At 39.9% G+C, this 72,089-nt stretch overlaps 2 protein-coding genes and 3 long non-coding RNA genes across 5 annotated transcripts in view; 3 read left to right on the top strand and 2 right to left on the bottom strand.

Moving 5' to 3' along the window:
* The window catches only part of nrp2a (neuropilin 2a), a 46,650-nt gene extending 42,644 nt beyond the window's left edge, over positions 1 to 4,006 (top strand). The window contains 2 exon segments of the mRNA XM_046837400.1: positions 589 to 621; positions 2,563 to 4,006. Of these exon segments, the coding sequence (XP_046693356.1) occupies positions 589 to 621; positions 2,563 to 2,852 (323 nt within the window). The 3' untranslated portion in view covers positions 2,853 to 4,006.
* A 21,742-nt stretch (positions 4,007 to 25,748) lies between these two features.
* Positions 25,749 to 26,914, bottom strand: LOC124377781. Its single transcript, XR_006924112.1, has 3 exons — positions 26,766 to 26,914; positions 26,604 to 26,656; positions 25,749 to 25,805 (listed from the first exon to the last, which is right to left on the bottom strand). It is a non-coding gene; the product is annotated as an uncharacterized LOC124377781 (long non-coding RNA).
* A 2,716-nt stretch (positions 26,915 to 29,630) lies between these two features.
* Positions 29,631 to 34,421, top strand: en1b (engrailed homeobox 1b). The gene is made up of 2 exons (XM_046837649.1): positions 29,631 to 30,697; positions 34,014 to 34,421. The coding sequence occupies exons 1-2, from the start codon at positions 30,184 to 30,186 to the stop codon at positions 34,331 to 34,333; spliced, it is 834 nt and encodes a 277-aa protein (XP_046693605.1). The 5' UTR covers positions 29,631 to 30,183; the 3' UTR covers positions 34,334 to 34,421.
* A 7,727-nt stretch (positions 34,422 to 42,148) lies between these two features.
* LOC124378145 lies at positions 42,149 to 67,277 on the bottom strand. The gene is made up of 4 exons (XR_006924164.1): positions 67,140 to 67,277; positions 66,978 to 67,031; positions 55,224 to 55,336; positions 42,149 to 42,330 (listed from the first exon to the last, which is right to left on the bottom strand). It is a non-coding gene; the product is annotated as an uncharacterized LOC124378145 (long non-coding RNA).
* LOC124378144 lies at positions 65,091 to 68,357 on the top strand. The gene is made up of 3 exons (XR_006924163.1): positions 65,091 to 65,516; positions 67,199 to 67,545; positions 68,322 to 68,357. It is a non-coding gene; the product is annotated as an uncharacterized LOC124378144 (long non-coding RNA).
* The last annotated feature ends 3,732 nt before the right edge of the window (positions 68,358 to 72,089 follow it).

The raw sequence follows: 72,089 nt of genomic DNA, 5'->3' as shown, positions 1-72,089 counted from the left end.
CCATCGCTTCATTCATCTATGCTAGGATCCAAAAACCTGTTGATGCTAAAATACGGATTCGTGCTCAAGACAAAAAAAAAAAGCGTCATGGCAACAACGGTAGCTCTGCTTCTCGAAATAAACCTCCGACATGAAAGAAAAATGGGGGTGGGATGGGAAAAGGAGCACGGATGATGACGAGTGACATGTCGCTTGCCATCAAACCCAAAAGAAGAATCAAAACTAGGCCACAAAACCTCACGGGCCTCCATTCTAATCTATATTTCATTTCATATCTCCCGTTCCTCAGTATTTGTAAACCGTATTTTCTGAAACAAGCTTTACCCAACATCTCCTGTGGTCTTGTCAAGTCCAGGGATTAGCTCCATTTTCTGATTTATCTAGACCATAAATATCTAGATTTTGGGACTGTAATGTCGGCCCAGATGAGTTTCTGGATATTCTTCACTCTGATTAGTCAGAATGGATGCATCTAGAGTAGCAGCTCTGAAACAATAGCTCCAGCTGTGCTCCGTGTAATACATGACTTCTTATATTCTAGCTGTTACGTGAACGCTTCCTCTTTTTCTATTTTTCTCTCTTTTTCAGAACCCTTCGCTGCTTTCCCTCCAGATTTGACTGGTAAGTTGTTTCAAATATTGGTGCACACTGTGTAATGCAGATCCAGGATCAGTTGTAGCTCTTTTTACATGTGGCAAAATAGATACTCGGTCATTATGGGAAACGCTGATCCTGGATCTGATTTGGGAAGCAGGACATTGCTTGATTTTTAAATAAGAATTGTCTGTTTGGTCGGGCTTTTATACGTAGCATAAACCAGCACCCCTTTACTTTATCATCACTGGTTTGGCATGGATTTGGTAACATTGTTCAGAGAAATATATACATTTGCTGCATCATACAATACAAATTAATCAGCACTTGCAGGCTTGTGCAACTAATTTCCATAGTCAAGTTACAGTTTACGCGGTATGCGAGAGTGTTTTAATGAGCAAAATTCTCCATGACACAACACAGCATCACGAGGAAAATAAAGCATGTTAGAGACAGCGTTCACATTTTCTCGTCCCTAGAGTATTGCTCCTTTGTGACTTTTTTTTTTCCCTTGCCTGTACTCAGCGCTCATTTTAAGCAAACGTTGCAGATCTGACAGGAAAAAAACAAGTGCAACGCTGTGCCTGAACCATAGTTATTTTGAGTAACAGGACTCAATGAGGCCTGGCTGAATGTTCAGTAATTGGTTTCAGACATTGTGTCAGGTAAATTCGGCTACTCTACACACCTACCTCTTGCTATAATGAAGACTGCTCAGATATTACCGGGTTGGACTACAGGTATAATCTACGAGCTGAAGAAAAAGTCCATGTGACTTCCTCTTACTATAACCAAGATACCTACCACACAATTCATTACAAAGTTACCTCAAAACTGCCACCTGCAAGACCATTATGTTGATATTGAAATTTGTGGTCCACCTACTGATTCTGGTGCTTACCGTTTATTATTAATTGGTGCCGTCTTATCGTTTGTGGTCAGTGCAGCTTAAAAGGACAGATTTTTGCCCCCCAAATACAAGTCCTTCCTTTCAGCTCTTTGCCTATTTTATTAATACGAATTTGCGAGTCTCTGCAGAGTTGATGTACAGGAAACATTGGTGTCACATTTCTTTACTACAAGCAGGTAGTTGAACAATATAGGACACAGTTAACTAGAGAGCAAGGTCAGATAGTACTTGCCGATAACCTACTAATTACCCGATTTAAAAATGGATCTTGGATAAAAAAAATAAAAAAAAAGCTAACATGCATAACATTACATGTAAAATAGTACTAATCTTTATAACAATTCAATAAAAAGAATAAAAAAAACAGTACTTAATCATGAAAATGTGCTAAAGGAAATAAATACGACTATATTAAGAAATATAATTTAATAATTAATTATAATATATCGCTCTCCGTGCATCACGCAGTCTCTCGTGTAAAAAAGATTCGACAAGAAGCCGGAAAAATTTATTGGTATGGATTTTTGCCGATAGCCAATAGTTCCAGCAATCAACTATCTGTGTTGCCGATTAATCGGTCGACCTCCACGGTTAACCAAAGCGAAAATAGACTAACTTCTATACAAATATCGAATGACACTAAAGAGATACATTTTTATACATTGGTATAAGGTACATGGGTTTTTTTTTCATAAAATATAAAAAGATAGCTCCTTTATTTTCACACCATGCAAGAATTCCAAAGAAAAAAACCTGCATGTTTTGCTGCTTGGACCCCTGATTTGAATGCAGCCCTACATATACCCCTGAATGAAGCAGTGTATCTACCCTATCTTAGTCCTGAAGTACTAGTCATTATGAAAAATTTATCTCAAGTCTGCAAACCATCTACCTCATTAACCCTTTTTTTTTTTTTAATTAAGGACTAACCAGTACAGCAAGGACATTTTGCCTTACTTACGGCTTGTCAGAGTGCATTTTTTTACTCTGCTATGCTTGTACAATGAGCCTCAGGAGTAACGTGGGGTGTTGTCACATGTTGTATATCTCTCCACCAGGGGGAGTCCTACCAGGCAGGAGTGAGCCAACAGTAGATACCCTGTCAGTGCCTCCTATTTCCCCCAACTGGTATTACTTCATGGCTGGCGGAGGCGCCATCTTGTTCCTGGTCATTGCCGTTATCATGGCCATTGGCTGTCGCCGTCTGACAGCCAAGAGAAGCCGACCCACCATGGCCTACTATAGTCCCCACAGTCCTTACTACCCAAATGGTGCAATGCCCAGAGCAGGGGGAGGCTCTAAGTTGACTGTTTGGGTCGAGAAAGGGGATGGAAACTCCTACTGGTGAGGGGAGTTGGCATGATAACGTTGACCTACACTGCTGACACGAGGTCAGAAAAAAAGAACTTGGAAAAGAGTGCTGAAAATGTGGTCTAGTGTAAGGGATGCCTCGAACAAGAAATTTCTTTGGGGTACCACCTCACTGCCAACTGCTTGGAAACTGCGCAATTGAAGAGGGGACAGGAACCAACATCTGCTCTAGACCTGTTGGCTTTCTTTGTGTTTTTTTTTTTTTTTCCTCCAAGTCACCTTCACTTGCAGGATGTGGTGAGACACTGTGAATCTGTACACTGCAGAGTACCAGCCAGAGGTTTTCTGGAAGAGCGCCATATTGGAAAGCCTTCCAGTACAGGCTTAACTTTGCTGTGACCAGGAATGCTCCTTGTGCCTGCGCCTGGTCGTGGCACCTGAACTACCAATGAACATGGTGTCCAAACCAAGGACCTTGATCACAGATCTCAGACAGGCATAATGCCTTACTAGAATTTTACATTGTGATTGGTTCTAACTGGTCCCAAATCAGGGCTAGATGATGGAATGGATTCGGAGATCAAAACTGGAGGACATTTTTTGCAGATCTAGATAAGAACAACAACAATGTTCTATATCGAAAAAATGTGGTGTCAACCCTGTGTAGTTTACAAAATGAAATGAATTTTGGGTAAATTATCAGCTGTCAAAATGTTTGCACTTTTAATAAAGCCTAGTTATTTTTGTGAGGCGATCTGGGAAAACTCGTCGCATGGCACTGGGGCAAATCAAAAAGTAGTGGGGAAAAAATTAAAAGATTTTTGCCAAAACTTGCCGCATTGAGGACACTTACCATAACATATATATTGCACTGAAATTACAATTGTTTGCTTTAGATTTTTTTTGTAAACCTTATCTTGAGGTCTTCCTACAAAGATCACACTGTGGTAATATTTCCACTAAGTAATATGGTTAGCTGCATGCCAACTGTCCAATGATGCTCCTCTTCCCATGATGTTCCTTCTTTCCATTGTTGGAAAATGATCTTTAACTTTTTAATGCCTTTTTACTTTCTAATGCTTGGACTCAAGATGTTTCATTTCATTGTAGTTTTTAACTGCATTATGGAACAAAAACAAGTGGTTTCCCAGGCCGCCACACAATTAACGATTACACTGTTTACTATTTAGATGTGGGGTGTGGGGTGTGGGGGGCTCAGTCGATGGACCATTTCTAACGAGTGTGTTGTTGGGGGTATAATGCAATTGCGTATGCATGTGTACAATTTTGTATATTTTTACAGGCTCAGGTTCAGTAATCTGTTTGATTTTAACAAGGGACAGTCCAGTAAAAACCTTCCAGAACACCACCATTCGAATTACATACATTTTAGGTCGCAAGAAAGCTAGCATTAGCAAGAAAGAAGGAGCATTCTTATTGCCGTATCGACAGAGTCCTAAATTTTTCATGCCCGTTTCCAAAATTTCTGAAAAAATCCCCTAAAAATATTGCGTAGACCTCCCTCGGGTTCTGAGACAGAAGTTAAGAAACGTGTATTATTCCAACCAAATGTCTGTCAGTTTTATTCCCTGCAACAAGCCACATCAACACCACCAGCTGCTTCCTTGTCTTAATGAGGGCCGAGAGAGCAAGAGAACGAGGGAGAGTGTGTGTGGTGGTAAAGGAGTGAGCTTTGTGCAGCTTATAAGCAGCTGGTAGACATTTTGTTATGCGGCAGGACTTGGAGATTTCCACAACAGCGAAGAGCATGCAACACGTCCACGTGGTTCGCTAGTTTTCAGGGTTCCGTGCGAACACTGGAGTTGAAAGTCGGATGAAGAGATTGAGAGAAACTTCCAACGACGCTCGTTCGATTTGTTCTTCAATGCCACTGAGGGTATTTCCGTGGTTCCTTTGCTAGTTCTGAGCATTTTATAGTTTTTCTCCCCTTGTTAGTTTTGAGTCACTTCCTAGTGTCCTTGGCCAGAGTGAGTTTCCAAGATTTCTTGCTCCCCATGTCCCCATGTGGTTCCTAGTTTCCTTGCTCCTCTGGTTCCCTAGGTTTGAGCATAGTTCCAAGGTTTCTTGGTTTTTTAGGTTCGCTTCCTAGTTTGTTTGTTCGCAATGCGTTTACCAGATTGTTCCTTAGGTTGAGTGCTTTTCCAAGTTTCCTTGTTTTCCGGGTTTAAGTCAGTTTCTTAGATTCCCTGTTCCTTAGGTTTAAGTGCGTTTCCCAACTTGCTCTGCTGTAGTTTTGAAGTAGCCTACTTCCCTCTTCTGTAGTTTGAAGTGAATTTCTTGATTTCCTTTTTGCCTCTTTAATGAGTTGTGTTTTAGGCTTGTTCCCACTGTATTTCCTAATTCGGTTTCCCCTAGTTTTTTGATTCGATAGTTTGAAATGCCTTTCATGGTTTCCTAGTGTTTTTCTAAGGCCATGTCCACATTAATGTTTTCATTTGAAAACTCGTTTCTTTCTTTTAGTTTCGGCCTTCCCTCCACACCGAGACGCCGCTTTTAGTCAACGAAATCGGAGCTTGTTGAAAACGCTCTCCAAAGTGGATACATTTGAAAACGCCATTTTTCTGCATCGTAGTGTGGACCGTGGAAAAGCTGGAGGCATTTTAGTCATGTAACGGTGACTTTCCTCAACATTGCTGCAAAGTTTCCAAAAGCTGGAAAGTAAATGATGGAGGATGAAATGTCTTACATTTTGCTGAAACGTATGCGTTTTCAGACATTTTAGTGTTTACGAGCAACGTTTGGTAAACGATTGAAAACCAGCGTGGTCGCTGAGTGTTTTTAGATTTATCCGGATTAGTGTAGACGTATCCCAAATTTCACCCAGAGTTCTGTAGCTCCTGCTGTTCTACTTTAGCTTTTGCTAAAGATTTGATGGTTTATTAACCTTTACTGCATTTTCCCCATGTTGGTACTTAATTTGGCCAATTTGGTCTGGCTTGTAGTTACAGGTAAAAGCCGATGGTCACTGTAGTGGCAGGGTAGTGAAAGACACAAATGTGTAACTAGTAATTTAATACCAGATGGTTTTAGTATTATAGAGAATCTCCATTACAATTGTTGGAATAAAAAAAAAGAGAAAAGGGGAGAACTTTGTGAGCTATTCATTGCCATTTCCATCAGGCTGAGATGTGGTAAGATAAATCTTGGCATTGGCTTGCATTGTGCTTTTAAATTAATCTCATCTCACCATACATTCTTTCAAGTTTAATACTTTTAATTAGCTAATGGACCCGATAGCATTTATTACAGCTGCTGGAAAAGTTTTCTCCTTTTGAAACCCTAGAGAAAATGATAATGAGTGAAAGCATTCTCCAGAGACTTTTTGCCCAGAGAGACTGGCTGGCAAAATCTTTTTACCCCTAGATGTCTGCATCCACCCACCCCTCCAAAAAAATACAACCATTTTGAACCACTAAACGATATTCCTCTTCAGAGACAGGCGTCTTGGGGCTTGTAAAACAGGCAGTAAGTCAGTTATCTGATCCATGTAGACCAGATTGCACACGAGCCAGTCAGCCTATCAACTTCGCATCCGTAGTGTAGCATGCAGGCTTTCACGTCACTTTCTCAGCCTTGATTGGTTCGGACCCAGCGGGCCTCAGTTTCAACGTTATCTACACAAAGGCGATATTGTCCTGATAAACCACCTAACGATGCCTGGCGTTAGGCCGTATTTATCACCCCACACAGCTTATGCAGGTGGTTCTGATGTACAGACTGTATGCTTAAAATGATGATGATGAAGAAGGCAATGCACTTTCCTGTATGAATGTGGCACTATACCTCAAAAAAGGAGTGCGCTGTTTAAAAAACAAAAAGCAAAACCGGAATGGAGTATTTTTTTGCTTGATGACGCCCTTTTATGGTAGTGTGTACGGTAATAAAATCGTATTTTTCTACCAAAGCGTTTCCTTTCCTTCTTATTAATTTCCTATTAATTAAAGGTGACAACCTGTAATTAACTTCACCATCATCGTGTTTCCGTAACACCACCTCATTTTCCTAATCGTTGCTAATGACTTTTACAGACTGGGCTCTGGGCGATTTTATTATTACTTTTTTTTGTTTCAATTAATAATCGTTTCTCCTCCCCACAGTTAAAAAAATGGACCCCAGAGGTAATCGTCTTCTCAACAGCCGGGAACACGGAGACACAGGTATGCCACTTTTTTTTTCGGAATATCGCAGAAAATATCTATTTATACATTAACCGCAAGTAGGCTGACAAAATAATTATGTCCAGTTCTCAGCCCTCTACAAGCTCTATCCAGAGCAACTCTGATATCTCATTCATACAGCTGAGCAGCTTTGAGGTTTGCTCAGGTGCCCACAACTGACAGCTTGTTGCGGCTGGGAAAACTCAAAACCTTCGGATCCAACGTCCAATGCCTTAACCACTAAGCCACCACCTCAACATCTTGAAGTCCTATGCATATTCAGGATTTTTTCAAGCCCCTTATTCTTAGCTCTCCAGTGTTTCATATATAATCCAACCATCTACAACTGACCAATCAACCAAGCCACAGAATTTGTCCATAACCGGTGTCATGCCATTAAACATATATCTCGAATGCTTCCCCAGACACATCCTGGCATTTCTTAAATTTTAGTTTTGAGATTGTTGCTTGTCAGACTGTACAAACATGATCCCCACGTCACACTGTAGGATCTCGGTTGTCATAACGGCAGACGGAAAAGACTAGTTTTACGTAATCGATCCATGACATGTCCAGACCTATGTTCTCTCGCTAACGGTGGCTAGTAGCAAACAAAAGCACTTCTTTTCCCTCCATAGCGCGATAAGTTAAGATTTTCTCTAAATGACTCGTTTGCACATTTTCCCTGATGTAGTTTTGACTATCATCGTAGGAGTCGTCGTACTGCAGGAAAGATTCTGAAATCTTCTGCCAGAATTTCAGCGAGGCAAAAAAAATAAAATCGTCTGTCGGTGAACAAATCGTAGCCATAATCGCAAAGTGTGAGCCCAGCATCTGTAGGGTTAAGGGCCTTGCTCAGGGGCCAGCAGTGGTGAGGACCATTAGCTCCCAAGTCCATTGCATTGTGCACCACAAAGCCACCACCTCTCCACCTCCGCCCTAACAGTCTCTAGGGTTGCAAAATTATGGAAATTGTCATAACTGGAAACTGGGAATTTACAAAACTGCAAGCTAGCCAATTACAGGGAACTTGTAGCAATATGTACTAGTTTGCGTGCATCACCTTATGACTAAACAAAATGTAAATGATACAGTTTATATAAATTTCCCCAAATTTAGAATGAATTACCATAAACTTCCAAAATTCCCCACAGAAGGTTTCTGGCAATTTACAATATATTTTTCACCCCTTTGCAACCCTAACAGTCTCTATACTTTATTCCCCCCCTAGGTGTCTCCTTCCCAGAAAACGTAGAAGCGTCCACTGAGCCCTGGTCACTCGATCTCCCGGCAAGGAGAATCCCTGGCTGAACACGCTGGATCCCATTCTTCTCACCATAATAGTGATGAGCTCTCTGGGTGTCCTGCTAGGGGCAGTGTGTGCTGGTCTCCTTCTGTACTGCACCTGCTCCTATGGAGGCCTGACTTCGCGCTCCTCCACCACCCTGGAGAACTACAACTTCGAGCTCTACGATGGCATCAAGCACAAGGTGAAGTTCAACCAACAGCGCTGCTGCTCGGAGGCTTGAGAACTACCTTTTTTTTTATATATATATAAAATGGACATGTGGACGCTTTGGAGAGAGAGACCAGCCCCTATCTCTTGGCATGCATGTCACCACCTTGCTGCTTGTTTGGCACGATCGTTGGAGCCGCCACTTCCAGCTAGCCTCGGATGCAATCTGATTCGACGCTGGATTATCGAAGGCTACTTGGAATTATCTTCTGGTGAAGCGTTTTTGTTTTTCAGCTATTAGTACATATCAGATCTGTCTGAAGAAAGAAAAACCCCCCACAAATTTCATGATAAGCTTTGGATGGTGAACGGGAGCCGGAGCTGAACTCTCGTCATCCTTAAAAATGCAGCGTTTTTGTGGCATGTGACTGATGGTGTGGTGATGTTTGTTGCCCCTTTTTGAGTTTTTTTTTTTTTACATTTCCTGACTGATGCCTTAAATGCTGGTCAATCCGTTGCTTTCATTCAGGATATCGGGGACCAAAACTGATTTTCTTTCTTTCTTTCTTTTTCCTTCTGTATCTGGTGCCCGTTTAGTTCTGTGGTCTTGTTTTAAATGTTGCGCTCTGGCTTTAGTAGAACGACGAAAAACGAACTGTAATCGTGTTAAGACAAGCCAAGTAGAATTTCATAGGTTTAGTTTGAAGCCGTGTGACCGCGCTAGGTTTCGGTAAGACTGCTTAAAAAAGCGACGAGGAGTTTTGACTGTGCAACCTATGGATTGCTAGAAAACAGGACATAATGCTGTGCTCAAGGGCTTAATAGATGAACAGTGTTCCGGTTATTCTAAGAAAGCGAGTGGTTTTTGCGGTGAGCAACGAGGAACACGCTTGTTGAGACTTTGAACAACCAAGGCCAAGCACTTATCATCTGCTAGTTCATCCCCCAGTCTCCTTTTTCTTCTTTTTTTTTTCTTTCCACACACGAGGCTGAAGGTTAACAGGAGACAGGTTTAGTGATGAATTGGCTTGGTGATTACGTCAGCTCCCGAGTGGCTTTCAAAAGCTTCTAGATGAAAAAGAAAAAAAATAGACCAAGATAAAGCAAATCTTTTCCCAGTACCACTGATGGAGATCATCCATGACAAGCACGGGAACACGCATTCATTTACGCTCGCACGGGTTCTGCTGACATATCAACTGTGTTACACCTCAAACACGAGAGCGCCGGAGTGACGAGACTTTCAATAAGGAAAATGAATGCATAGCGCTCCCGGGTGAAGACTCGCTCGCCGAAAAGACCATCGCTACCGGAATGGGGACTTTTCCAAGTGCCTTGGAGCTGCTCTGGCACTCAAAAAGCTTTCGTTGGTCTCAAAACACTCGAAAAAGTAAAAAAAAGAGAAAGAGAAAAATTTAAGCACTGGGTAGACTTCCAGTTACTCCCTGGAAGGTTTGTACAGGAGAAAAAGAAAAATGTGCTTTTTATGATATTATTGTTATTATGATTATTTAATAAAGGATTGTTAAATATCAACATTGAAGCCATGGTGAATATTGTGTTTGAGGTTTTTGTGGCAAAGCTTTTGTTATATAAAAAAGAGGAATAAAGAAATAGAAACCTAAAAAGAGAAATAAAAGATACCAATGAGAGGCAGGAAAAGAAAGAAAAAATAGAGAGAAATGAAAAGAAAGAAAAAAAAACACCAATGAGAGGCAGAAAAGAGGTTAAGAAAGGAGACTATAAAAATATAGAAACTGAGAAAAAGAGAAAAAATTAACATCCGTAAGAAAGAAAAATATTGAGGGGCAGAAAAAGAAAGAAAAAACCGTTAGAGGCAGAAAAAAGGTCTAAAAGAAGTTGTGGTTTAGGCCATGCCCACTTTTGCAGTACATCACATTCAGAATGATTAATTGTGTGTCTCCTGCACAGTGAGTTAATGACTAGTGAAAGCTTGTCCTTCTTGCACGTGTGTGTGCGCGCGTGCGCTCAGTTACTGAATAATGACGTGTGGACTGAAGTAAGTCAGATTCAAGAGGTTTTGAAAAAAATGAGAAATAAGCGTCTGATTAGATGCTCCAACTGTCTCACCCTTGATCATTTTTCAGACTGCGATTCCTTCAGGTTCAGTGTGGCATGTGTGTTTGCATACACCAAATCCAAATCCTATCACCCCCCAACAACACACACACACACGTATGTTTTTGCAGCAGTGTGGAATTTGTTTCATGTGGCTACAAAGAGAACAACTGGAATCTACCTATAAGACCTGATCCATAAAACATCAACTTGCACTGCGCGCGCATGCACACACACACACACACACACACACACACACACACTGTCGGCTACAGGCTCTCTTATCTCCCCATGGGCTCCCATTAGCCAAGACCTTCAGGCTCCTTCATTTAGAAACTCACATCATCAAAGCTTTGAAGTGCCTCCGTGTTCACCGCAACGTCTCCTTCATCCCTCCGTCAACCGTTTCTACTACCAAGAAACGATAGTTCCTTTAGCCAATATTGGCATTTTATATTCAGCAGCTTGATCCAACCCCAAGAACATTGAGAATTGGTTAAGGACCTGGTGAACCCTAATCATTTTGAAACGTAGAGGGTTTTTCCCCCCTTTTTTTGGGATTTAGGTAGAACATCACGAGAAACGCCTCGCTGTCCCCAATTTACTTGGGATTTGAACCGGCTAAAGTGATCTTAAATGAAAACGGGGGTCGTACTTTAATTAGTGGTGCAGCCACTGCCATCAGGAAATGCTTAAGATCTACCAAATAACCCTTGAGAGCTGAACCGGTGCTGAACTGAACAAACCACAGGAATTCGCCTCGCACACTTTTGGGAGAATTTTCTGCTTGGGTGTCTGCATCTCCTCGGGCCACCGGTCCGAACGCTGATTGCCCCATTGGCTCAGATAGCAAAAAGAGAGAGAGAGAGAGAGAGAGAGAGAGAGAGAGAGAGAGAGAGAGAGAGAGAGAGAGACACAGTGCTCTGGTCTACGATGGGGTCAGCCCCAGTGGAGAATTCGATTTCAATCTGGCTGTGAGGAAAAGCTACATTTACGAAAAAAAAAAAAAAAGTTTTGAATAATTGGGGGAACCACACACACACACACACACAAAGCCCGACAGCCAGGCTCCTCTAGGCAATTTGCTAAGTTTCCATGGTCTTAATCTACAACAGCAGGTGAAAACTGTGGGTCAAAATCTAGAGTTTAGTGCCTCGTTACATGCTGCAAGAGTTGAGTGTGAGAGAGTTTGGTTCAGAGTTTGGAGCTCTGTCAAGTGCTAAAAATGTGAATAAACACGAAAAATAAATATGCGTTCTGACATCGAGACAATTGGACTGTCAACTTTTGGCGAAGATCGAAGCGGCTAATTTATGGATTTTTCCCGGTTTCATAAGCTTCATGCCAAAAAACTGAGCCCCATAACATTAGACCAATGAAATTGCCGAACGGGTTCAGGTGAACCAATGAAACTCTTTATATTAAATCAGATGCGCTCCCACTGAATCGGGCCGCACCACATCATAAATATGGATGATGTTCCCCTGACGTTTGACCTGCCGCTCACTCGGACTGTCTACAGGAAATGAGAATCATTCGTCACGCTGAAAACAACTGGGCATAAAAAAAAAAAAAAAAAAAAAAAAACCACATTTCACCTGTGTTCTGAGCTGCACGGCATCGGGAGAAAAGCTTCACCGATGGTGATTTTTAAACGCACGTCGATGCCAAAAGATAAACTCTCGAGAGAAATTGTTGTGAAAGGAAGGAGGAAGACAGTGAACAATGACTTTCTTGGTCGGCTACTGTTTAGACACAAACCGTGTAACAGACACCGTCTTTCATTAAAGCCTGTGTAAAGTTCATTAGTTTCAGTGTAGACACTGCGGCTTATAGACAGGTGCGGCTTATTTATGTTCAAAATAAAAATCTTTGTCAAATTCAGTGGGTGCGGCTTATATTTGGGTGCGTTTAATAGTCCGGAAATTACGGTACTCTGTTAATAAAGTCTATCTTCAATGTGCTTAACATGATGAAAAGAATGTGTGTGTATATGCATCTCCCTCTTGGCTGACCAAAGTGATTCATCTTTTAAAACACTGTAAACCTGTTTGGAAAACTGTCTGGTCCAGAAAGCTTTTTTTTGTCTACTATGTCCACTTGTTAGTAATTTTATAGAGCATTCCCACCACCCCAGGCCATGTCCAACATTAATACTTGTCTGAAAATGCATATTTTTCCCCCTTTTGGCCTTCTATCCACGCTGAGACAGCATTTCTTCTTCCGAAAACGACACGACATGAAAGGTATCATTGCCGCAACATTTCAAAGAGCCAGAAGTGTCTTAGGTTTTGCACGATCATTCTACTACAAGCAAAAAGCCTAATCATTTTGTCTAATGTAGATTGGCGGCGATTTGAGCACCTCTGCAGTAAGATACGACACACAGAATGAAAGTCAGAGGGGTTTTATCAGGTTGCACATACTGCAGCAAGACACATGAATTCCTACTGATTATATTCTTAATGTTATCAGTTAGATTCCATTTGAGCTCAAACATCTGATATGGCCGATACCGATTACATTAAAACTTTACAAAGACAGCGATCCCGCTTCCTATAATGCGCAGGCCTTTACATTTACAATTGTTCCTTTATGTCTGGACTTATTGGTGAACCACATGTCTATGGGAATGAACCGAAATAGAAACAGACACCCCCCTCCCCCCCGATACCAAACACTGCAAAGCTGTGAATACACACACGCTGCAGGCGTCCTTCAGCGTCCTTCCCAAGCTGGCATAACACACACACACACACACACACACACACACACACACACATATATATGCTTAATAATTCATAAACGCAGCACTCATACACACATTATAATATACTGTAAGATGTAATAAATTGCAGGCACGTACACTGTGAAGCTCACACACACACACACACACACACACACACGAAGGTGTGCAGGTTATACTCTCGTTTTTGGGTGTTGCCCCAGTAAAGGGGTTATGTCTCGCTCCTCTCACACGGGTACAACGACTTTATCCTGGTCAGAAAAGCAGCGCGGGAACTCTTCATGACGAAACATGAAACACACACTATTTCAGGTGGGGACGACAGAAGGAATGCGAGTAGCGTGAACACTAACGAGGTCGTATTATTAGGTTTCAGTGTCATCGAGGGAAAAGTGCATCAGGTTTTTGAAAAGGCGCAAAACACACAAATGTTCTGTTTATAAACCAGAAGTAAAATGTGTGATTTTATTCCAAATGGGAACATGCTGTACAAATAGAAACATGAACAAAGGAAATTATATATTATATTATATATATATATATATATATATATATATATATATATATATATATATATATATATATATATATATATATATATATATATTTTTTTTTTTTAAGAAAAATATCAAAAGTTTTATGCACTCCAGAGCTTTAAAATGTGAAATAGAAAAGAAAGACAGATTTATTGTGTTTGTACCCTGCACAAGTAAGCTAATGACTAGTGAAAGCTTGTGCTGTGTGTGTGTGTGTGTGTGTGTGTGTTCGTTCAATACTGAATAATGACGTGCGGACTGAAGAAAGTCAGGTGTTAATTAGTGAGAGTGAAAGTAATGGCAGTTTATTACAGCAGTCAGCTGTTCAGGCTTCGAGGTCAGGATCATGTTCCAGCTCCAGAAATCTCGGTGTGGCATCAGTGCCTCTACTGCATACAGAGTCACGTCTCTGATTGGTTAGAACTCGGCAGCTCTGCAGGGTTTCGTGTGAACACACTCGCTCTGATGCGTTATTCCTTCTATAGTAATGAACTGTGATGTATAGTATAGCGGACACTCTACATAAAATGACTGGAAGAATGTGGAGTGAACTGTAAGTCATTATTTTACACTAATGGAAGAGTGAAAGAGAGAAAGAGACAGACATACAGGAAGGAAAGAACACAAAAGTAGAACTATAAACCCCAGTGAAAAAAGGAAGAGGAAAATGGTTGTCTTTGAGGAAACGAAATTAGCGATGAGCAACCCCAACAATAAAAATAATACCAAACCAATAAAACAGCACGAGGTCTCATTGTTGTGGGGAAAATGGGGTATAAGAGACTCCCTATCCAGGATGTCGGGTTCTCAACAACAAAGAAGCACTTTCTATTACTACATTTATGGTATACACCCTTATCCAGATCGACTAACATTTATCTCATTCGCACAACTGACCATCTATGGATTTCAGGGCCTTGCTTAGGGGCCCAGGAGTGGCAGCTTGGTGTGGCAGAGATTTGAATCACCACCTTCGAAAGCCAAAGTCCAATGCTTTAACCAAAGAGCTGCTACCTTTCCAATTACACACATGAGGGGAAAAAAGACTGGGGGAAATAGGAAAACATTCTGCAGAAGACTAACGAGGTTTACAAATAAATTTACACACAAGCGTAGACAGACACACACACACACACACGGGCCAGTTCTGCAACCACTATGTGCCATTTATTTTGGCAGCATAAGATCCACTTCCTTGGTTTCTACTATGTGAGCAATGTCCATGTGTGAGTAGTGTACAGATTGCATAGTGTACAGCATGAGTAGTGTGAGAAGTGTAAAGAATGCAAGGCATTACATTTACATTTATGGCATTTGGCAGACACCCTTATCCAGAGCGACTTACAGCTGTGCAGGTGAGGGTTAAGGGCCTTGCTCAAGGACCCAGCAGTTGACTTTAAGGTGTGTGAAGATCTTGTAGTATGAGGAGTGTGCATTGTAATGAGTGTGTGTTGTGTAAGGAGTGTGCAGTGTGAGGGGTGTAAGGATTGTGTGTAAGGATTTTGAATTGCAATGAGTGTGAGGAGTGTGCAGTGTGTTGAGAGCTTGTAGTGTGAGGAGTCAGTGAAGTGTAGTGAGTGAAAGGAGTGTGTGGAATGTGAAGTGTGTGTGGAGTGTGCACAGAGTGTGAAGGGTGTGTGGATTGTGTAAAAGTGTGTGGTGTGTGCATAGAGTGTGAAGAGTGTGTGGCGTGTGCACAGAGTGTGTGTGGCATGTGCACAGAGTGTAAAGTGTGTGTGGCATGTGCACAGAGCGTGAAGAGTGTGTGTGGCGTGTGCACAGAGCGTGAAGAGTGTGTGTGGCGTGTGCACAGAGTGTAAAGTATGTGTGTGGCGTGTGCGCTTTTTTCCCTGTTTGAGGGTTTGAAAGCAGTGATATTCACCAGAACTACGAACACACACTACAGTAATCACATTAAGGTACGTCATTTCTCTGCTATGGCGAACATCCAGTTCATTCAGTGTGTGAGGTGTGACATGTTTAGTCAGTCTTTCTCCGTTGTTAGCGATAATTTTATCTGTGAGAAGTGTAAGCTAGTTTGCTCTTTGACGGAGAAGATCTTAGCATTAGAGGAGCGCATCCAGAGTCTAGAGAGAAGTAGTGAGTGTGAGAGCAGTCCAAGTTCTGCAGGGGAAAGTCTGGATGCCCTAGGTGAAGGTAATATTCCCCGACTCCGGCATTAGAGCCCTCGCAGCAGGGCGAATGGGTGACGACTCGGCGGCATACTCGCAAAGCCAAAGCTAACGCTAAGGCTCGCCCACGGGAGCACCATTCCTCTCTGCTTCACATGTCCAACAGGTTTGCTCTCCTTAGTGAAGCACCCGCTGAGAAACCTGAAAGAGCTCTGGTTTTAGGAGACTCCATTCTGAGGCATGTGAAATTAGCTAGACCTTTAGGGGCACCAGCAGCACAGGTTATGTGTTGAGCCAGGGCGCCGGACATAGCAGATCAGCTTAGATTCTTAGGAAAGCACAGGTTCTTTAAGATAGTTTTTCACACAGGAGCTAATGATATACGCCTTCGACAGTCAGAGAATACTAAGAGTAATATTATAGAGGTGTGTAAATTAGCGAAGGCAATGTCCGATGCAGTAACATGCTCTGGCCCCATCCCAATGCGACGTGGCGATGTAGCCTACAGCAGGTTATGGTCGCTGAACTGCTGGATGTCCGAGTGGTGCTCCAAAAACAATGTGGGATTCATTAATAATTGGAGCATTTTTGAGGGCAGGGCAGGGCTGGCCTGTTAGGGCGGGACGGTATCCATCCCACCTGGGAAGGTGCTGCTCTCATTTCTTGTAGTATAGGTAATAGTCTCAAAACAGCACTAGTTAACAAGTGACTGTCTAGAACCAAGGCCAGGGAGCTGACAGACAGGCTAAACCGACCGTCTGCTAGCTGCACAGAGTCGTCACTCAGGATCCACCAAATTTAGACTGTGTCTGTCCCCCGAGCAAAACCAAAATATAGGAATTATCAGAAAGTCTGTTTTAGTAACCTGATTAACATTAAATTAAATAGGACTGAACGCACAGCCATCACCTCTGATCTAAATATAGGATTGCTGAATATTAGATCTCTTACGTCAAAAGCGCTGATTATAAACAAAATTTTTTTCCGACCAGGAATTTAATATAATGTGTTTGACAATAACATGGATTAAACCGAATGAATATGTAGCATTAAATGAAGCGAGTCCTCCTGGGTATAGTTACATACACCAACCCCGTTTAAATGGCAGAGGAGGTGGAGTCGCAGCTATCTATAATAATAATCTAAACGTCACACAAAAGACTGAACACAAATGTAAAACATTTGAAGTTCTTTACACCAACATAAAATATTCAGTGTCCGAAAGCAGGTCAAGTCAGTCAATTCCACTAATTATTATTTATAGACCCCCAGGGCCCTATTCTGATTTTCTAATAGAATTTGCAGATTTCATCACAAATTTAGCTACTTCTTTAGACAAAGCATTAATTATTGGTGACTTTAATATTCATTTTGATAACCAGGAAGACTCCTTCAAAGCAGCAGTTGTGTCCATTCTAGAGTCAGTTGGAATTAATCAGAATGTTATAGGACCCACTCATAGTGGTGGACACACTCTCGATTTGTTAACATTTGGATTAAAAATAAAAAACTTAGTCATAATTCCACAGTCTGATCTCCATTATCTCATCTCTTTTAAAATCTGCCTCAGTCATTGCATTTCTTCCTCACCACGTTACCGTGTAAAGCGTACTTTCACGTCAGCTACAGCAGCACGTTTTATCAATAATCTTCCAGAAATCACGATATTAGATAGATCTCCGTCTGACTCCCCAGAGCTCGACTGGGCCACTGAACATCTAGAAACAACGTTACGTTACACTCTAGATGATGTAGCTCCCCTTAAGACCAAAATGATCAGGGGAAAAAATTAGCACAGTGGTATAATGATCATACACGCACCTTAAAACAGACCACTCGAAAATTAGAACGTAAATGGCGTCAAACAAAATTAACAGTATTTCAAATAGCATGGAAGGAGAGCCTCCTAAATTATAGAAAATCTCTTAGTGCTGCTAGATCAGCATATTTCTCCACCCTCATAGAAAATAACAAGCATAATCCTAGATTTTTATTCAGCACGGTAGCAAAATTAACAGGAAATAAAAGCACTGCACTCACATGCACACCATCGATAGGTAGTAATGATTTCATGAACTTTTTTAATAATAAAATTGAAAACATCAGGCAAGAAATCCAGACAGTTAATATAAATCCAAATTATTTTACAAGTAACCCTGTAGACAGCAGTGTCATTATAGCAGACAATCAACTACAAAGCTTCACTCCTATTCATGAGAATGACTTAATTTCATTCATTTCCTCATCAAAATCATCAACCTGCATTCTCGATCCCTTGCCTGCAAGTTTCTTTAAACAGATAACTCCAGAGGTAATTGAACCTGTTTTAAAAATAATAAACTCTTCCATTAGCACTGGTTATGTACCAAAATCCTTCAAACTGGCAGTTATCCACCCCCTAATTAAGAAGCCTGACCTTGACCCATGCCAGTTGTCCAACTACAGACCGATATCAAATCTCCCCTTTATATCCAAAATTTTAGAAAAGGTTGAAGCACAGCAGTTATGCTCATACCTACTTATGAATAACATTTTTGAAATGTATCAGTCAGGTTTTCGGCCTCATCATAGCGCAGAGACGGCGCTAGTCAAGGTGGTAAATGACCTGTTATTGGCCTCTGATCAGGGTTTTGTCTCCTTACTTGTTTTGCTCGACCTTAGTGCAGCTTTTGACACAATTGATCACACTATACTACTTGCTAGACTTGAGAACGTTTTTGGAATAAAGGGAACAGCTCTCTCTTGGCTCAGGTCCTATTTGACTGATCGCTATCAGTTTGTTGATGTAAATGGTGAGTTCTCCACACTCTATGAGGTAAAGTTTGGTGTTCCTCAAGGATCTGTCTTAGGCCCTCTGCTTTTCTCTTTATATATGCTACCTCTTGGTGAAATTATTCATAAACATGGGATTCGCTTCCATTGCTATGCTGATGACACACAGCTGTATATTTCAGCAAAGCCAGATGAGAGAGATCAGCTTAACAGTGTTGAGAAGTGTGTAAAGGACATTAGGCAGTGGATGCTTAATAACTTTCTTCTGCTCAACTCAGATAAGACGGAAGTACTTTTACTAGGACCACATGCAGCTAGAAGTAAACTTTCCGATTACGTGGCATCTCTGGATGGTGTTTCTGTTTTAGCATGTACGGCTGTCAAAGACTTTGGTGTGATTATTTACCCTAGTCTTTCCTTCGAGTCTTACATGAATAATATCACCAGGATCGCCTTCTTTCACCTTAGAAATATTGCTAAAATTAGAAATATGATGTCGTTACAGGATGCAGAAAAACTAGTTCATGCTTTTGTTACTTCTAGATTAGACTACTGTAATGCTTTACTGTCTGGGTGTGCAAATAAGTGCATAAATAAGCTTCAGTTAGTTCAGAATGCAGCAGCAAGAGTCCTCACTAGATCTAGGAAATATGACCACATCACCCCTGTTTTAATCAGTCTACATTGGCTCCCAATGAAATCTCGCATTGATTATAAAATACTACTACTGACGTATAAAGCATTTAACGGTCTCGCACCGCAGTATCTGAGTGAACTTCTGTACCAGTATTATCCTCCACGCCTACTTAGATCAAAAGGTGCTGGCGATCTGTTGGTTCCTCAAATAATGAAGACTACAGCAGGGTTGCAGATCTTTCTCTTATAAAGCCCCACAGTTATGGAACAGCCTTCCAACCAGTGTTCGGGACTCAGACACAGTCTCAGTGTTCAAGTCGAGGTTGAAAACGTATTTATTTAGTCAAGCCTTTGATCAGTAGATTTTTCTTAGGTAAAGGCTCAGATCTGGAGGAACATGGATATAGAGTGTTTGGTGAACTGGTATATTTGTATGCTGTCGCCCCTCACATTCACACGCTCACTCAGGTTTGCTGACGGTGGTGTGGTGGGTCGTCTCTTATCCCAGAGATCCCTCATGTCTGTGTTACCTTCTGGTTCTCCCTTTTAGTTATGCTGCCATGTCGAGTCTTGCCGGAGTCCAAACTGCACAGTGACATTACTTTCATACAACAATAAGGACACTTAATAATCCATATCCTTCTCTTCCTGTCACCCTCTTCTCTCTCTCTCTCTCTCGGTCGAGTTAAACATGCTCCTGAGGCTCCAGTGACCACTGTTCCTCTCCCCTCCGTGGATCTTCCCACTTCGTCCAAGCCTGCCTCTGGATAGTGTTCTCTTCGACTGGAGGCCACTCTGTGCAGCTTGGGACGGTTTCTCATCAACACCTTGGGTGGTTCCATGAAATTCCGGAGTAAGAACGGGCGCTTTGAGGATGGACTGGACTGTAGTTAATGTCAACAGTCTGCTACACTGACTCAGGATACAGTTCGCTTCTGATCATCATCACTGTACCCCGCAACATTGTATATCTGCTTCAAATGGACATTCGGTGCAACCCAGATGAGGATGGGTTCCCTTTTGAGTCTGGTTCCTCTCAAGGTTTCTTCCTTATGCCATCTCGGAGAGTTTTTCCTCGCCACAGTTGCTCATCAGGGACAAACTTACTTACAAAGAACATATTTACTTTTAATCACCACATTATCTGTGTAAAGCTGCTTTGAGACAATGTTCATTGTTAAAAGCGCTATACAAATAAAAATGAATTGAATTGTGTGTGGCGTGTGCACAGAGTGTAAAGTGTGTGTGTGGCGTGTGCACAGAGTGTGAAGAGTGTGTGTGTAGAGTGTCCACAGAGTGTAAAGTGTGTGTGTGTGGAGTGTGCACAGAGTGTGCACAGAGTGTGTGAAGTGTGCACAGAGTGTGTGGAGTGTGCACAGAGTGTGAAGAGTGTGCACAGAGTGTGAAGAGTGTGTTGCACCTGTATAGTGTGTATTGTATGTAAAATACTCGAGAGAATGAAATGCAGAAATCTGGTTTTCTTCAGATATTAGAACTCTGCTATATTATGAAGCTGCTCGGTTCACAGAGCTGGACCGACGCTCAGAGGTCCAGGGTGGCACGGCTCAGACCCTCGCGCTGGTGCCTTTCGGTGGTGGTTGCCGTGGAAACAGAGGTGGCTGGCAGGAGCGTCGGCGAGCTATTAAAGTGCAATAATGATTACGGTGCACACGGGGCGAAGAACCATAAACGCTCTCTTCTTACTGAATGCAAATGACAACCAACTACCACCACCCCCACTCCACATGTGGGACGTGTGTATTTAAATAAATCCTTTATCTGAAAGCAAGTGAACTGAGTGAAGGACCAAAAGAATTTGAAAAATGGGGGGGACACACAAAATTGCTTCCAGTTGGAGACAAAGGGGTGATCTAATGGACTTCTTTCCTTCGTGATTATGTAAAAAACAACCCTCCCTGTGGGGCCAAACATGGTGGCATAATGTAGCACAGTCACCGCTGCACACCTCAAAGCTAAATTAAACTTTTTACAGAACATACCTGCAGCAGACTGGGTGTAAACTAAAGGAAATTAAGAAACATGGAATTGAGAAAATACTGTTTTGTTCCAAGGTATGTCTTCAAAGACCCATGAATGAGTCAACGATGTGATGCTTTCAAACATGTTAGCAGAATGACCAGAACTCATACACACGGTCTGCCCCTAAATGCTGAAACACGAAAGCGACTCGTCCTCATTGATTAAGTAGCAAAAGCGTCTGAACAGTCCTGAAGGAACAGTGCGTGTCCAGCATATGGAAGTGTGGGTCAGAGGACCGCAGGTCTCCTCAGAGAGGCGATCACGTTACCCCGAACTCCACACTGCGCCACCGTGATGGATGGCTTGTACGTGTTCTGTGACACTTAAAAACGTTATTCCTCCGCGGAGACTTCCGCGAGTAAAGTCGACCCTGAAACATGGAACCTGACCATTCCTGAAGTCTGTGTTGGAAAAAAAGAGGCAGGGCTTGAGGGGCTGGTATGGATTTCTCTCGCGGGGCTACGCGAGCGGCATGGAATGCGGTTTTGTGGCTTTGTGTCTGGTTTGGGTCACGTTAAGTCGTTAGACAACGGGACATTGTGCGAGTGAATTGCGGAGGCGGCTGTGTGGTTGGGTGTTATTTATTGCTTGTATACCACAGAACTACCGATTAATTTCGAAAGCACAATCGAATGGCATCGCCCTCATGGTTTACACCATAGGAAAGCTTTCGGGAGAGAAAAGCGTTCCATAATGTGGACACGCCACAACGTTCAATACAAGTATATTGTAATCACCTACTAATTTATGTACTGCAACAAGAACTGACCACCTTTTTTCCTCCTGAGCATTTGCCAACTTTCCATATTTACTCTTTCCTTTCCAGTCATTGACTCTTTGCCAGACCTGATTGGTGATCTTCAGCAAGAGCAAGTCTTCCTAGCTTCTCTCACACCACCCGACCACTATGCTCCCACCACCGGCTTCCTGAAGCTGCCTGCATCGGATGCAACACCCTGATGCTTGCAAACAAAGCAAAATATTTGACCAGTGCCCCTCTACCTCAAAGCTCTTTCCACCCCGCACTGCATCACACTCCATCCGAGGCTCAACCACTGCTCGATTGGTCCCACCAACTCTCAAGGTACAACGAAAACCTGCTTCCAGACTCTTCTGGTGCTGAAGTGGTAGAACGAACTTCTACTTGCTATCAGAACAGTCGCTAGTACGAGTCACTAGCAAGCTTCAAATGACGTCTCAAGACCTTCCTCTTCAAGAGGTTCCGAAATTCACTTTCTAACCATTTTCTCTCCCAGTTTTAGACCGACTGAATTCTTAGTCTGGGTCCTAAAGAACCAGCATCCGAATGCATTTATTGATAAAGACTTCAGAGCACTTTTGTATGTCCCTCTGGATAAAGAAGTCTGCCCAGTGCCATAAGACTGGGATTTCTACATCGAGCTTATGGGGAGAACCGATGGCGCTTAATTGCACCTGGAATGTTGTGCCATTTCATCTTTACGCTTGATGTTACCTCATCTTTGCCCTAGAGGTTTTATTGCTTGAATCTTCAAAAGCGTGAGCGAAAGGAAGCAGATGCTCAGTCGAGCTCGATTGTATAAAATCGTGGCGTTGGCTTTGTGTTTGCTTCCATCTGGTGGTCAGGGTGAATTCTGCACCAACTTTAAAAGACTTGTCTATTACAGTGCAGGACAAACAAATGGAGACAAAGGCACTGGCCCGTGGTGCTGAAAAGGCAGAAATGATCTGAAGTTTAACTTCTGGTTTAATAATGATGGTCCTTTGTAAAGTAGCAGCGTTTACTTTCGAACAGAGTGAGATGATTAAAAGAGACTCTGGATCAGAAGAAGCTGGTAGTGAAAAGCCAAGACAGGCTCACCCCGGCAGATTGTTCCTCTAATATGAGGTACACTAAATGGATATTATTTTGGACACACTAAGATGTTTTTATTCCACATTTAGTTCTGATCTACTGTTATAATAACCTCCACGTTTCTAGGAAGATGTTCCACTAGGTTTTGGAGTATGCTTGTGGAGAGTTAGTAACTAGTGAGGGAAGATCAGGTCATTGTAGAGACTTGGATCTTTAAAACTCGTTCTTAAAAATTAACTAATCTTTTTTTTTCTTAGTCATTTAGTTCATTTCGTACCTTTTATCGGAAATAAAATACTTTTTTAATAAGCAGATTCCCGACATGTCTACAATCTATAGTTCCAATAATAAAAATAAGACAATGTAGTTATGATAAACTTGACAAAATGATGTCACATGACTTCCATAATTATTGTGACAATAATGTCAAGGAACTGGCCAAAAAACTGATCTGTTGAAAAAAGAACAAACAACTCGGAATAGAAGAGTTGAAAGGTAAACTATTCGATTCTGTTTCCTGTACATAACCGAGAATAATTTTGCAATGCTTTGCTCCTGCGCATCCAGTAGAAAATTAACCATTCAGACTATTCACTTCAGGCCATTTATTTTTCCCTCATTAAAGTTTCTCACACAAATCAAAGCCTGGAGTCTAATATGACTATGGATTTGCCACTGTGGATTAAAAACAATGAAACAACGCCATCTATTGGTGCATTGGTGCCATTGCCGAATTGCACGAATACAAGATAAGTCAAATACTATAATATCAGTGGCGGGCTGTGCATTTGGTACATTGGTCTTCAGTGAGAACCCAAGTTGATACACCTCTTAAAACCACCATTATCGCATCGCAATTATAGAAACCTCTAACACAATACAAAAAAGCAATATAACAACGTGTGGCATTTCAGAGACAGAGGCATTTCACATATGGAGGTGAAAACCATTTTACTAAAGCAAGAAACCCAGTTAAGACTCCAAACCTCTACACTACAACCACAACTGTGCCCCTACATCAGGGGGTGGCCCACCAGTCAGAGACCGAGAGCCACATTTTTTACTGTGTTTCCGCAAAGAGCCACATCATACACATATGGGCACACATGAACATCAACCATCCCTTCCTCTTACACACACACACACACACACACACACACACACACACACACACACACACCTCTGCTCAGCCAGATTTATTGTAAATGTCACACACCAACATAATGACAGAAATTGACTTCTACATTTCTAAGACCACAGGACAGTCATTTTTAACAATGAACACTGCACTGTCTCACACACCCAAACTCTGTTTAACCAAGTCCACAAACAAAAATAATTTACAATAGCGTTTTTCTTTTACTATGCATGTTAGTTAGTGGGACTTTTGGCATTCCTTGCCTTGAACAATCCTCTTCAAATCTGCCTCGTATTCCGTTGTTGCCACTCCAAGCAATTCTTTCAAGTGTGTGTCAGTCAGAACAGACCGATGCTTTGATTTCACGTGTTTCAGGGTAGAAAACACAGACTTACTTTGTGTTTTTTGTTTTTATGTGCGTGTTCACTTCGCTTGAGTTTAATACGGTATTTTCGTCAAATGCGCATGTGCGTGAGATGAATATACCGCAGGGGTGGGCAATTAATTTTTACAAGGGGCCACATGAGAAACCTGAATTGTGTCAGAGGGCCACACCAACGATAATATTTTAGGGATGCACTGAAATGAAAATTAAATTCAAAAGGCAATGAAATCCATAATTTTTTGTGTCATGCCTTTTGCCTTGGCACCATCACTGGAAAACTTTCCCGCCTTTTCAAAAACGTCCTCCACAGACGGAGTGCGCATGCTCGGATTGACTTTACTTTTCTGCGCCGCGTTCTTCTCATATTTAGAAGGCAATCGGGATGTTTGGATTTCAGGTGATTAATTAAACCCGACTTGGAGAAACTCTTTGCAGATACACCCCCTCTTGAAATTTCAGCATTGCATGTTTTGCAAATCGCTCTCCACACACCGCAGACATGTTGCTCTTATCCAGATAACCGTGTGCTGCTGCGCTTTTTTATTGCGTCATTACAAGTGTGTTTCGTCTGATATACCGCAAAGTTTCCCAGTAGGGGCAAGCTCATTTAAGTTTTAAAATACCGTATTGAACTCAAGCGAAGCGAACACGCACATTAAAAAAACAAACAAACACAAACTTCGATATGAACGTAAGAGCCGCCAAAGAAACCAGCCAAAGAGCCGCATGCGGCTCGCGAGCCGCGGGTTGGCCACCCCTGCTCTACATCATCTGGAGCAGTTCAGAATCAATATTTGTCTAATAACATGACAAAAACATTAAAAATTTAAATAAATACAATCTACTCACCAGAGATGCAGACTCAATGTGCAGCGCCCCCCAGAGGCTGTAATCCAGTGGTACCGCTCGTATTCACTGGTCTGGAAGTGGAGAACAACCCCTTTCCCAGGCTGAGACACGCTAGCTAGCTTCAGGGTTGGACGACCTCCTCACGATGTCTAGATTTTCTTCAAAATGTATTTTTAAGTATGTCTGAGACCAAATCAATTTCTCTTCCTCTGTAGGAATAAAAAAAGTCTAACTCAGATACAAATATTAGAATTTAGGTTGTAAATGTAGGTCAGTGCTTCTGATAGTGTTCAGGCCAGCAGAGAAGGTTTTGATTTGATTTGATGCAGATAAACCCATTTAATTGCCCTCATAAATGTTTCACCAGGCATTGATTAAGTTCATCCAAGAAACTCTGTCAGAATAATGGAGACTAACCAGGGATATTACCAAGTGAGGAGGTTTCCACATGAACAATGTAAAGCTCCATGGGGTTACTGAGCAACTCAAGAACCATGAGAATGGATTTGGACTGGAATTTAATATAAACAGTCTTCTACAATGGCTTAGGACTACAATTTTCTTGAACACTTTTACATTTAAAAACCCATCAGTGAACAGTTAATAACAATGATGGAATTATATTGAATGGAAATTCTGTGTTGAGGATAAGAACAGGTTTTTATTCGAGTCTGGTTTCTCCAAAGGTTCCTTCCTCATGATGTTTTGACATTTTATAACCTTGCCATCAAGTCTTTGGTGTTTGTATGTACAAAAAAAAAAAAATCCTGATATTTTGCTAGAAGTTAAAATAAATAAATAAATAAATAAAAAGCATGCAAAGTTTTTGGGTTTGTTTCTTTTCAATACTGTGACGGAAATTAACATGAGGAAAAGTACAAGAGATCTGTTTCTTCAGAAATGGCACGAAAATCAAGTACAATTTTAAAAATAAACGTAAAAAACAATAAAACTCAATGTGTATTAAAACGCGGCAGCCATGTTGAAAACCCAGTCACGTGACTCACCTTCATTCGACGACCACACGGGGTTTCCTTTCGGCCAAACGGAAAATAAAAACCTGACATAAACAAGAGATATATAATATTTATTATTATTATTATTATTATTATTATTATTATTATTGTTGCTGTTGTTGTTTTTAAATTGAGTTACAGTTTAACACTCACCAGAGTTGAATAAGATTCACGAAAAATAAAGTATACAAAACAATTATTATAATAAAACTTGCGACCCCTCTCTTTCATTTCTTCACTTTATGTCGCTCCATTTCCATCTTTATATTCGGAAAAAAGGTGTACTGTTTGCACACTCCAACTCCAACCAGCTCCAATTACGCCATGCAGATTTCAATTAGCGTTGTGAAGAAATCACGTGACCGAATTCCACGCATCCTATTGGACAGAAGGAACAAATCACTTTTTTTTGCCACTGTTTCTCGCATAAAAATTTAAATACAAGTAAAACCAATAAATTATCAACCTGTAACATATATATATATATATATATATATATATATATATATATATATATATATATGTGTGTGTGTGTGTGTGTGTGTGTGTGTGTGTGTGTGTGTGTGTGTTGCCTCGTCACAACATTACGCTGTTCACTTAATCGGCCACAAGATGGCAGTGTAGACTTATGACATCATCTCATTTATTTTGCATTATTGATGTAGAAGTGAAAGAATAAACAGTAAATACTATCTATCTATCTATCTATCTATCTATCTATCTATCTATCTATCTATCTATCTATCTATCTATCTATCTATCTATCTATCTATCTATCTATCTATCTATCTATCTATCTATCTATCTATCTATCTATCTATCTATCTATCTATCTATCTAAGCTTCCGGCTGCTTACTTCACCTCTTATTTACCTTTTTTTTCACACGGAAGTGAAAGTATGGTTTAAAAAAAGAAAAAGAACAAAGTCAAAAATCGAACAATTTAACTGATTATTTTTAATTTTATACTGTAAAAATACAAATAAATAACTAAATATTAATGCTGTTTGGTTCTAATCAGTTGTATTTGCATTTCTAAATATCTATGATGTCGCACGTATTGACTGGAAACACACAGTGTCATACGTGCAATAATGCAATAATAATAATAATAATAATAATAATAATAATAATAATAATAATTTCTAATATATTTATGACGATACACGCGGTCACGTGACGATTTCATTACTATATCAATTCTCATTGTTCCTGTATTTCCTGAACATTATTATTTATGATTATTAATCTCGTTAATAATGATGTTTCTTTCCGGAACTGTATCTATATTGATATTATTAACTGAACTGAACTGAGTGTTACTGTGAGCTGAACTTCTGCTCTGAGTTTGAAGGAAAACATTTCTCTCTGAAAAACTCTTTCATCTGACACTAAATCCTGGAAGTCATTCGAGCCATAATAAAGATTTTTAAGGGTAAAAAACCTCATTGTATTTCCGCCAGCATGCAAACACAATCTACACAACACTGCACACAAGCTAATCCCAGCCACAATGCACGCGCGTGATGCACGTAATCCTGCATGCTCCACGCGCTAACGGAGATCCGGAGCGACCTGCAATCAAAACAAAAAGAAAAGAGGAGGAAAAGAAAAGAGGAGGAAAATGCATTTTCGATTTCTTTTTCACGCGGTTATTTGGACGCGAGAAGTGCATTGATGATGATTATGATGAAGATGAAGATGATGATGATGACTTTCATTTATCATCATTCCCATTTACCGTCGTCACGTGCAGTAAGAAGGAGGTTGGGGGGGGGGAATAAGCAATAAAGTCATTTTTTTTTCTTCTTCTTTATTGTGTGTTGCAGTAAACGGCGTCTCCGGTGTGTTCACGAGCTTTTTTTTATAATCGAGCTCTGGGCGCGTGATAAAGCGACCTGCCACCGCGGGGATTTTCTCCTTTTCTTTCTTTTTTTTTCTTACTCTTTTTCCTCCACGCGCTGCGCTGATCGGGCCGAATGGGCGCTAATTAAAACCTATAAATTATCTCTCTCTCGCGTGCGCGCGGGGCGGGGGCGTGTGCGCGCACTCACTCCTCCTCTGAAAGACGTCGCGTGCGCGCGAGATAAGTGCGGAACCCCCCCACGCACTAATTTCCCCCCCCCGTCGTGTGTGTGTGTGTGTGTGTGTGTGTGTGCGCGCCGACGGAGCCCTAATGAGCAACGGATGAAGTGATGAAGTGATGGAGCTTCTCCACAATAAAGATTTCACCCCGCGCGCGCTCCTCTCGCCTTTTATTTCTCCACAATGAGGCCCTGATGATGTTCCCTCACGCGCCCGTGCGGTGGCACCTGATCCACGGGTTCCTGCTGCAACAGTTCAATAACAGAAACATCTCTCATTTATTTCATATAATAAACATATATAATTATTTATAATCACTGCATCCGAACGAGTTTAAAGAAAATAAAGGGGTTCGGAATAAACAAACGAAAAGAGAAATGTGAAGGAAAAAATCAGTGTTTTTATTTATTTATTTATTTATTTGTTTGTTTGTTTGTTTGTTTTGTATCACTCGAAGTGGATTAGATATGCAAATTTAGCAAGTTTTTATCTGTAGTAAAAAAAATGAGTTCCCAACTACAGTAATAAAATATTAAAAAGAAGAAAATGGTAAAAGAAGAAGAAAAACTAAAGAAACAATAAGAAAATAATAAGTGGACAATTTCTATAATAATAATAATAATAATAATAATAATAATAATAATAATAATAATAATAATAATAATAATACTTTTATTTATACAATAAAAAATTCAGCCTTTTTATATTTCTATAATAAAAGTCTAGTCCATAATGTTATTTTTGTGCTGTTTTTGTGTTAAAATAAGAATCATTTTTCTGTTTGTTTGTTTAAATACAGATATTAATGAGAATAATTATACAGTTTATGAGTAATTCAATTACCCCCTCTCTCTCTCTCCTCTCTCTCTCTCTCTCTCTCTCTCCTCCCTCTCCGTGGCGCGTGCTGTGAAGTGTTGGCGCGCGCTCCGGGTGTATCTGACACTAAACGCGTTGTTGTTTAAAAACATCCTGAAATCCGATTGGACGCCTTTTTTTCCTGTGACAGCGAAGACGCTCTCATCCTATTGGTCCATCGCACGTGTGACTGGATCACGTGCTTCCGGTTAAGGAGGGAAAAAAGTGGGGAGGAGCGGGTGAACGGGAGGGGAGGAGGAGGGGGGTAAAAAAAAAAAATAGATTTTTAGAAAGAGTTTTGGAAGCGCGAGCTGTCATACGTGGGCGCGCGAGGCACGGGCCGCGGAGCATCACCGACAGCCATGTGTGTGTGAGGAGTGTGTGAGTGTGTGAGAGTGTGTGAGTGAGAGAGAGAAGAATAAAAGAAAGAGAAAGAGTATATATGTATATAAATAGTGAATTAATAGATAAGTGAAAAGGTGCGCGAGGCGTTCCGATGGTGCAGCGTCTTCAAGTTGCATCCAGAGACTGAAGATCATCTGCAGGTTCTTCCCTCCAGGATAAATATTTGGGTTACAAGTTGGATTTTTTTGTTTGTTTTTGGTTGTTGTTGAAACGCAATAAGAAATTAATGGAGGAGGCGAAGGATCCGTCCGAGCGCGAGAGCGCGTCCCCTCCGGTACTGGCGCGCGAGGCGGCGCCGCAGGTCCACCGCACCACCAACTTCTTCATCGACAACATTCTGCGGCCCGACTTCGGCTGCAAGCGCGAGCTCCTCACGAGCAGGGAGAACGTCAGCCTGCTGGTCGCGAGGCCGTCGTCGCGCGCGGACTCCACCGCGGACCACCGCACCTCGTCTTCGTCGTCGTCCTCATCTTCGTCTCCGTCGTCTTCCTCATCATCATCATCCTCCTCCTCCTCCTCCTCGTCGTCGTCGTCGTCCAAGTGCGGAGACGCGTCGAATCTCACGGCGGTAAACGGCGCGAGCGGAGGAGGAGGAAGCGGCGGCGCGGAAGCAGCGGCGGCAGCGACCACGACCACGAGCGCACAAGGGTCGGGGAAAGGAACTGCCAAAGACTCCTCACAACCTCTACTGTGGCCCGCGTGGGTCTACTGCACGCGCTACTCAGACAGACCCTCATCCGGTGAGGCTTCTTCATCCTACTGCTGGATTTCGGTGTGGTTTTGGGGGTTTTTTATGCACCTGGCGAAAAAACTTTGTTTTCTTGTTTTTATTTAATTTATTTAATTTATTTAATTTATTTATTTTTTGAAACGCGCGCGTGTGTGTGTGTGTGTGTGTGTGTGTGTGTGTGTGTGTGTGTGGAGAAAAATAATTTTGCTTGGGGTAAAAGATTTTAATTAGTGAATTTTGATTTCAGAAAAAAAAAATCCAATGCTAGCACTAATAATAATAATAATAATAATAATAATAATAATAATGAGAATTTATATAATATTTTTGCCACGTCAGGGTGCAATGCATGCACTCTTAGCGTCTTATTAATATATAAAAAAAATAATAAAAAATATATATATATATATATAAAATTCCTGCATTTATGCATATTTTAATATTAGTAATAATATATGAATAATTTAATATAGCCAGATATCTGTGTGTGTGTGTGTGTGTGTAAGTAAATAAACGCAGTAAATTATGCATCAACAACGTTTATTAGATTTGGTGTAGATCTGATTTTGGAATTGTGAAAAGGGCTTCAGAAAAAATGAATAAAACAAGAAAGAAAAAAAAAAGAGCGAGCGAGAGAGAGAGAGAGAGAGAGAGAGAGAGAGAGAGAGAGAGAGAGGTTGCTTTTTATTATTATTATGGAATACACGTCAAAACGACAAAACTGTCAGAAAGTGTGATGAGTGGGTCACGTGCCTCTGAGACGGTTTTTATTGGACCTTAAGTTTAATGAAGAACATTTATGTGCTATAAACACACACAAATACACAAATACACAAATACACAATCTTGGGCAAATTCCACACCCTGGTACTGTGTTAAAGGAGTGTGAGTGTGAATGAACACAAAATAGCAAAGTGAAATAGAACATGTTTAATGAGCACGAGACTCACAGCTATCAAAATAATAATAATAACAATAATAATAATATTGTAACACTATGTTGTCGGCAAGGACGGGAAGTGTTTTTTTATTTTCTGCAGCGCAACCTATCTCTCTGTGTGTGTGTGTGTGTGTGTGTGTGTGTGTGTGTGTGTGTGTGTGTGTCTGTCTGTTTGTCTGTCTGTCTGTCTGTCTGAACAGAGAGTTGTGGATTTGAGGCCTAACATGTATTGAAAGAAAGAAAGAAAGAAAGAAAGAAAGAAAGAAAGAAAGAAAGAAAGAAAGAAAGAAGAGAAACGCTAAAACACTAATTATTATTATTATTATTATTATTATTATTATTATTATTATTATTATTATGATCAGAAATCAGGGTTCTCCTGTGTGTATAATGTGCAGAGAACATAAAGTTCAGATTTCACTCTAATTCCTCCTGAGGTTCCTCTGAATTCTTCTGGAAGGTGAACTCTCTTGTTTGAGTAGTAAAATGAACTCCACACATTTCCTCCTTCTCCAAACACTTTCTCTTTTACAGCCAAATAGCAGCCTGTGAGCTCCAGTAATATACAGTAATAATCCTGTAAATATTAAAATCGTGTAGTGTTCATGAAGTGGCTTCATCAAAATGTCTTCATTGATTCTGATCAAGCAATAATAATAATAATAATAACAATAATCATATTAATAATAATAATAATAATAATAATAATAATAATAATAATAGCTAACTACAGGAAATAAAATATTCTTGCTCTATATTTAAAAGGTGCTTGTCTCTGGAGTGTGGCATCAAGAAAACTCTTTTTTAAACCTTAATTTCAAAACTATAAATCATTTTTCATTAATAATGTGTGCTTATCGAAAAACATACGTGCACGTGTGATTCTCTGACACTCTCAGTGTCCTAAAGGCACTCAATGTACTACAATACGCGTGTTTCACTTTTATTTTTCTTCTCGCTGAAGTGGCATCATCATCATCATCATCATCATCATCATCCTCAATGTTCTTTATTATGGACTTTTGAGCGTTAAAATCAATGAACAGAACTTAACTCTAGGGTCAGACTGAAGAGATTAAATATTTCCCCGTGAAGGTACAAACAGATTTTTTTTCATCGATAAGTAATAAAGAAAAATAAAGAAAACATACGCTCTCACTGAGCAAATACAAAAAAGAAGAAGAAGAAGAAGAAGAAGAAGAAGAAGAAAGATTGTAAAAGTGCAACTGAGTATTTCCTGTCAATATTTGATCTTTCTAAATCATTAGATGTGAAAGCTCTCAGCTCTGAGAGATCTCATCTGCTTAGCATGCTGCAGCATTCTGCCTAGTGCACGTGCCCCTTAAAACAATATCCAAATAATAAAATAATAATAGTCATATATTTCCGTGTATGCAAAAAAAAAAAAAAGGTTTGAGGTGACCGATATGTGTGCGTGATACAGGGATCAGTGCACTAAATGAACATTAGTGTGTACAACTGCTATGCACGTGCATGCACACTTCTTTTCAGTTAGGGTTTACTCACACACCAGAGTATCGCACGCACGCGCGCTGACAAAACACATGTATTTTCGTTGATGCGTTCAACACAACATACAAAACTGACTTCACTCCTCGCTCACGCGCTTCAAATGGTACCAAGGGGACTTATGTGAAACAGCACGTGCACTAAAATACAGCAGTAGAGTCTGTACTTGTGATTCAGGTTGCATCGAAGGCTGTTTTATTTAACGCCTAATGCACGCGCCAGATATTAAAAGAGTGCGATTAAATAGTGAAATAATGATAGCAATCAAATAAAAAAATAACCGAGACAAAATAATAGAAGAGTCGAGCTTGCGCGTGCAAATATATATATATATATATATATATATATATATATATATATATATATATATATATATAGGAGTCTGTAAAAATTAGTCAACAATTGTACATTTGTTTTTTGCTTAAGATATTTTTCCTTTTAGTGTGAATGTTTTTCTTTTTTTTTTTTTATAAATAATTTAAGGACTATTTGCAGAGCGTCAAACACGCGGCCAAAACATAAACAAACAAATGAACTCGTTTAATAATTAAGAAATAATAGAAGGAGAAGCTGTGCGTGAAAAATGTTTGGAATGTCGGAGGGAGTTCATAAGTATCACTAGAAATGCTGTTAAATTGGTGCATTGTTCTATATTACTAATATAAATAAATATATAAATATATACATAAATATATACATTAATAACTAAACAAAATTAAACAAATAAACAAAAATAAATAAATAAACAAAAATAAATAAATAAATAAATAAATAAATAAAGTGATATGGGCGGATCCTATTGACGATATTTACGTGCCGCCTTTGTTTCCCTTTTCCACCGTTGTTCTTGGACCAGGACCGAGGACCCGGAAGCTGAAGAAGAAGAAGAGCGAAAAGGAGGACAAGCGGCCGCGCACCGCGTTCACGGCCGAGCAGCTGCAGCGCCTCAAGGCGGAGTTCCAGGCGAGTCGCTACATCACCGAGCAGCGGCGGCAGTCGCTCGCGCAGGAGCTCAACCTCAACGAGTCGCAGATCAAAATCTGGTTCCAGAACAAGAGGGCGAAGATCAAGAAGGCGAGCGGCTACAAGAACGGACTCGCGCTGCAGCTCATGGCGCAAGGACTCTACAACCACTCCACCACCACCATCCAGGAGGACAAGGAGGACAGCGAGTAGCCCACGCGCACGCCGGCCCGAGGCCTGAGGATGGAGGAGGGTTTCATCCTCTTGCAGTAATAAGAACAATAAACCCATATGTAATGATCTTCTTCTCCTTGAGCTTTGTTTTAAAACATTTAAACGATTGAGGCAAATACCGGGGGCCCAAGCACCAAACATGCTGGAGACCACATTATTATTATTATTATTATTATTATTATTATTATTATTTGGAAAAGAAGATCATTATCACCGATCTCCTCCTCCTCTCATTATTTATCCTTCATCACATAAGAAACAGACGCTGAGGACATTATTTTATTTTTTAATTTTTTTATTTTTGTTTGTCTTATGGACGCTGCCCCAAAGCGACTTCCTGACATAAAGAAGAGGACATTTAATTTAATTGTGTACAAATATATGGACTCTATGAAGATTTCTATAAATATAAAATATAAATATATATATATAAATATATATAACAGCCAAAATTGTAAGATGTATATATTTAAAAAAATCAGGTGAGGCCGAGACGTGGGTTTTCTCCTTACTTGTTGGCAATTTTTTTTTAAAACCGTTTCCTTTTCCTGTGTCATACTTTTTAGACTTTTCTTTTGTGATTGCACTGTACTACATCCATTTTTCTAAAAAACAAAAAAAACAAAAACAACAACAAAAAACAAAAGAAAAGGAAAAACCGCACAACAACGGAAAACTGAACCGATGCTTCAAACCAAAGATTTTCACCTGTTTAGGCATTATGTTGTCTGAAATAATAAAAAAAAAAAGAAGAAAAAGAAAATGATTTTTTGTAAGAATTAAGGTGTGATTCCATCAATAGCAAATTTGCTACAAATGCTTACTTTGATCGATGATCTTATTTATTTCATTATTTACTTATTCCTTATTTATTTATTTATTTATTTATTATTTTTATTTTTTTAATGAAATTAAAGCGATACCCAAGTATTGTAGAGTAACAAACATTTCAAAGGATTTCTTTTCAGATTGGATAAGATCATGAAAGAGCATTAGTCTGTCTGTCTGCCTGATTGTCTGTCTGTCTGTCTGCCTGTCTGTCTGTCTGATTGGAAAAAACTCACCTAGCTGACCGCCTTGACCTTTCACCCACATCATTGTATCTACCGATCAGCTTCATATGACGATAATAACACTGACATTTAGTGATCATTGAGGTCATTTCATGTATCAGAGATTTATTGCTTTTTAATTTTCTTTTTACTTACGAAAATCCACTTCCACATACCCCGAGTGTCTCCAGACAATTGATCAATCCATTCGAGTGATTTTCATTTTTTCCATCATTTTGAAATAATTCCTTTAATTTTTTTTTTTACAAATTTATATTATGAACTATGTGTGTATGTGTGTGTTCTAATACTTATACATTTACACGGGTTTTATTTATTTCTAAACAAAAAAAAAGAACAAAAAGCTAACCTGTAATGTGGCGTGTTAACACCAAACAAGGGTCAAAGTTCAACATGTACCGTCTCCCATGGGCCTTCAAAAACAAAGAAAAAGTGAAAGAGATCATTCTCTGAACCTCGAGAGATTCCGGAGAAAATCCGAACAGATCTTTCAAAGTGTTCACACACAATTTATTATCTACACACATTTGCTCGTTTCTGGTGCCTTGTAACCTGAACAGTACGGATTCATTAACCCGGATAATAAAAAAGCCAAAAGTAAATAAGAGATAATTAATTAAATGCGCAATTAAGAATCAAGAATTATCCGGCTTTCGGTTCAATTTAAATTAGGCTAATAGTATTGACGTGCTTTATACACACACACACACACACACACACACACACACACACACGTGCATTTTCTTTAACTTTTAGAGGAAAAATAATATTCGGTAATCTGCCTGAATGAGAATTTTTTTTTTTTCTTTAAAAAATGTGTTCAGGTTTTGGAGGACACGGCCTAGAATTTGAATATAATTTAGGCAACAGTGTGTGTGTGTGTGTGTGTGTGTGTGTGTGTGTGTGTGTGTGTGTGTAATACATAATCACTTTTTAAAAATACATAAATAATAAAAAAATTGAAAGAAATAATAATAACGAAACAGGAAATAATCAATGTTCTATACATTAGACTTCACTCAGGTTCCTCAAATGATGCAGATCTCTCCGGCTTCCTCAAAGCTCCTCTAGATTAACATCTAATTAATAAACTTTGGTCACCATTTTTAAATGCCTCCAACAAATAACCAACCACCAAACCAACCAAATAAATGAATAAATAATCAAACAAAAGCACGAAGATTAAATGATATGTTTCTCTGAAGGTTCTGAATGGATGCTTATGCTGAGGGTGAACCCTCTGATTCCATCTTGTTGTGGTTATGTCAGGAGTCAGGAGAAGAATTTGCACACCTAGGTAATAAAAGAAAAGAAAATCGATTTATAAAGCAGAAAAAAAAATCGCCGAGCTCAGCATCAGGAGTGGATTTGAGCTCTTTAAGTCTTTCATGGATTTTCTAATAAGCTTTAAATCCATTACAATTAACTCGCATCGACGCTAATCTAGTCAGTGAAGAGGGTGATGACGTCAGCATGGAGCGGGGATCAATGCACGCGCACGGGCATATACATATATACACACGCGCACGCATACACACACACACACACACACACACACACACCGAGACTACACAATTCACAAACAAATGAGCTTCTCCGCCATTCTCCTGAAGTGTCTGAAGCAAACACCTTCACCTTCTTGGTGAGAGAAAAGAATTCATTTGCTGCACAGAGGAGAACAAATTCTTCCTTTTCTTTTCTTTATATTTTTTATTTGTGATATTTAGAGTTTAGGTTTTTGTTCGATTTAAATTTGAAATTTTGTTCCTGCTTCTAAAAATGCATTTTATATATATATATAATCAACATTTAATGCATTATATTATTTGCAATTTATTAATACTACTACTAATAATAAAGTGAAACAACAAAAAAATATTTTAATTTCGATTGGAATATATGTTGTTTATTTATATATATATATATAAAGGCATTTCGTCATGGAAATTAAACCAAATAAAATAAATAAATAAATAAATAAATACAAAATAAAGTTATTTTAAAATTCAAATCAGATCGAAAGCTTTTATGTCGGTTTTCTTTAAGGTTTTGTGCTTATTTATATATTAATATTAATTAATTTTATGCTTATTTATTATTAATATATTATTTTTTTACAATAAATAAATAAGCAAACTAAAACAAAAAACCTAAAATATATAAATAAAGGTAGGTTTACCCTTCAGCTACCAGCTAATATATAACAATAACAATAATAATAATAATAATAATAATAATAATAATAATAATAATAATGCATTACTTTTCTACTGTAGGTTTATGAACACAGGTAAAGAAAAGGAGAGTGAGCTGGAGTTTGTGTGTGTGTGTGTGTGTGTATGTGTTGAGGATGGGGCTCTGTTTTCATTTCCCATGTGGTGCACTTGAGAGAGCACACCAGGAGTCTCAGACAGTGAGAAGCTCCTCCTGATCCAGGACAGAAATTTCACAGCTTTGTGCTTTTGACCTCCTCCGTGTGTGTGTGTGTCTGAGTGTCTGAGTATGTGTGTGTGTGTGTGTGTGTGTGTGTGTGTGTGTGTGTGTGTGTGTGAAGTGATCATAGCTCGTCGCTCAAAGCTAAAAGGGAGCTAACGGAAGAGATCAGCAAGCTTGAATGTGTGTGTGTGTGGGGGGCTAAAGGATGCAAATACAGCTAAGTCTCAGACAACACACACACACACACACACACACACACACACACACATACACACACACGCACATTCACTCTCTCTCTGTCTCTCTCTTTAGATCTCTCTTCTGGAACTGCTCGTCTGTTTTAATCCACTTCCCTCGGCGCGGGTTGAAAGTTTACAATAGCAACTTCAATTCACTAAGATTTCAGCCTCGCCTCAACACTTTCTCCAAACATCAACAGTACAAATAAAAGCAGTCTTCATTCACAATACAATACACAATTAATGCAACTAAACAGAGATACAAATTATAGCCTGTTGTTTTTGGCCACAATTGTATTGTCCTATAATGAAAGTTGAGACAGATACAACTGTACATTTTTGTTGTTTTGTAAAACAAATTCAGAACATAATCCAAATATTAAAGGCAAAGAGGCAGGCGATCAACAAACACCATATACAGCGTAATCCAGGGACAAGAAACAGCACAGAAACTTCACCATTTTCCTATGAATTGATGTCTTTTTATTAAGAGTATTTGTGTGTTTTGGGAATTGTAGCTCAAGGCAGCCATGTCTATAGGCTGTGTGGGATGATGGAAGCCTCCAGATTGGACAGGAACCTCTATAAAGCTGACAAAACACCTTGGCACATGTTGTAATAGGAAAATAACAAAGTATTATTAATATTTTCCCAAACAATTCCACAACATTGGGAAGTGGATAATATGTTTTCCGTCTGATCGGAAGTGCATGGGTTCAAATCCCCACACCATCAAACAGCCACTTCTGGGCCCTTAAGCAAGGCCCTTAACCCTTAATAGCTCAGCTGCATAACTGAAATAATGGATCGCCATAAAGGCCAAACACCAATGATTAGCTATAAACACGCAAAAACTATGACTTGTGATTAAAACATGTTATGGATGTGCCATTGTAGGAAAACAATCAACAAAAAATGTCATGAGAAATAATAAATGTAACAATAAATGGACAAAAAGTGCAACACTATTCTTTTAAATAAAATAACTTCACTGTGGAAGGAGTCTCAGTTTCAAAAGCTTTTGTGTAGCTATAAAAATGTAAAAGGTAACAGACAGACAGACAGACAGACAGACAGACAGACAGACAGACAGACAGACAGACAGACAGACAGATAGATAGATAGATAGATAGATAGTTAGATAGATAGATAGTTAGATACTTTCTATGATGTAACCCTCCAAAACCATGCCGTTACAGAAAAACATTCAACACTATGACAGGGTTTATAGGTTGAAATCGAAAGAGTCAGCAGGGCACTTTTTCTGTTTTTAACACATGCTTAGAAAAAAAAAGAAGACCACCTCCACATAAGAGTCTGGAGCAGCGCCAGACATTGAGATGATCCCACAAACTGATCCTAAATCCATCATTATCTGACGATCTATCACCGCTGTCGTTTCCCCCACATGAGAGAAGATGAGGTCAGGTTGTCCGCATGTTCCTCTCAACTCTACCACACATGTGCTCAGTCTCGTCCCGACTCTTTCCTGGCCTTTTATTCCCCGGCATGAACAAAACAGGATTTCTTTCATGCTTTCTAGCAGAATTGGTGATTCTGATTGGTCAGAAGGTGGAGATTCGTTTCCAATAACAGAACGTAATTAAACTTTAATAATAACCTTGTAATTGTGAAACGACTTGATTATCTCTAGCGTTTACACGCAACCCTCATGGTTTTCTCAGATCATCCACAAGAGAGAAAAAATGGGAGAATAAAGGGAATAACTGTTATGATAAAATAATTAACATTGTTAAAGCTACTTTAATGTCCCTGAATAAATAAAACTCTGCTCTAGGGGGCAATAAACCCTCCAGGGACATGCTTTTAGAAGAAAATAATAGACAAAAAAGCCTAAAAGAATACTCCCTCCACACACAATGTAAAAACCTGAAAGAAGCCGTCGATATGTGAGAGTTTGAAATAGACAAGAGCACCCCCACTATGTAGGAGCCCCCAATTACACAAGGACCTCTCTATATGCAAGAAATCCCCACTAGGTGAGAACCCCATTGCCATGTAAGAACCCCAATATAGAAGAATCCCCCACACTATGCAAGAATGCCCCACAACACAAGAAATACCCTCTATGTAAAAACTGCCTTGTAACTACCCAAAACACCAACTACAAAGGAATCCCCTCTCACTATGCAAAACACACCCACCATGCAAGAACCCCCATACTATGTAAGAAGCCCTCACTATGCAAGAAGCCCCCACTATGTTAGAACCACCCCCACCTTGTAAGAACCCCAGTAAAACACAACCTCTCTCTGCACAAGACCCCCATTGCAAGAACCCCATTACACAAGAACCCCAACTAAGCAAGAACCCCAGTATGCAAGAACCCCAAATAACAAAAGAACCCCATTACACAAGAACCCCCACCACGTAAGAACTCCCCATTGCAAAATAACTCCTTATTACACAAGAACCCCCCACTATGAAAGAACCCCCACTATGTCAGGCTCAGTGTGGTGTAAAGGGCTGGGGGCACAGGGGTTAGCTAAGTAGCTCCAAATGCAAGAAGCCCATGAACAAATATTACACAGTGGATGTGGCCTCTAATCTCGGTGACAGAAAACTCTTCCCTTCTTCCATCAGCCAGCTGTGCAGAGCCAGAAATGCACCACACACACACACACACACACACACACACACACACACACACACACACACAGAGAGAGCGATGAGGGCCTGGTTGGAAGGAAAACAGACGGGGAAAACTATAGCAGCTGCTTTGACCGTCTGTGAACTTGGAACAGAAAGTCAGAACTACACTTTGTACAACAAATCACTCATATCTCCATTCTGATTGGTCAGAAGGTTTTCATTAGCTTTCTCATTGTCTCTGTTTCTACAATTAGATCATACACTCAAACAAAAATGGATCCCCCAAAAAGCACACACACACTACACAAAAAACCCCCATTACACAAAACTCCCCATTACACAATAACTCCCTATTAGACAAGAACCCCATTACACAATAACTTCTCACTACACAAGAACCCCTATTAAACAAAAACGCTCTACTGTGCAAGAACCCTCCCCCAAGGAAGGCAATTTCAAAGTGTGTTTATTTCCCTTTATTCATTGTGTCTTAATCATTTTTTTGAAAAATGAAGCTGGTAAGAAAACTGCTTAAAAAGTAATAAGTAATCTATACGATTTAATTAATAAAAATCAATAGCAAATTGCTGCGTCATGAAAATAAAAAATATACAACAGGTCCTTGGTGTACAAAAGACTGCAGGTGTCCCTTTAATAGTGAGTATATTATACAGTAGTATATAATAATAACATATACTTTTTTCAATATTGTCATAAATATATTTTAGTCCAAACTTGGCTACTACTGTAAGATGAAAATTCAGACTCGAGTTCAACAAGATGATTCAATCAAAATAGCATTTCTTTTTCTTTTTTTTCAACCACATAAAAGCGATATTTATAAAGAAGAAAGAGGGAGTTGTCGAGAATGATAATTCTAACCAGAAGAGTTCCAATATCAAGGGACACTTCAGGTCTGATCTCACGGACATCTGCTGCGATTGTTTTTCCAGACTTGTCCCTATAAATAACGAGGGATAAATGATGCACCTACAGTGGGATAAAACATGACAGATTGTGCTGATACAGGAAAATAATCAACAGTATGAGAGATGGTTGGGGTGGTGATACAGTGAAGTGTTTGCTTTGTATGTTTGCCATTTACTTTACTCGTTAAAGAACGACTTTTTTATCTGTTTACAGCTACATTTCATGTCCCTGAATGTCCAAGAGACAAGTTTTTACATCACCAGGCCCTGTCATTATTTTTTTTATTTTACGTCTCAGTGCTGTGTGTTATAAATGCACACACAATGGACAGTATTGTCATCATCATCATATGCTATCATCGTTAAATGCACCGGGTGGTCGAGATGCCTGTTTTTTTTTTTTTTCCCCTCTCACACGTGGTATCGCTTTACCGCTTCCAGAGTGCGCAGGATGAACACTAAACTCTCACACTTCAAACAGACAAACCTCAGAAACCCCGACACCCCATCCTCCTCCTCCTCCTCGCTCCATCCCTCCAGGATGGTGTGTGAGCCAGCGTATGGTCGGGTCCCGGGGTGACGAAACAAGAGGTGAGAGCAGGGAACGCTTTATCATATTCAATTAGCACACGGCTGACCCCGAGCCGTGACATCATCTCCTGGCAGACAGGAAGACTGTATAAAATCTATATATACACACATACACACACACACACACAAGTACAGTAAATATATATATATAGTAAATGTAAGTAAGTATTTAGATACTTATAATATGGTGATCAGTACAGGGTAGCAAATTAGCAGAACAGAGCAATTGACAGTACCGTACTGTATAAACTATACGTATATACATGTGGCCGCGAGCGCGTGGATGAGGGCTGGTTTTGGAGTGGAGGGTGGAGCTTACGCTGCTATGGTTGCCTACTGTGAAACAATAATATCATATATTTACAATTTTGTTGTATTGTATTCATCATAAGATTGCTAAATCGTAAGTCGAACCATTATAACTTGGGGACCATCTTTGTGTGTGTGTGTGTGTGTGTGTGTGTGTGTGTGTGTGTGTGTGTGTGTGTGTGTGTGTGTGAATTTTTTTTACATCCTGGTTTAATGCTAGAAACGTCAACACTTTCTTGTTGCAGCTACAATCAGACATTTCCTCACAAGCCTTGCTAGCGCTAATAAGCTAGTTTTTTATTGAAAAAAACATTTTGCAAGATTTTTCCCAGTCTCTATAACATTTCCAACCTCAAAGAAACTATTATTTGTAGCTAACGTATGGTACCGTTTTAAGACACGAGGATGTGGATGCAAGCGCAGATATTTTTGGTATAAACGAAACAAACTAAACACTATGGGACGGAGGTCTGAACGTAAACAAAAGCAAATTGCATGGATGACAAACGTGAAAGACATATCAAAATTCAGTGAAACGTTCATAGTGCTCATCAGTTGTTAGTGTGGATCAGGTGCGATTCCAAACACGCGACTTAGCGCAATGGCTTGTGGGAAGGGTAGTACCAATGTGCCAATTGCACAAGCATTGTCCTGACTGCGAAGAATGCTTGCACCTCGCTTGGTTCTAGCGCAAAGTACAAACAAACTTTTAATCATTCAGTCGTTCACTTTCTGAAGCTGTAGCTACAGGTGCCACAGTTAGCATACGCCAGTCCACATGCACTGCTTTTAATAATAATAATATTAATAATAATAGTAACAACAAACAAGCAATTAAATGCCCCAGAGTTTGTGAAAGTCACGGAGCAATGGCCAAACTGTAATGGTATAAAGGAGGAGCATGAGGAAGCCCCTTTCACACAGTCTGCAAGATGTGTGGTCCTAGGAATGCTATGCTAAGCTTCTCCTGCACTCTGTGTGTGTGTGTGTGTGTGTGTGTGTGTGTGTGTGTGTGTGTGTGTGTGTGTCTGTGTTCACAACAAGACAGGCTGAGAAAACAGACATGCACGGAGCAACAACTGCTGCTCGAGAGTAAATCATTTCATGGATGTGTAAGAAATTTGTGTCGGAATCACAGAGCGTGTATGTGTGTGTGTGTGTGTGTGTGTGCTTGTGTGCGTGTGTGTGTATAAAGAGGTGAATGCACAGGAATGCCTCAGTGAAACAGATGCGGGCGAATAAAATTCGCCTGATACACAATAAAGCTTTAAGAACAAATGTGCTCTATATTTTAATAGTGGAGATGATTAAGCTACATAGCGTTATTCCTGTCCCTACTGGTGGAAGATGGGAACTGCATATCATTTGTATTGTACAATGTAATTCAAACTATACGTGTACACATACAATTGTACACACGCATACAACACATACACACAAATACACTCACAACTATAAACACACAATTATACACCCTCGCAATTATACACATATACATACACAATTAAACACATACAATTATTCACATCCAGTACATTCGGAAAGTATTTACAGCTCTTCACAAAATATCTACAAAAAAACACCACACAATGACAACGTGAAAGAAGTGTGGTTGAAATCTTTGCAAATTTATAAAAAATAAAAAACACATGTACATAAGTTTTCACAGTCTTTGCTAGGACACTCAAAATTGAGCTCAGGTGCTTCCTGTTTCCACTGATCATCCTTGAGATGTTTCTACAACTTGATTGGAGTCCACCTGTGGTAAATTCAGTTGATTGGACACACCTGTCTATAGAAGGTCCCACAGCTAACAGTGCATGTTAAAGCACAAACCAAGCCATGAAGTCCAAGGAATTGTCTGTAGACCTGGGGAATCTGGGGGATCTGGGGAATTGGATGGAAAACATTCTGCAGCATTAAACATCCCAATGAGCAGAGTGGCCTCCATCATCCATGAATGAAAAAATTTGGAACCACCAGGAATCTTCCTAGAGCTGCCGCCCGGCCAAACTGAGCGATGGGGGGAGAAGGGCCTTAATCAAGGAGGTGACCAAAAACCTGATGGTCACTCGCAAAGAGCTCCAGTGTTTCTCTGTGGAGAGAGGAGAACCTTCTAGAAGAACAACCATCTCTGCACCAATCAGGCCTGTATAGTAAAGTGGCCAGACAGAAGCCACTCCTCAGTAAAAGGCACATGACAGCCTTCCTGGAGTTTTCCAAAAGGCCATTACCATCCCTACAGTAAAGCATTATGGTGGCAGCCTCATTTTGTGGGGATGTTTTTTAAAGGGGGACTAGTCAGGGTCAAGGGAAAGATGCAGCAATGTACAGAAACGTCCTTGACCCTCCCCTCAGACTGGGGTGACGGTTCAACAGGACAACAACCCTAAACACACAGCCAAGATAAAGGAGTGGCTACAGGATGACTCTGTGAATGTCCTTGAGTGGCCCAGCCAGAGTCCAGACTTGAACATCACTGGAGAGATCTGAAAATGGCTGTGCACTGACGCTCCCCATCCAACTTGATGGAGCCTGAGAGGTTCTGCAAAGGAGAATGGAAGAAACTGGCCAAAAATAGGTGGCCAAGCTGGTAGCATCATACCATGAAAGGTTCTTCAAAAAAGTATTGAGCAAAGGCTGTGAACATTTTCTATTTCTTAGCAATGTGACTTTTTTAGTTTTTTACTTTGAAATACATTTGCAAGATTTCAAACAAACTTTTTTTACATTGTCATTATGGGGTTTTGTTTGTATAATTGTAAGGAAAATAATGAACTTAATCCATTTTGGAATGAAACTATAACAACAAAATGTGGAAAAAGTGGAGTGCTGTGAATATTTTCTAGATATACTGTATACACACAATTATACAACATATATATATATATATATATATATATATATATATATATATATATATATATATATATATATATACACACAATTATACATACAATTACACACACACACACACACACACACACACACACTAGCTAGATGTCACTGAGAAATCACCGAGCTGTTCTGTTAACGTGATGTATTTTGTAATCATTTTTGGAAGGAGTCTCCAGTATCAGTGCTTTGTAAACATTTGGACGTTTTGCAAAATCACCGTTACAGAGGAGTTACGCTGGTGATGGAAACGAATGTTTCTTGGACGTTTCTGTACCACGTAACTAGAAACGGATAAAAATTGGCACCTCACTGTGGTATAAGAGGAATAAAATGAAACAGGAAGTGGGTTGATGATTATTTTCCCACAGAGGAAATATGGATTTTGTTCCCATGCTGTTGGTCACTGAACATTCAAAAATGTGCCTCCTTTGATGATCAGCCGCAGATCTGGAGGCAGAAGAAGCAGAAGTTTTGGCGCCCGCTCTGTAGAACGTGACATAGCTGGCCTTCATCTGTCACTGATCATGTGCAGCTGATGGAACTGTATCAGTTTTACATCCGAAATATGTGCGCATGTACGCGCACACGCACACGCACACACACACACAAACAAACAAACACCCAAACACACCAAATACACGCACATTTACCCACACCCAACAACTACATATACACACACACCAAATTAATTAACATATACACGAAAACACACACTCAGCAAACAAACATCCAAACACATACACACATCAAACACACACACTAAATACACACATATACCACACCAAACAACTACATATACACACACCAAATTAATTAACATATACACCAAACACACACACACAGCAAACAAACATCCAAACACATACAAACATAAAACACACACACACACACTAAATACACGCATATACTTCAAACAAAGACCTAAATCACAAACACACACAAACATACACATCAAATACACACATACACACACACACACACACACACACACACACACACACACACACACATACACCAAAGAATTACACCACACACCACACACATACACAAACATCTCTTTGTTTGTCTGTTCATCTACATCATCAGATACACTACTCTCCAGGAGAACGCCATGAAATGAACCTAAAGTGAGCCCTACATGCAGCAGATAAACACAAGGTCAGCTTATCCTTAACACACTTTCTTTTCCGGAGTCTAAACAATTGCATTCCATTCAATTACAGTAAACGATCAACAAAAGTCAAGAGACCACATGATCCAACAACCAGTGTGTAAACACAAATGTGTAAGCGATTAGTGATGCGTGACCCAGTCATGTGATGGTGCAGTGGCTGATGGGAAGCATAGTCCAGGGCCATGATCTTGATCTTGAACCTTCTACCCAGAAAATATTTTGCAGCCTCTGAAGCTTTAACTATACACTAGGGATTTTGTATAGAACCCAACTCTGAATATGTAAAACTATCTTTGTGCAAATGCTGTATGTTTTTGAGCTCATTTTAAAACCGTAGTGGGGACGAGCTGGAGGTCTAATGTGACCTGTAACTGAAGTATATTATATTAGAAAAAGTACTTAAGAAAGAAAGATTTTTGAAGCACTATTCATCCAAACCGTATTATAAACATCTCGTAAAAGAGTTAAGGGATATAAATACCATTGTTTATTAAAAATGTAATAAACTTGAAGATGACACTGTTTGAAATATTCCAGTGAGATATTTGGGACACGGCTGGATATCAGAAAGACAAAAGTTAGGAACATTCGAAAGCAAACATTAAATGTGATGAAAACAAAACATCTTCAGCTGAATGGAATATATTCTCTGGCCCATGGCCTGGACAGCGAGCTCCTGGTGTAGGAGCCAGGATCTTAAAAAGGTCCTTAAAAATAGGATATGGTGGTCTTTCTTTCTTTCTTTCTTTCTTTCTTTCTTTCTTTCTTTCTTTCTACATTTGTAAACTATAAAACACACAAACACATACATGTGCACACATACTGTATTGTACACACATACACAAGTAAACATATCATTCTACACACACAAATTTCTTACTTTCATTCTTTGTTTTTTCAGTACTTATTACTCTAGAATTACATTTGTGAACTATACAACACACAAACACATACACACTTGTACACAATTATGTACACACACAAACATATAGATCATGCTACACACATTTTTCTTTCTTTCTTTCTTTCTTTCTTTCTTTCTTTCTTTCTTTCTTTCTTTCTTTCTTTCTTTCTTTCTTTCTTTCTTTCTTCAGTAGCTGTACAATGATTCAGGAAGGAGCTATTTAGTGGCATCTTTAATTAATACTGCTAATTGCTGTTAGCTGGATATGACTACTAATGACTAACTAACTGACACTCACTACGCACACACTAATACCTTTTATTTCTCTTTAACAAACTCAAAACTGTGACAGGAATTAGGGACATGAGGGACAAGGCGTTCATGAGGTCAGCTTATTAGTGAGTTCAATGCTCCATGCGAAAATCTTTCAGAATTCACATATAAGTTGGTTTATGAAAAAAGATATAGACAAAAGCATCTAAGCAATCTCATCAATACGTAACACAGAACTGGTGATCACAATCAGATAACAACCCACTGAAGAGAGGAACATAATAAGAGGAAAATGTAGTTGTTGATAAAGTAAGGTATACGACAAATGAGTTTTGACTTTATAACTATAAATAGATGAAAAAAACATACACTCTATGTGCAGAGGTATTGGGACACCTGACTTTTCAACTCATGTGGTTCTTCCCCAAACTGTTAGCACAACTTTAGAACTGGTAGCATTACATTTTTCCTTAATTTGAACTAGGAAACCTGTTCCGGCATCACAATGCCCCTGTGCACAAAGTCAGCTCCATGAAGATATATTTTACATGGGTTGGATATGGTGGAACATCTCCTGCTATCTACCTGAATTTACTAACACCCTTGTGACTAAATGAGCACGAATCCCCACAAAATCTAGTGGAACATCTGCACAGAAGAGTGGATCTAATTATAAGAGCAAATTGAAACTCAATGTGAAAAGGATGTTCAAAGATCATATGGTTACGTGTCCACAAACCTTTGTCCATATAGTGCATTAGTAAATAAAGACTTTTGACAAATTGTTGTATAAAATATCCCAGAGGGTACATCCTGATAACAGAAACATCCCAGGGGGTTGATTCTTCTTCTGCAATAGCATGCTTTAGAAATACTTCTGTGTGTAATATTACAGTGTGTGATGTTCCAATGATTAAGAGACTCCTAGAAACCCTACCGTACTGAAGCTAGTGCTAGCTTAGTGCTTACAACCTCCCTCTTTTATTTCCTGACATTCCTCCCTTGTGTTTTCTTTTCCCAAACTTGCCCGGATCTATACGGATCGATTAATGAAGTACGCTCCACATTCCTTCACTAATGAGCTGATCATATAGTGGGGTGGGGGGTGTTGGGGGGAATTTATTTATGAGCTGCACACGCTCTAATGCGCCGTTTTTCCATTAGTGTACACATTAGGCAACAGGTCGATCGTCCACTCATTAACCACCACCTCTGACTCGAGTCATTAATGCAGGGGGGGAGGGAGAGAGAAAAAGATGGAACAAAGGAGAGAGAAATAGAGAGATAGTTAAAAATTTAGAAAGATGGATAAAAGGAGAGAGAGGTAGAGATAGTGAGAGTTAGAGAGATAGAAAGAGGGAGAGAGGGAGAGAGGGCTTTAGATATAGAGAGAGGGAACAGAGAAGAAAGAGATAGAGAGGGGATAATTAAAAAGATAGAGAGAGGGGGAAAAGAGAGAGGGGTAGAGAGGGAAAGAGAATTAGAGAGATAGAGTGGGGGAAATAAGGTAAATGAGATAGAGAGAACAAGTTTGAGAGTTAGAGAGAGAGAAAGAAGGAGAAAGCGAGCTAGAGATAGAGAGAGTTATCTATCCATCTATCCATCTATCTATCTATCTATCTATCTATCTATCTATCTATCTATCTATCTATCTATCTATCTATCGGCATATCTTTTTTTCTTAATGAATAATAAATATCACTTCTGTGATTTTCTTTATAAGGATTTTCTTTATAAAGTGTGTGTGTGTGTGTGTGTGTGTGTGTGTGTGTGTGTGTGTGTGTGTGTGTGTGTGTGTAGAGACAGACTCAGGAATCCTGGATGCAACAGTAAAGTAGTGTAGAAGTGCAAATGAAGCTGAATGTAAATCTTGTGTGTGTGTGTGTGTGTGTGTGTGTGTGTGTGTGTGTGTGTGTGTGTGTGTGTGTGTGTGTGTGTGTTTAATAATCAGATTAGAAAGTGTCTCTGCAGCGTCCTGAGAGTTGATTAGGAGGTGCACACACTTCCCTGAGAATCTCTACACATAATCCCAGAGGGATCAAAGTGCAGACGTGGGAACTGGTGAGAGGGGAAAAAAAAGAGGGAAAAAAAAAATCAATGCAAAGCAACAAAACAATGTGGGGTCTGGAAACACAGCTGTTCAGAGACGCTGGCTCGGGCTCGGAGGCGTTCCTGAACTCCCCGCCAGATGTGAATGCAGCTCGCATCATTTCACAAAAAAACAACTTTACCCAGTCATGATGAACTGAAGAGTGTGTGTTCACTCTGAACGCCTGCAGAGTGAACACATCTACACACCCAACAGCCGACACAGGAGTGTGTAGCATCTCTCACAAAGCTAAGACGCAAAAAACTTTCTTCTGTTTGTGTTAATCCCAAAAGGTTCCTGAACATGTCTCTTCATTATACTGGAACTGGAACACCGTCTTTGTTCTCTACAAAACATCACTGCACAACATCAAAACACAACCTCATCAAATCAAAATATTCCCCTCAAAACATCATCACCACTACAGTATCATCTCAAAACATCATCACCACTACAATATCACCTTAAAACATCATCATAAACAGAATATCACCTCAAAACATCATCATCACTACAATATCACCTCAAAACATCATCATAAACAGAATATCACCTCAAAACATCATCACTACAATATCACCTCAAAACATTATCATAAACAAAATATCACCTCAAAACATCATCACCACTACAATATCACCCCACAACATCATCATAAACAGAATATCACCTCACAACATCATCATAAACAAAATATCACCTAAAAACATCATCACCACTACAATATCACCTCACAACTTTATCACCACTACAATATCACCTCAAAACATTATCACCACTACAATATCACCTCAAAACATTATCAACACTACAATATCGCCCCCAAACATCATCATAAACAGAATATCACCTTAAAACATCATCACCACCACAATATCGCCTCAAAACATCATCATAAACAGAATATCACCTCAAAACATCATCACCACTACAATATCACCTCAAAACATCTTAATAAACAGAATATCACCTCTAAACATCATCACCACTACAATATCACCTCAAAACATAATCATAAACAAAATATCACCTCAAAACATCATCACCACTACAATATCACCTCAAAACATCAACACTTAAATATTGCCTCAAAACATCATCATAAACAGAATATCACCTCACAACATCAACACCACCACAATATCACCTCAAAATATCATCATAAACAGAATATCACCTCAAAACATCATCACCACTACAATATCACTTCATAACATCATCATCATCATAAACAGAATATCACCTCAAAACATCATCACCACTACAATATCGCCTTACATCATCATCATCATCATAAACAGAATATCACCTCACATCAACACTACAATATCACCTCAAAACATGATCATAAACAGAATATCACCTCAAAACATCATCACCACTACAATATCACTTCAAAACATCATCACAAACAGAATATCACCTCAAAACATCATCACCACTACAATATCACTTCAAAACATCATCACAAACAGAATATCACCTCACAACATCAACACCACCCTAATATCGCCTCACAACATGATAATCATAAACAGAATATCACCTCAAAACATCATCACTACAATATCACCTCATAATATCATCATACACAGAATATCACCTCAAAACATCATCACCACTACAATATCACCTCAAAACATCATCATAAACAAAATATCACCTCACAACATCAACACCACCCTAATATCGCCTCACAACATGATAATCATAAACAGAATATAACCTCAAAACATCATCACCACTACAATATCACCTTACAACATCATCATAAACAGAATATAACCTCAAAACATCATCACCTCTACAATATCACCTTACAACATCATTATAAACAGAATATCACCCACATCAACACCACCACAATATCGCCTCACAAGAATCTCCTACATCCCCTCACATCACCTTACAACATTAACACAACACCTCAAAACATCAACACCACTATATCACCTCACAACATCTTCAAACATCACGTCAAGTTTATTTTTTATAGCTATAGTTTATTTCTATTTATTTCAAACATCATCACCACCACAATATCACCTCACAACATCCTCAAACATCATCACCACCACAATATCACCTCACAACTTCCTCACAACATCAACACCACCACAATATCACCTCACAAAAATTCCACACATCCCCTCACATCACCTCGCATCACCTCACAACATTCACACAACACCTCAAAACATCAACAACACAATATCACCTCATCATCACAATTAGGGATGTAATGGTAAACAAAATTCACACATCGGTGCGTATTTCGGTTTTTATATCACAGTTCGGTGCAATTTCGGGACAGTTGGGGGAAGAAATGCAGAACACAAAATTGCTTATAGTTTTTATTTAACAAAATTTATATTATTATCGTTTGTGAACATCATCAGGTTACATTTTTTAAGCAATTTAAAATTATTATATTTTATAATATAAAAAATAAGTAAACAAAATGGAAAATAGCATAATAAATCAAATGAATGCAACACACTTTTTTATTATATTGATTAAATTGAGTAATCGATTAAATTGGCACAAATTAAATAAAATAAATGAAAGAATTAAAATAAATAGTTTACATTTGTTAGAGCCCATTTGGGAAACACAGATGTGTGTATATATGTGTGTGTCTGTGTGTGTTACATTTAATATTTAATTTTCTAACGATACCATCCTTCATTTATTCACTTTCTCGATATGCGGAATTGTCAGGATTTTCTCCTTTTTAAGAGAGAATCTTAAAGCTGTACATAAAACACAAAACAAAATCAGAGTTTTACAACGCACTACAAATCATATTTCCAGAACCGAAACGGTTTGGTATGAATACATGTACCGTTACATCCCTAATCACAATATCACCTCACCTGTGTGTGTGCAAAAGGTATGAACAAGCAAAGTCTGTTTAATGTGTGTGTCCATGTGTGTGTGTGTCCGTCCGTGAGTGTGTGCATGTGGGTGTGAATGTGTGTGCTTGTCCATGTGTGTGTCAGCATATGTGTGTGTGGCATGGAGATACATCTGCATTGATTTAACCTACAGAGAGCATTTCTCAGCCCTTGCTTTCCGTTGAATCATCTGGATTTGCAGGAAGTGTGAAATCTTTCCATTCTTAAACCCACAGTGTCATTTTTGTCCATATATGGAAAGTTTGAATGGTGGGATGATAATCCACCTCTGCTAGCAATGTAAAAAACGATGCTACATTTAGGAGATTAGCATTAGGCAGGGCTAGCATCCTTGTTTTTGACTGACAGGAGTCAGACTCTTGTTGTACCCCCAGTTTTGGGGTTGTTAAGATGCTTTTCTGCTCAGCACAGATGTAAACAGTGGTTATTTCACCTCAACTTTTCCATATATATATTTGCACCATTCTGCCTGAGAATCTCTGAGATGGTCTTCATTCTTATCAACCATGTTTCTGTAACATGATTGGTTAAAATGGGAATTGTACTGGCACACAGCATTTTCCCAATACTCCTCTCACAATCTTCATAAGTGGAAAAAAATTGTAACCCGGACGCTTTTTTCCGATGTTCGTCCCAAAAGTCCGGATGATACGCGCCGATCAGCAACCGAAAGCCAATTTCACCTTCCCAATACCGTCAATTACCCGAAGAAACTTAATCCCATGCTAAGCTATAGCACTTGCCTCAGACCAGCGCTGAGAGCCCCTAATCTTCCAACTGACCCCTGTCTGGGAGCATGAGGAGAATTTACCTAGGACCCAGAGTGCGGCCTTGTGGGACCTCTCAGGGGGTCGTTAGGGTCAAGTGGGGATGAAGCATGAAGCAGCACGACAAATGATGACAGTCCTGCTGTGACTGACAAAACTATGTGTGTGTGTTTGGGGGGGTGGAGTTGAGACAGGGTAAAAAAAAAGACAGTGTTTGGTTCAGCGAAAGTGTTTCGCTACGCTCGGCATAGTTTAGAACACCCATGACCAACTAATACAACTTCTCAAAAGTGTCTCATGCACTAGCTGAAAAAAAGAAACACTTTGAATGTCACACTGTGTGATCAAAATCTGGTATTGGGACACAAAACATATGGGTGGGGAAAAATAAAAAAATGTATCTGGTATTGGGACACCAGATTAAATTTTTTTCCACCCATATGTTTTTTTCCCCCTAAATTATAAATCATTGCCACCTCCCGTCAGAGCCACACGATTGTATAGAACTTTAGTCTCTAGTCTTTGAATGCTGTGCCATGAAATTTTCCCTTCACTTCAGTGCCATGAAGATCTGATTTCCATGGGTTTGGAATGGAAGATCTCCTGCTATAGATCTCCAACCCTATTGAACACCTTTGGGATGAATTAGAACGACACCTCAAGCCTCCTCACCTCACCTACATCAGTACCCAACCTCAAACCTTTGAGAAGCACAAATCTCTACAAAATTTTGTGGAACATCTTCCCAAAAGAGATGAGGACTAAATGTGGTATGGGACCTTCAAAAGTAGGTAGCTGGTATCAAAAGTAGCTCTGGTGTCCACAAACTTTTGTCCATACAGTGTATAATATTATATATATATATATATATATATATATATATATATATATATATATATATATATATATATATATATAAAGTTCCCTGACAGCATACTGTTTTCAGAAAGCCGTCTAGACGTTTGCGGTGAAACGTCTCTTCGAATCAAGGCCCATATTTACATATTCGGCATGGCACAAAAGCAGAACAGGCACGAGTACATGGAGGGTATTGCTTTAAATCCTGAGCTAAGCTGCAGTGTTCGCGCTCAACACCACGCTGCTGCCATTTCACCTGGTTTTTGCGGTACGCGCTCGGAATTCTGTCTTTCCATCGGGGCCTGGTGTGTTTACTTTCTCCCGGCTACCAGCGTTTTGAGGCTGATTGAGATAACCCTATCTTACACTAGCGCGATGGGCGGCTTAGTGTGGTAATGAAACCCAGGTGTGTGTGTGCGTGTGTGTGCGTGTGCGTGTGCGTGTGTGTTAGCGTTCAGGCCCCACAGAAGAGAGGGTGCAAAGTTGAACCATATGTAAAAAGCTGATAACTAGCCGGGAGTAAGGACACACTCTGTCCTATAGAGCAACATATGGAAAATTGTGGCGAGTTCTATAACCGTATATTTTGTCTCTAAAAGGGCTTATAATTACATTACTAGTTACACGGTTGTAAATCTTTTTTTTCTTTTCTTCTAAAGCCCCCAACCCGCCCCCACCCGTAATACCAATGAGCAATAAATGATGTGCGATATCACAGAGAAACTGTTTACAACAATGGAAAAAAAACTTTTATACTAGAAATTTATGATTTTCATTTGGAGTCCGTATTCGGCTTACCAGACACGAGATGACGTCCGGGCCTTGTTGATAGTGAAAATATGAGCCTTTCAGTTTTTAATAGTGGCCTGTACGTGAAGCCGAGCTCGCTGTCTCCACAACACATCCGTTATCTGAAATCCCACAGGCACATCTATATAAATAATACAAAGTAAAGGGGGGAAACACAGCAAGATCAACAGTTTCTTTACCTCATTATAAGACAAGAGAGAGAAGAAGGAGAGTAACTTTTTCAACATTCCTTTATTGTGACAGTTGTGATGTGTCCACCATTCTTATATCAAGTAACGTGCAATTTTTCCTTAATATCTACTCAAGTGAGTTGAATGGATAAAAGGTAAATAAATAAATAAATAAATTGATAGTTAAAAAGAGATATGAGAGAGAGAGAGAGATCGAGAGAGAGAGAGAGGTGAAAGAGGAGTGTGAGAGTGAGGAAAAGAGTGAAAGTGAAAAAGAGAAAGAGCGAGAAAGAGAATAAGAGAGTGAGAAAGAGACAGTGAGAGGGTAAGTGAGATTGAGTGAGAGAGAAAGAGTCAAAGAGAGAGAATGAGAGATACAATAAGATAAATTGTGAAACAAAGAGTGAGAGAATGTGAAAAGAAAGAGAGTTAGAGAGGATGAGAGAGTGAGATAGTGAGAAAGAATAAGGGAGAGAGTGAGAAAAGAGTGAAAAAGGGATAGAGAATGAGAGAAAGAGAGAGAAGGTAAGAAAGTGCAAGAGTGAGATACTGAGCGAATGACAGACAGTAAGAAAAAGAGAAAGACTGAAAGTGAGAAAGTGAGCGAATAAAAGACACAGTAAGAGAAAGTGTGAAAAAAGACCACAATCTCTGTTTTAAACTTGTTTCGATCGGCGTTTGGTGTATCTACTGATCACCAACATACAGTTCAGCGTCAGTTTAACAGCAAGCAGAACATTTAGAGAGAATAAATGATGAAGAAACTCCAGACTCGAACTCACCACAACACACGTGACCTCATTTGTGCGATTTTATGGAAGCAGATGAAAAGGTTTTGGGCTCATGATCATTTGAATAGAAATCAGTGAGTGTTTGACTCAATAATATTATTCTATGAGTTGATTAAGTAAAGAGTCTTGTGACAAAAATGATAATAGGAACATTATAGCCATAATAAATCATTGTACTTTGATTTAAAGGCAAATACATTTGTACATTTACTCAAGTGAAAAATTAAAGGGACACTTTTACTGGATTCATATTTGACCTGGATCTCTACTTTAACTGAAGTACATCGTTTGCGTACTTTGTCCACCAATACTACTTCTTCTTCTCCTTCTTTTGGCTTCTCCCATTAGGGGTCGCCACAGCGGATCATCCGTCTCCATACCCCCCTGTCCTCTACATCTGCCTTTTTCACCCCAACTACCTGCATGTTTTCCCTCATTATCCATAAATGCTCCATCCTCAGCATTCTCCCACTGATATACCCCATGTCCCTCCTCTGCACATGTCCAAACCATCTCAATCTCGCCTCCCTCACCTTGTCTCCAAACCGTCCTACATGCGCTGTCCCTCTAATTAACTAATTTCTCAACGAAAATCTCAACATCTTCAGCTCTGCTACCTTTAGCTCCACCTCTTGTCTTTTACTCAATGTCACTGTCTCTAAACCATACAACATCTCAGGTCTCACCACAGTCCTATAAACACCACCACTACTACTACTACTACTAATAATAATAAAATATTAATTCAATTTTCAAAACAGATTCTGAGAAGTCAATCTTACGGGTTCTAAACTTTCATTTCTCATCCATTACCAGGATTACAACTTTTGACACCTGAGCCCGATAATCCCCTGAAATGATGCGCGCAACATTTATATTAATATGACAGACCGATATCCGCTTACGGTCAGGCCTGGAACTCTCGCCGTCTGTATGTATCTGCGTCCAAATTCGAAATCGGGCCTGTGGAATTTTTTTTTTGGCTTGTTAACCGATCTGTCCCAAATTGCTTAACATAGCAGAACAGACAAAAGCGTTTTATAGGGCTGTACGGGGGGAACAGACCTTGATGATATCATGACTGAGAACACAGATGTCAATTTTTTTTCCACACACAGTTGCAGAAAATAATGAACTACTGGAAAAGTGCAGGTTTGGTAAGTGTTTTAAAAATAAACCGCACTTCGATTGTGTTGACTTTCTGACCCGTTATTCGCTGGAGTTACCGGATGGTAGTTCGGGAGACTGAAGCATTGTTCACTATCTACTGAAATATTTACTGCCTGTAGGGTAATTCCCAGGCACTGAGTCCTGAAGACAGAGGAACTGTGCAGGGTACTGCCACACAGCATTCATCAGGGTAGATTATCAACACTACAAACACAGATACACACACACACACCCACACACACCCTGCTAATGAACTGGTGAGCGATGTTTATGAGGACTTGCTTACCAACCACACAGATCAGTAACAGATGCCTTCCTGCATATGAGCGTGCGCTGGAGCCGATTCGACCACTGCACTTATTCCAGCCTATGAAAGCCTGGAATGTCATGGTGTTTCCTGATCTCTTCACCAGATTGCTCGCTATACCACCAATCTATAAACATATCTGCAATGATATGCCATAAAAAACATGCATGTTTGGCATATTACGATACAGCCTCATGTGGCTACCAGTCTTGCCTCTTAAAACGTCTTCAAGCACATCCTTTTTTACATTTTTTTATTCAGGACTAATTTTACCATCATCGGAACAAGGTGCCGAAGAGACACGAGTTGTTCACTAGAGCGAGCACATCGAGACCCTCACATTTGGCCAAGTGTGAGAATAACTGTCGACTGCGACCACGGGATGTGTACACATATGTAAGCGCGGCTTTTTGTTTGCATCTGGTCTCCTTATGCATGTTTTTCGAGAGGCTTCAGAGGAGGACGATGAGCATGAAAGGAAATTGCGATGAGCTTCTCGTCAGCAAATCTGCTCCGCATTACGCTGTGAGCAATATCAATCCGTACAAGCTGCCTCGACCTGCATGGGGTTCACCGCTGGCTCTCGAACACAGCTAAGCCTGGCAAACGGGGGGGTGAGTAGAAATCATTAAAGTCCTCCTCTGATGAATGAAACATGGCAGTTATGCTAATTTCCAGTAATTTGCAAAACCTCACTTGCCTCGTTGCCATTCCTAGAGGTTTGAGTGGAATCATATTTGATTCTAGTTATGGAGCCAGTGCAGCCCGAAAGCTCCTTGCTAAAAGGTTTCAGTCGACCCATTCCAATCTTTGAAAGCATGCAATTGTTTACTTTTTAGACAAAATGAGTAACCTCAGGACAATCATGGACGACTTTCCCTACATCATCTAGACGGCTTTACAAGTTCTCACACAATGTTCAATTCTTCCACTCCACCGGAATCCGATTTATGGCACCGATGCTTGCGTACTAAGGCAAAACTGGATTCCTTCTAGGGTTTACCTGAAAGTACTAATCAGACCCCACCCTGGACCATGCTTTCTTTGAGCCTGTAACATAGATTAGCAATGGCACAACAGCTGCAAGGTTTGAGCTTGAGCTTGGTTTAGAGTAAATTGTCTGTAAAGAGTAGGTTTTTCTTATAATTTTCTCCCAAAAGATTGCAGGTAGGTTGACTGATGGCTCCTGATGGAAACCTAGAGATAAAAGTGTGTCCATGTTGCCCATGATGGACTGGTGACCCGCCTTGTGTCTAGTTTTTCCGAGCTAACGCTCCACATTCACTGCGACCAGGATAAAGTAGTGACTGTCAAACTGCGGTCCCATCCCTCCTTTGTGTTTTCCAGCCTTGCTGGATATGCTCTGGATCTCCCACACCCCAAATCGGGATAAAGCCTTAACTGGGAAAGAATTTGTATCAATGATGCATCAGCAGAAGGACAAGCTCTGTTGCCGTTGTGATTGTTGTGTACAGCTTGAGGAACTCTTTTTTTTTTTTTTCTTCCTACTATGAACCATCATGTCCACATGCTTTATATTTCAGATTGACAGCTTGAATTGCATGCACATGCTTACGAGTCCTCTTTGCTTAATTTGAAGACTCTGGACTGGACTTCCCTTCAGAATCTCCTTCCCAGAACATCTTCATTCACCCCATCAGGATAAACAAATTATCCAAATGAAAAGCAAAAGCCATCCTTGCCTTGCCCACATCTGCTTACGGAGTGCCTCAATTCCAGAGCACAACTCTTTTTTTTTCGTAGCCATGAGAGAATAATAATGGGGTGGAATTTGTGTCAGCCCAGCTCAGAAAAATAAGATATCATGTCTTTCCATCGGCCCGATGTCAGCCGCTCAGATTCGAACCCGAACGCGTCATCCTCGTGCAGCATCCTAAAAACTGGGGTTCAGCCAAAGTTCAGATGTCTGCAACCACCAAACAGCTTTCACTTTCCCTCGACTTTTCTCTCTGTAAAGGGGCAAAAAAAACGATGCCTCCTTGCACATTCGATTAGTCAATGAGCCAATGATTTCTTTTACAACATCAGCCACATGTGTAGTAGGACATCCATCTCCCGGATTTCATCATGCGCCATGTAAATAACCTCATCCATAACTGGAAGAAGGAGTCTGTCAAACAGTCACATTCGGGTATTAATCTAATCTTGAGCGATGCCGGGAGAAGTTTGGTTAGCTAACAGGAACCTCTGCGTACATATACAACACAGGAATCATTAATAACATGATATGATATTACTTGGCTCTCTGTGATGTCATTCGTTTGTTATCCAAGGCAGGATTTCATCTTTTGGACCCATGAGAGGATGAGATATATTTTTTAATACCTGCTTGTCATGTCATATGGTGGCAATAGAATGGGAATGAAAAGGTTTTGGAGATCAAATACATCATATAATACACTTCTTGGTCAATAGGAATGGGGTGGCCAGGTTCAGATCAAAAGGCTTTATTGTGGTGGCAGTTGAGGTTGAGGCTGAATCTTTACCTCTGAGAACATCATTATTGGGCTTTTGATCAGATTAATGTACCGATATTTGGTACGTTGTTATAATGATATGTTTACATTTACAGTACACTGATCTCATTTGTGCAACTGAGCAGCTATATGGGGGTTAAGGGCCTTACTCAGGGGCCCAGGAGTGGCAGCTTGGTGTGGTTTGGATTTGAACTCATGACCTTTAAAGACAAAGGCCAATGCCTTAACCACCAAGCTAGCACCACATCCTGTATACAGTACTGTAATCTGTAGCTAATAAAAAAAAACAGAAAAAAAACAAACTAGAAATAGTCGCTTTAGGGTATAATCAAGAAAAAAAAAATTCTCATTCAACATGAAGGTTTATAAAACCTATATGAAATATTTTCTGATATTTTGCGTTTAATTAGTTTGAAAGTAACAAGGTCGAATTCTTATTTTTTTAAAAGAAGAATTAGCAAATATTCAAAATGTGGCTAAATAGCAGGCATGCTAAGAGTATGACAACACTAAGGACAATGATACAATGATTTTTTTCGTATTATATATAAATATATATAACATCATACATTTAAAGGACTGTAATAGTGAATAAAATGTAGATATCATCATTTGTTTTTACACGTATCAATAATAGAATATACAGTGAGGAAAATATGTATTTGAACACCCTGCTATTTTGCAAGTTCTTCCACTTAGAAATCATGGAGGGGTCTGAAATTGTCATCGTAGGTGCATGTCCACTGTGAGAGACATAATCTAAAAAAAGAAAATCCAGAAATCCCAATATATGATTTTTAAACTATTTATTTGTATGATACAGCTGCAAATAAGTATTTGAACACCTGTCTATCAGCTAGAATTCTGACCCTCAAAGACCTGTTAGTCTGCCTTTAAAATGTCCACCTCCACTACATTTATTATCCTAAATTAGATGCACCTGTTTGAGGTCGTTAGCTGCATAAAGACACCTGTCCACCCCATAAAATCAGTAAGAATCCAACTACTTACATGGCCAAGACCAAAGAGCTGTCCAAAGACACTAGAGACAAAATTGTACACCTCCACAAGGCTGGAAAGGGCTACGGGGAAATTGCCAAGCAGCTTGGTAAAAAAGGTCCACTGTTGGAGCAATCATTAGAAAATGGAAGAAGCTAAACATGACTGTCAATCTCCCTCGGACTGGGGCTCCATGCAAGATCTCAACTCGTGGGGTCTCAATAATCCTAAGGAAGGTGAGAAATCAGCCCAGAACTACATGGGAGGAGCTGGTCAATTACCTGAAAAGAGCTGGGACCACCGTTTTCAAGGTTACTGTTGGTAATACACTAAGACATCATGGTTTGAAATCATGCATGGCACGGAAGGTTCCCCTGCTTAAACCATGTATGATCCAGAGGAGTCATGGGAGAAAGTCATGTGGTCAGATGAGACCAAAATAGAACTTTTGGGTCATAATTCCACTAAACGTGTTTGGAGGAAGAAGAATGATGAGTACCATCCCAAGAACACCATCCCTACTGTGAAGCATGGGGGTGGTAGCATCATGCTTTGGGGGTGTTTTTCTGCACATGGGACAGGGCGACTGCACTGTATTAAGGAGAGGATGACCGGGGCCATGTATTGCGAGATTTTGGGGAACAACCTCCTTCCCTTAGTTAGAGCATTGAAGATGGGTCGAGTCTGGGTCTTCCAACATGACAATGACCTGAAGCACACAGCCAGGATAACCAAGGAGTGACTCTGTAAGAAGCATATCAAGGTTCTGGCATGGCCTAGCCAGTCTCCAGACCTAAACCCAATAGAGAATCTTTGGAGGGAGCTCAAACTCCGTGTTTCTCAGCGACAGGCCAGTAACCTGACTGATCTAGAGAAGATCTGTGTGGAGGAGTGGCCCAAAATCCCTCCTGCAGTGTGTGCAAACCTGGTGAAAATCTACAGGAAACGTTTGACCTCTGTAATTGCAAACAAAGGCTACTGTACCAAATATTAACATTGACTTTCTCAGGTTTTGAAATACTTATTTGCAGCTGTATCATACAAATAAATAGTTAAAAAATCATACATTGTGATTTCTGTATTTTTTTTTTTTATTATGTCTCTCACAGTGGACATGCACCTACGATGACAATGTCAGACCCCTCCATGATTTCTAAGTGGGAGAACTTGCAAAATAGCAGGGTGTTCAAATACATATTTTCCTCACTGTAAGTAAAGAAGCAATTGCTAAACGTCAGTGAGCACACAAGAGGGGTAAAGCCGCAGCAGTGAGAACTCTCTGGATCGCAGTTGCTCAATCCCTGGAACATGCTTTCAATTTTCTTGAATCAAACACATCAATAAAAACAACATATCAGCATCCACATTGATACTGTTATTGCGAAAGGATGAGAAAAGGCTTTAATATCGGTCAGGGTCGCCGAACGGGGAGATCGGGTTCTCCAGACGTAGGCCTGCTATGTTTAATGTCGGATCAAACAGACCACGGTAATACCTACGCATACTGCTCACTGACATTTGTACACTGGTGGGGTTTTCTTTCTTTTTTTTTTAGTCCAAGTTTGTTCAAAGTGCAGGCGAAATTCCAGCACAGAGCTGGTTTCTATAGAAAGCCTGTCGGTTTGTCCTAGGGCAAGTAGCACGGTGCGTTCATGGGGCCGTCGGGGTTAACACAAAGTCAAATTCAATCAAACTCCTGTCTTGGAATTCTCTCTATTTTTGCAGGAACGTTAGAAGAACATGGAGATTTCCTTGTCAGTCCTGAGGAGACTCTGCAAAATCCCATTTCCCTATTTGTTGTATATTAATTGCTTTACACTGTTTTATTTTGGAAACAGAAAGATCGTCAACGTGGAACAAATTTTGCACCGGGATTCGACTGGGGATTTCAATGATTTGCAGGTCTTTCTTAATTCCTCACATTGGGATTATTCTCTCATAGAAAAATATGACACTCTTCGAAGAAGTCCAACTTTAGTAGGAACCTCACAAAAGTTTAAAAACAAAGACAAAAACATATATATCAACTGAGGTCCAGGGTAAGTGCAGAGTCGGGTTACGCACCTGCTTCATTCGATTTTCTGAGCTCTGCATTCAGGAGCTACTGAGATTATATCTAATATATCATAGAAAATGATATGGAGAACATTCCATACAAGTTCTGTACAATTCGATTAGCTCTAATCAACGCCTTGTGACCAATCGCAATTCAGATTTCAAAGGGTTACATTTCCATCCTTAACCTACGAATGCACTCCGAAAAAAGAATTCCTTTCCAAAAAAAAAAATGAAATATATATCTTCTCAGTCAAACTTCACAACATGAAGGCTCTGGCTTCTATAAAGACATTGTCTAATATTACAGTTTAAATCTTGTGGCTTTTCCTGGGAACAACTTATGAAGTCCTAAAAGTCACTTGGTTATGAGCGGGCACAGCAGGTCCAGGGCTTCGGAAACACGGAATGAAACACAATCCAAGAGCTGACTATCCTCCAAATAATAAGGCGCTGTCAAGATGGAATGATAACACCATAACTCGCGCGAGGTTCCCGAGGAGCGTTCTGCAAAAAAAAAAAAAAGAAAGGACTTTTTTTTGCCAATGCGCGCATCTTTTGTAATTTGCCCGGGATTCGTATCATGGCGGAAAATTAAACCTTTCGGTGCAACATCTGGTTTGGAGCCCTTCAGCCTCTGGATGGACAGAGAGTCCTTCCCTGTACGCAACAGAAGATGGAAAGAATTATTCGATGTAACGAAGAACTTCGGCAATACTGTTGGTTTAAGCGAAATCAATTTTGTGGCTCACAGGGGTTCCAATTGGCTGCGAGGACCATCGATCACTCCGCCGGTGCATTTTCCATTCGATCGAAGACAGAAGAGACAGACGAAAACAATGAGAAAACGTATATTTGTTTAGTCTAAGCACCCGAGGAGCTTCAGAGGAACGGATCAAAAGCCGCACCATGGAGCCAAAAGCAACAATTAAACATCTTCTTGATCAGCGTGTCATCCGTGTTTATCGAGTTTAAGAGTCGGCTCTGGGTCAGACCGAATCTGGCAATAGATTGAAAGCGTGAATTTGTTGGACAGCTGTTTAAGGGTACAGCGGTGGCCTGCGTGCAATATGTGACTATCTCTGGCCCCGGGGGGACAAACTAGAAATGCTAAACATCTCTCTCATCAGCAGAAGTGTTCGTTTGAATGGAGCCTTGGTGGGTTTGTGGCCCAGGGCGGGGTGTTCAAGCCCAAGTATCTCCAAGCTGCCACTCCTCGGGCCCTTGAGGAAGGCCCTTAACCCTCTGTGCTCCCGGGCGATGTATCATGGTCAAAAAAGGTGTTACAGAAACACCTAAGAATGGCAATAGATCATATTTCTGAGGTAAAAGAACAAACACAAAAATTATTCTTTTTTTTTTGATGGTTCTGCTTCTCTGAAGTTTTCTGTTCATATTCGTGACTAGTGCTAAAATTGTTTCCCAACAAATCAACTAGAAGGTAATTTATTTCCATCAGCTGGTTCCATTAGTGTTCACATGCTAATGTTTGAGCTAGCAAAAATGCTTTTGTGACTTATTGCACTGCAATTCTTACTCTTTGTTTTTTACACACTGCTTTTAACTCCCTGAGGAATCTAACGTTGAAGCTGGACACAGAAGATCTTCCCCGTGCCAAGCTAACCAGGGCTTTAGCCTGCTAGCCTGCTCGCGGAGATATTCATTAGCGCAGTACGCGGGGGTTCGACTCACTTCAGGAGTCATTAATCACAGCTCTTAGCACTGCACTGCAGCTGCTAATAATCATAACGCAGGCGCTCCGAAAGACAGTGCGATACCCGATATCTTCTCTTTCACCTGCTCGCTAGTGGCAGAGTTCCTCTTGTTCCTCTTTCAGATGCCAAACCCAAACACACACACACACACACACACACACACACACACACACACAGGCACTGCTTTGTTCTTTTATCCTACCGCTGTAAAGTCGATGCTCTTGCATGTTTTCGAAGCCCTTATTTCTACTAGTTATTTATTTCTGATAGTTATTTATTTCTTCCTCACTCCGTGATTAGCAAGAAACAGAACCGGAGAGAGAGCGAGAGAGAGAGAGATTTTTCCACCGCTTGTCATGTCAGATCAGAGGAACATCTTCCCTGACGCTTCGCTAATGACGAGTCTCCATGTCTCTGCTGTTTCTGGCTGTCATTCCTTAATAAGCGGCGAGGCTGGAGCCAGCTAGCTCGCCCGCTTAGCGATATAAGGTCAGGCTGTCATCGCTAGTCCTTTCCGGAGCTCTATTATTCAAGGAATAACCTCAAAACCGCATCGGAAAAAAGAAGGAATAACAGGTGGAATTCTGTTTTATGATTGGTCGGACAGTAATTACTCGTTAACGTTATGGTTGCTATAGTAACAGGGGATGTATAATCCGTATAAACAAATGAAATACGGTGGACAGAGGTTTATTTTAGTGTTTAAGGAAGGAGTCACCAGTGGTTAACATTATTTAGGACATCGCCAGGACAGTTAACGTTTCAAGGTTTTTATCGGGGACTTGGTGTTTTTATTTTGTTTAAATATTAGTGGTTATTAGAGGTAAATACATGGAATTATATAACAAAACAACAATTGATTAGTGTTTGATTTCTTAACAGCCCCTATGCTGGGGTTCGTCTAATCGAATGTATTTCTTAATTATCTGTCAAAAGGCAAAAATTCTCAAAAATTATTTTTTTATAAAACAATTTTTTAAAGTAAATTATAAACATTTGATTGTGAAAACTTTTTTCCTGAGTCTGTTTTGTAAAAAAGTGTAACTACTGAACGAATCATGAAACAAATGCCTTATTACTCACATAAATTTACGCGCTTAAAAAAATAAAACGATTCCAACTTTTAAAAATAAAACATTGCTAGCACTTTGGTGCAACAGAAATAAAAAAGGTTGTTGCTGCAGAATAATCAACAAGTATTTGATTTGTTTCCTCAAACATTGTACAGATAATTTTTATGCACAGCGGTGTGTATGTTACAACCGTTGTAGCTAACGTGCAGTGACGTGTGTTTCCAAAATGGACAATGCGAAAGCTAGCCGCGAGGAGTTTAATACGCTACGACGTTACATAACACAATCTGCCAATTACGCTGTCCGGCCCATTAAAGCGCACCGAAGTGTAGACGCACGATGACAAAAGAACACTTCTGATTTTCAATTTCTGCTGTGTACAAACGTACAAACGCATGAAGGAATCCGTGTTAAAATTTAATTTGAGGCGAGGAAGCATTTCTGCTTAAATGAATTACGCAAATTGGTCGCGGTTGCACTTTGCTTCAGCCCTGATGCCCCCGACGCTGTCTCTGCGACTGTCATGGAAACTAAGGACGGAAATGCTAGTGGCAGGTCGTGACGTCCGTCATCTCATCGTAGCGACACGTCCGTTCGATTTGTACCATGCTAAACGGTTTGGGAGAATAAGGTTTGAATATTTTTCAAGCGTCTGGATCCATTCCAATAAAATCTGGTTTGTGGTATTTAGGATATTTAAGATGAGACACAACAAATGAAGCAGTGGGAGGTGGTAGCTCAGTGGTTAAGGCATCGGACTTTAAATTGAAAGATTGCAAGTTCAAATCTCAGCACCACTGCTGGGCCCGTAAACAAGGCCCTCAACTCTTGTTGTCTGAATGCTGTCGTGCATTTGTTTGGAACCTTCGTCATCAGTTTTTCATCTCTCATCTTTTTTTGACTCAACAGGAAAAAAACAGGCAGCAGGAAGTGAATCATGTGCTTTTAAGCAAATTTTGATTACCGTGATTTGTGCTCCTGCTATTTGAACCCCAGTGTTTCTGAAGTTTCCATACAGCTGTAAAAAAAGGAAAAGAAAATACTGTTAAACTTTTATTACACTTTAAACCATAAGCAAGAAAATCCACGGGTCCTCCCTTCGCAGGGGTCCGATCACGTCTCGTACGTTTTTTTCTTCTGTTATGTTAATAAACGCTGGTCCCCAGATCCTCTTCTTATTCGCAGCCTCTGAGACGATAATCCCGGAACGTCGAAGCAATAATTAAAGAAAGGTGGAGGAGAGAAGATGGATGGCTCGACTATCTCATCCGTGCCTGTCCGTATCTTCTGGGAGACGAGTAATCTGTTCCCAAGCTCATTTCAGGAGCTCTGCTAGCTCTGCATAAAAGTCAATAATAAAATAAAATGTAATTATGCCATTGTAACACATCTCTCTCGCTCTCTCTCTCTCTCTCGCTTGCGTATCTCGATGGTATTTGAATAATGAATTATGCTCACGTTAATGCGCCAGGAACAGCGAAATGTCATTACAGGGCTGTCAGGGGCTCAAAACACGGCATGCTCTCTAACAGGTACGTCAGCGTATATAAGCTCACACCTGTGTAAAGCGTTTAGAAAAAATAAGGAGAAGGACGTAATCTCAATCTCAGCCTAGTTTTTACCTCACAGGTAACTTTTTACCTCACAGGTCAAATCTTGTGTGGTAAAAAAAACTCTGTATTTTACTGTATACGTTCTTTACGTTCATTAGTGAGTACGCATTGAGTTAGTCAGCTATATTATTGACCTCAGATTGACTTTTGAATGCATCCTTAGCGTATGGTGGGCTCTAAAAGATCCGTCAGGGTATAAAAGCTCACACCTGTATATAGCACAAGCCCTAACACTTAAGCATTCGAAAAGAAAAAGTAGGAGGACAGAAAATTAATTTTAGCCTATTTTGTTTCCTCACAGGTATGTTTCTATCCAACAGGTCTGTATTCTACAGGATATGTTCATGTTTATCAGTACAAATTGAGTTAGTCGGCTATATTATTTACCTCAGACTGACTTTCTTATACGCCCTTGGTGATCAAAATAAAGCCTCTTGGAAGTAGGACAACATAAATGCATGCCATGGTCCTAATATAAGGTAGCTGAGTGTAGTAAGCTAGCAGCCGAACTACTTTGTTTTGCTAACACTGCAAAGTAGCTAAATGCCCTGTAGAGAAATATTTTGAGGAAAAGGTTGAGGTTATTTTAACAAAACCATTCCTGACGCTTATGGCCTAAAGCATTTCTTTGTTATTTCTTTTTTGTTTAGCCTGAAATGCACAAAGACATCTCCATGAATATATTCTTTCCACAGGTCGGAGTGGAGGATCTCCTGCTATAGAGCTCCAACCCTATTGAACACCTTCTGGATGAATGTGAACTCTGACACCTACATCAGTACCTGACTTTACAATCAACATTGTGGCTGAATGAATCCCAGACAAATCTCGAACAAATCTGGTGGAACATCTTCCCAGAAGAGTGGTAATTATTATAACAGAAAATGAGGACTTCATTTGGAATGGGATGCTCAAAAAGAAACACAGAGCAATGTCCACAAACTATTATCTATATTTATGTTCATCACATCTTAATGGAGCTAGCTTTGTGCACAGATGCCTTGTCATGTTGGGTCTTTTAGTTAAAAATTTCAAAAGACATCCTATACAATTGTTTACCTCAGACTTTGAGGTGACAGTTCGGAGAAAAAAACAACATACGGCTGGAAAAGTCAGGTGTCCAAGTAGTTTTGCGCATACGTTTACTTTCCTGGTGAAACGTTTATTAGCAGGACGAAGGTGAGCAGGCTAATTTGGCACTGTGCTGATTCAGTGGCAGTAAAGTGTATTTGAGGCGTACAGACAGCTATATAAGTCACATCGCGGCATCTCGGTGGACCGCGCAGGCTGTGATTGTGGGAGGGAAACGAAACACGCCACTTTTCCGTCTGCTGAAAAGTATATTTAATGCTCTGAAGCCCTTCAGCACACAGCGTCAAACTGCTGGCCCAGTTCAGTCAAGTCATATTTAGATCCGCTAAAATGTTATCTACCGAACAGACGAGGAAAAGAAACTCCACAACCGAGCCGAAGCCTAGACAGCTTTCGGTTTCTTTTTTTTTCACCAATAGTGACACTATAATTTTACAATACTGTATATTTTGAGATGTGGTGGGTAACAACCAAATAACCAACCAACAAAAAATTAATAGAATAGTGTCTGATGACATAATTGGGTGTGGCAGCAAACAAACAAAATGGACAAAAACAAATAATCTATTTTGCAGTCTAATGGAGTTGTGGCTAATAAACCAGCAATCAAACAAACAAACAAAAAAACAAAAAAATAAATTGTGTCTGTTGGTGTAATGAGGTGGTAGGTAACAAAAATAAAAACAAATACATGGATAATTGAATATTGTCTGTTGGCATAATTGGGGTGGCAGCAAACAAACAAAAAAAAAAGCAAACAAATAAAGAATTGTTTTGCAATTTGTTGCTGTAATGAAGCGGTGAGTAATAAAAAAGGAAACAAACAAACATAAATAGTGCCTGTTGCTGGAATGAGATAGCGAGTAACAAACAAACAAACAATTTGAATATTGTCTGTTGGTGTAATTGGGTGTGGCAGCAAACATACAAAAACTGACAAACAAAAAAAGGATTACTTTGCAATCTGTTGGCGTAATGGAAGTGGGTAATAAACAAACAAACAAATAAATAATACAGTAAGCTGTCAATTTTAAGAGATGTGGTGGGTAATAAACAAACAAACAAACCGAAATAGTGCCTGTTGGTGTAATGAGGTGATGGGTAACAAACAAATAAAAACAAATACATGGATAATTGAATATTGTCTTTTGGCATAATTGGGTGTGGCAGCAAACAAACAGAAAACATGGCAAACAAATTAAGAATTGTTTTGCAATTTGTTGGTGTAATGAAGGAGTGATAAACAAGCAAACAAACAAACATAAATAGTGACTGTTGCTGGAATGAGATAGCGAGTAACAAACAAACAATTTGAATATTGTCTGTTGGTGTAATTGGGTGTGGCAGCAAACAAACAAAACTGACAAACAAAAAGAATTAAAAATAAACGAACAAACAAATAAATAATACAGTAACCTGTCAATTTTAAGAGTGGGTAATAAACAAACAAACAAACGGTAATAGTGCCTGTTGGTGTAATGAGGTGATGGTAACAAATAAACAAACAAACAGAAATACTGCCTGTTGGTGTAATGAGGTGGTAGGTAATATAAACAAACAAAAAAGTGCAACCCGGGAAAAAGATGCGGCAGTTTTCAAGATCTTGTGAAAAACGATGTCAAGAGGTTGCTGTCCTCGCAATATGGCGGAGCGTGTTAGCAATCTGTTGTACCACACGTGCGTCTCCTCCTCTCAGAGACACCTGGGCGACGTGCCAGCGTCTCTCCTCGGTGCTCAACGTCCCAATCTGCTCGGCCAACTGTTACTCACAACAGCACTACAGATCAATAAGCAGCGCACGGCGACACACACACCGCACCTGTTCTTCTCCAAATCATGCAAAGTTACGAGTCCAGGAACCAAAGCGCTCAAACGTGTAGAATCCTCCAGTATGCCTGAACATGTGGCTTGCATTTTATGCTCTTTACCCAGTTTTACAGATAGGAATGATGCTGAAACACTGACGGGCAGAAAATCAATTAAAATGTGTTTATAACAATTCATTTGAATATATTTCAATTGTAAATAATCCATAACTACTATTAATCTTGATGAGATAACTAAGAACATAGACCTTATCCTCACTAGCACATTAGACACCGTTGCCCTATCCGGTTAAAAAGGTTAGAGACCAAGCACCTGCATCTTGGTATAATAGTCATACACATGCCCTCAAGAGAACAGCACGTAATCTGGAGAGAAAATGGAGGAAAACTAAATTGGAGGTATTTAGAATCGCGTATAAAGACAGTATGCTCAGCTACAGACGGGCGCTAAAAGCTGCTAGAGCTGAACACCTGAGCAAACTTATAGAAAACAACAAAACAATCCCAGGTTCCTTTTCAGTACAGTAGCTAAACTAACTACAAATCAGGGCTCTGAAAATTGTGTTCCATCACAGTTTAGTAGTGAGGACTTTATGATTTTCTTCACTGAAAAATAGATAACATTAGAAAAACAATTGTGGCAGTTCAACCTCTTACAGCATCTCCTGAGACAGTGTTACCTTCAACTCCACAACTCCACTGTTTTACATGTATAGGACAGGAAGAGCTGTATAATGTTATTGCCAAAGCTAAATCGACAACATGTCAGTTAGATCCAATTCCTACTAAATTACTGAAGGAAGTGTTATATACAACTGGTGAGCCTCTTCTAAATATTATTAACTCCTCACTATCTTTAGGTCACGTCCCTAAATCCCTCAAGTTAGCAGTTATTAAGCCCCTCATTAAAAACCTAATCTGGATCCAAACACGTTATCAAATTACAGACCAATTTCAAATCTCCCATTTATGTCTAAGATTTTAGAAAAGATTGTCGCTGCACAGTTATGTTCCTACCTGCAAGAGAACAATATCTTTGAAGAATTTCAGTCAGGTTTTAGGCCCCATCATAGCACAGAAACTGCTCTAGTTAAAATAACTAATGACCTGTTTTTAGCTTCAGACCAAGGCTTCATCTCGCTGTTGGTTTTACTAGATCTTAGTGCTGCATTCGACACTATAGACCATGATCTCCTCCTAGATCGCTTACAAAATTACATCGGCATTCAGGGACAGGCATTAAGCTGGTTTAAATCCTACCTGTCCGATCGTTACCATTTCGTAGATTTGAATGGAGAGCTATCCAGGCTAATGCAAGTAAATTATGGCGTGCCGCAAGGTTCAGTTCTAGGACCCTGCTCTTCACAATATACATGCTTCCGTTAGGAAATATTATTAGAAGGCATGGAATTAGCTTCCATTGTTATGCTGATGATACTCAGCTATATATTTCATCTAAACCAGGCGATACAGCTCAATTAACCCGGATGACTGAGTGTGTTAAGGAACTAAGAGATTGGATGACCCATAACTTTCTACTTTTAA

The sequence above is a fragment of the Silurus meridionalis genome, chromosome 24, assembly GCF_014805685.1.
Source record: "Silurus meridionalis isolate SWU-2019-XX chromosome 24, ASM1480568v1, whole genome shotgun sequence".
NCBI lineage: Eukaryota > Metazoa > Chordata > Actinopteri > Siluriformes > Siluridae > Silurus > Silurus meridionalis.
This window is presented reverse-complemented; position numbering and strand designations above follow the sequence as displayed.

Coding starts and splice junctions, on each gene's coding strand:
- en1b (XM_046837649.1), top strand. CDS start 30,184: ATGGAGGAGGCGAAGGATCCGTCCGAGCGCGAGAGCGCGTCCCCTCCG. Junction 30,698..34,013: donor CTCAGACAGACCCTCATCCG/GTGAGGCTTCTT, acceptor TTCTTGGACCAG/GACCGAGGACCCGGAAGCTG.